This window comes from Lactuca saligna, chromosome 5, assembly GCF_052625555.1.
Source record: "Lactuca saligna cultivar CGN05327 chromosome 5, ASM5262555v1, whole genome shotgun sequence".
NCBI classification, from domain to species: domain Eukaryota; kingdom Viridiplantae; phylum Streptophyta; class Magnoliopsida; order Asterales; family Asteraceae; genus Lactuca; species Lactuca saligna.
In genome coordinates, this window is record NC_136421.1 from 303,415,372 (window position 1) to 303,487,460 (window position 72,089).

Consider the following 72,089-nt stretch of genomic DNA (forward strand, 5'->3'; position numbering starts at 1 on the left):
CAGGGCAGCAGCTAGGGATTTCTTTCGGGGAGCTTCTGCATTCGAGGTGAGTTTTCCTCGCTGTACTTATGGGTCGAAGGCACTAAGGTCGGCCCTTTGGATCGTTATCCTGGTTATCGTATGCTTGTATGTTGTCATGATCTGTTAGATCGGTATCCTAGTAGATAGGATGTTGTTATGTTGTTATGATCTGTTAGATCGGTATCCTGGTAGATAGGATGTTGCTATGATCTGTTAGATTGGTATCCTAGTAAATAGGATGATGCTATGCTTATTGATCTGTATGAGCTGTGCTTACCTGTTGATTGATATGTTTATGAGTTATGTATATGTCGACATGTGTGTGTGAGGTCGGGTTGAGGCGATCCTGCTTTGTGCTGAAGGCCAATAGACCCATGGTGGCCCGAATAGACTGAAGCCCCTGCGAGGCCGGTCCAGCCAGGCCACAGGTCTGAAGAGTGGTCCAGATACGATGTAGGCCCTACGAGGCGATCCAGTCACGCCGAAGGCTCGAGAGCGGTCTGGATAGGCTGTAGGCCCAGCGAGGTGGTCCAGTCATGTCGAAGGCTCCAGAGCGATCTAGATGGGTTGTAGGCCCTATGAGGCGGTCCAATCAGGCTGAAGGCTCAGTATGGGTGCTGTTATTTGTATATGTTATCTGGTTGGGTGTTGGTACATTATAGAAACTCACTAAGCTTCGTGCTTATAGTTTTGGTTTATGGTTTCAGGTACTTCAGTGGATCATGGCAAGGTGAAGGCGTGACCGTACATATCCTCCCATTTTGAACTGATGATTTCTACGAACTCTGATAATGTGAATGTTTTGGAAACTATGTTGAAAGAGATTATGATTTTTAAATAATGTTTTGGGAACAACGGTTTTTGTAAACACTTCTATTTCAAAAATGGTTGTTTTGATAAGTTAAAATTTTATGAAAATTTTGGGATGTTACACATGAGGAGCATCTCCGTGCGCTTCTGGGGGTTTTGAGGCGAGAACTACTTTATGCTAAGTTCTCGAAGTGCGAGTTTTGGTTACGAGAGGTTCAGTTCCTTATACACCCCGTTAACCAGGATGAGATATTGGTTGATCCGGCCAAGATTGAGGTCGTGATGCAGTGGGAGGTTCCGAAATCTCCTTCGGATATCAGGAGTTTGTTGGGTTTCGCAGGGAACTATTGGATATTCATTTAGGATTTCTCAAAGATTGCGGTACCCATCACTCGTCTGACAAGGAAGCGAGTGGATTTCCAATGGGCCCTGAGCAATAATCGACATTTGAGACCCTTCGACAGATTTTATGAGAGGCGCCGGTTTTGACCCTCCTGGAGGGAATTGAGGATTTTGTGGTATTTTCTAATGCATCCATCACTGGATTAGGGTTGGTCCTCATGCAGAGAGGACAACTGATAGCTTAAGCTTCGTTGTAGCTGAAACCGCATGAGTCACAATATCCCACTCATGATCTAGAGCTAGGGGCAGTGGTCTTTGCCCTCAAGATTTAGAGGCACTATCTTTATGGGCTCCGCTGTACAATCTACACGGATCACAAGAGTCAAAGGCTTATTATGGATTAGCCAAACCTGAACATGAGGCAACACATGTGGCTGGACGTAGTCAAGGATTATGACTGCGAGATCCTTTACCAACCAGGTAAAGCGAACGTAGTGGCGGACGCTTTGAGCCGCAGGTCGGTTGTGTCTTCTGATGGGGCATCATGTATGAGGATATTGGTAGATTCCTCACATTTGGTATTGATTAGGGAGGCTTAGGCCGAGGGTGTTTGGGAAAAGAATTGGAAGAAAGAAAGTATCAGGGGTGAGATTGCCAGATTTCTTTTCAGATAGTTACGGGTTATTGACCCGATGTGGATAGGTCTAAGTTCCGATGTCTGATGGGCTTAGACAAATTTTATTGGAGGAGGCTCATAAGTCTCGTTTTTTTATTCATACGGGGGCCATTAAGATTTATCGGGATTTGAGATTGTAGGTCTGGCAATCGTGTTGTGTTTAGGTTGATGTGTCACGCGTTGGCTGGTTGGCAGATCAAAATATGCCAACCCAAACACAACCCATTTAAATATACAGGTCACGAGTTGGTAGGTTTAAATATAAACTCATATATGACCCGCCAACCCATTTATTTATATGGGTCACAGGTTGGCGGGTTCGTGGGTCAGATTTGGGTTCGTGGGTCAGATTCCATAAACAAAATTAAAAGTTAAACATGAATAAATTATGGATGGTGATGCAAACATATACGAAATTTAGACACTTAAGTCTTAAACATCCAAATGAAAACTAAAAACATCCAAATGAAAACTAAAAACATTCATAGAAACATGTTCAAACTAAACATTAATACAAACATAGATAATGCAAGTGCTAAAGTAATAGCCAAAATTCCCATTTTTTTCTCCTAAAAAACAAAGTCAATTCTCCAACACCATTTTCTTCTTTATGATGAACTTCAACCTTCAAGTAGAAACAATAGTTATGTGTTTGTGTTATCAGCCTATCAGGTCATCGACAATCTCACTTCTCACAATCCTATTATAACCACTCATACACACTTCACCTTCTACTTAAAAACCAAATATGTAAGGAACTAAGGAAATGCATCTTATAATCTAAAAACTAAGACCAAAGAACAACTTAAGAAACGTACCCAATGATTGTATCGGCGACTCATGTTTAGGGCTTCACCGCTTCAGCCTTCAGGCGTCAATGTCATTTGTGATTTCGATACACAATTTGATGTTAGTACCTGATTTCAATCATAGAGTAACAGAGGGGAGAATGGGAATGTGGGAAACCGGGAGATTGGAAGTATGGAAGAGGGAGATACGCTCATACGTGATTTGATTTTGAGATTATTATTTAGGAAAAATGGGCAAAATGGTTACAGACTTAGCCTTACAGGATACGAATTACGACATTAGGCCATCCACCACGAGTCAAAATGTCAGAACAGTTAAATGGTGTATGAATCAATGGTATATATTATATAGCACTTGTTAAATATTAATACTTGGTACATAAATACATTTAAAAATATAATAATTTTTTTTATTAAAAAATATAAATGGGTTGGCAGGTCATCCCATTTATATTTTGAGTAACCCATATATGACCCGTTTAATAAACGGGTTGGCGGGTTGAAAAACTCAACCCAGACCCATTTATTTCATGTTGTATTGTGGGTCGTGTTGCGGGTCGTGTCGAGAATTTCCAACCTTACGAGATTGAGCTACTAGTGGTCATGTAAGAAGAAAAAGATAGTCTGGTATGTGGATTGATGCATGACCTCCAGGATGGTCAAGGCTGAGCATCAGAGGCCGCATGACAAATTGTAGTCTCCGGAGGTTCCCATGTGGAAATGGGAGCAAATTTTGATGGATTTTATCACCAAGTTGCCGAAGACGACAAATGGTTTTGATGCTATATGGGTCATCGTGGATTGATTGACCAAGAGTGCCCACTTTCTGGCGATTCGGGAGAGTTTTCGGCCGAGAAGTTGGCCGATTTGTATGTTCGCAAGATTATTGCTCGCCATTGGGTTCCGGTCTCCATTATTTCATACAATGATGTTCAGTTCACCTCTTGTTTTTGGAAAAAGTTCCATGAGGAATTGGGCACGATGTTACACGTCAGTACTACTTATCATCCGCAGACCGATGCTAAGAGTGAGCGAACGATATAAATCCTTGAGGATATGTTGAGGGCCTATGTTATTGATTTTGGTGGGAGTTGGGACTCCTACCTACTTCTTGCGGAGTTATCCTATAACAACAATTTCCATTACAACATTGGTGCTTGGCCTTTTGAGCTCTTGTATGTGTGAAAATGTCGTACCCTGGTTTGCTGGGGCAAGGTTGGTCATAGGGTTATGGGGCAGACCGAAGTGGTCCTTCATACCATGGAGATGATTTAGCAGATCACATAGAGATTGCATAGAGTCGACATAAAAGTTATGCCGACCGACATCGACTCGACTTGGAGTTTCAGGTCGGCGACAAGGTGTAATTGGAGGTCTCAGCTTGGAAAGGTGTGATACGCTTCAGGAAGAGGGGAAAATTAGTTCCCCGATGTATTGGGCCTTTTTGGGTGATTGCCAGGGTTGGCAAGGTTGCGTACAAATCGGATCTTCTCGAGGAGCTCAGTCAGATTCACAACACTTTCCATATTACACAACTGCGAAAGTGCATATTAGATGAGGATGCGGTGATTTCATTAGAGGATATTCAGGTTGATGAGCACCTGAACTATGGTGAGAGGCCAGTAGTTATCCTGGAAAGGAAGGTAAAGGTTTCGCATAACAAGGAAGTACCTTTGGTAAAGGTACAGTGGCAGCACCGAAGGGGCTCTAAGTGGACCTGGGAGTCGGAGGCTGAGACGTGGGAGCATTATCCAGATTTGTTCGGCGTAACAGACTTCGAGGATGTAGTCCGGTTCAAGTGAGGGAGAGTTGTAACACCCCGAGATTTAGGTATTTTGTATTCATCCTTATAATTTTAATTCATGTCATTTTGGTCCCATGAGAAGCCCTAATGGCAAAACTGTAATTTAGAAAGAATGGGAGTACGCCATGCGTACGTGTGTATACTTAGATTACTAGGGCGCACCCTAGTAGGAGCGTTGCATACTCATCAGATGTTGGAAACCCTAAATTTTAGGGTTCTACCCTATATAATCCCCCTTATAACCCTATTTCCCTCACCTTTTCAGCCACCACCCTCCTTAAGTCAATCTTGCAACCCCTATCCCTTGTGTGTGCTGAGTTTGAGTGTGTGTGTGTGTGTATGTTCTTGGTGTAGAAGAAATAAGATAGGATTCTTAGAGAATCTTTGGAGTGGGGTTCAAGCTTGTAGATCTGAAATCTCCATCTCTTTGGGAAGCTCCATAAGGTATAAAGTCTTGAACTTTACGTGTATTCTTAGAGATCTATCCATATGGAGTTTTATGAGTTTTGTCCCTTTTCATGGACTTAAGGAGTAAATGCTACTCTAAGACCAAAAGAGTTGTCTTTTTAGAAGATTTGGGTTGTGTTAAGTCATAAAAATGCTTCATTGACTCATTTAGTGCTTGCATGCAACGCGTGGAGGTCTTTAGTGGTTAATACCAACTAGTAAGTTGGTTTTAGGTCTTAATGATGCATGCAAAACCATAAAGTTGGAAACTTTATGGTTAAGAGCACCTTCTGGGACTTGGATTTGGTTTTTGGACACGTGGGCTGGATAGATTAAGCCTTTTTTTTTGGAGTTTTGCATGGCCACTGGGTTCGCTGGGCGTACCAGGCGTACGTTGGGCATAAGTAGTCAACAACTCGTTTCTTGGTCAAGACGGCGTACACTGAGCATACATCTGGGTACGCCTCGCGTACCGAGTCTATTGGGTTTAGTAAAGTTTAGGCTGCCTTTTGGGCTTGGGATGCTTGGTCCCTTATTTAACCATCAGAGTATTGGTGTTTTGGGCTAAGTAAATGGATGAACTTTAAGGTAAGGCCCAAGTAGTAGTTTGGCTCCAATTTGGAAAATTAGGCTGATTATGGGCTTTGAGTGATTATTTAGTTTTAGGCCTTTTGGATCAAGTTTGGGGCATAGGTTTTAGCCTAAATAAGAAAAGGTTTAAGTGGCCTTTTACCCTAACTATGGTCTAATAGCTAAGATTTGTAATCCAATTATTAATTGGATGTTTATGTTGTTATGATAGCACGGGGATTTTAGTGAGTCAACAACTACTAGGGGTGCAAACGAGCCAAGCTACTCGTGAACTACTCGGGATTAGATCATTAAAAGCTCTACTCGAAACCAATTTTAAATGAGGCTGATCTGAGCTCGAGCTTAATATTAAGCTCGTTTATTAAACGAGCTTGAGCTCGAGGCTATGTCATTAAGCTTGATTAGGCTCGCAAGCCTAAACGAGCCTTTATATAATATAATTTATTATTATTTATATATATTTAAATAAAAACATATTAGGGGAATTATGGATTTAAGGTATTGGTAAACGAGCTTCTTAATGAGCTCGAGCCAAGCTTAAGCTTATTTAGGCACGTCAGATAAAAAACGAGTCGAGCCCAAGCCTAAGTTGATCTTGTATAATTATTTACAAACTCGAGCCGAGCTCAATACAAGAAAGATAGAATCGAGCCAAGCTCGAGCTTCATATAAATTAAACGAGCCTGAGCCGAGCCTGGCCAGGCTCGAGCTCAGCTCGACTCCTTTGCACCCCTAGCAGCTAGCGACTTCTAGTGTGATTCAGCAGTGTGAGGTGAGTTTTCCTCACTGTATGTAACGCCCGTAGATCCGGGCTAGTCAAATTAGAGACGATAAGCATCAAAAATGACTTTTTGATGGAAGATTATTTAGAAGGATTAATCTTAAACAAGTTTTAGTATATGTCACAAGGTTTCCATGCATATAAACAATGCCGAAATCCGAGTTATAACCAAGATCTGTTTGTTTGTTATTGACTAGTTATTTTGGATTGTTATCTTGGTTTATCGTATGATCAAGTAATGTTGTGTTTTGTTAGAACTGTATCCTGGTAGATGGGATAATGCTATGTGTAGTGACTTGTAAGATCTATTTGTTTGTTATTGACTAGTTATTTGTATACTTGTCTGTTATATGTACGTGTCGACATGGTGTATGTGTGGTTGGGTTGAGGCGGTCCTGCTTTGTGTTGAAGGCCAACAGACCTAGTAAGACCCGAATAGACTGAAGGCCAGTGGGGCGTACCAGTCATACCGAAGGCCTGTAGAACGGTCCAGATAGGTTGAAGGCCCAGTGTGGCGTACGAGTCATGTTGAAGGTTCTGTGAGCGGTCTAGGTAGACTGTAGGCCGGTGTGGCGTTCCAGTTAGACTGAAGGCTTTGTATGCATGTTGTTTATTGTTATTATTCTAATTTTGTGTTGTGTTGGTATTTTAGGGGAACCCACTACACTTTGGACTTACAGCTTTAGATTATGTTTCAGGTTACCTCAGATGATCGCGGGAAGGCGAATGTGTGAGCGTACACCTTCTCATGTTTTGTTTATGATTTTTGGGAAACTCTGATAATAGATATGTTTTGGAAAACTATTTTATAAACCACTGATGATTTTAGGTTGTTTAAAAAGTTTAAATTTTTCATGAATTATATGGATGTTACATGCACCTCGACCCATATTCAAGGATCTAAGTTACTTGTCCAACATCCAGGGTAAAAGATAATTTTACACTTCTCTTACTTGGCCCAAAACCAAGGCCCGACCCATTTGTTTGAAAAACACAAATTCCCAAATGGCATCCTAAAGCCTAATATGGCCTAACTTCCTAATTGGACCCCAAAACCGTAATGGGCCTAATTCCAAGAAAGCCCATAGCCTAGCAATGACCCAAAGTCAGAAGTCCAATGGCCTAACAAGGCCCAAACCCTAAAAGTCCAAAATATGGCCCAAACCCATAAAAGTCAACCGAAAGTCAAACTACTGAGTATGCTGGGCGTACTTAGACTTACATTTAGCGTACCCCTTCTGGGGCCAATATGTGCAATGTACGAGCTGAGTACGCCCCGCATACCCCGCAGATGACCAACCCAACCCATTAAATATATTTAGAGATGCAGACTAGACAGGATGTTTGGATAATCGCATATCTACCTGTGGGTTTGCAGTGTTTCTAGGACCAAATATGATTTCATGGAGTTTACATAAGCAACTATGTGTTTCGATTAAGCACAAAGATTGAATACAAAGCTTTGACTAACAGTATATATGAAGGTATATGTATACAATCTATTCTCAAGGAGGTAGGAGTGTGTTAGCCTCGACTGTTGGTATTATGGTGTGCTAACTTGGGAGCCACTTACTTGACAGCTAATATGATATTTCATGCTCGAACTAAGCACATTCAAGTAGATTTTCATTTCATTAGAGAAAGGATAGCTATGAGTACTTTTGATGTTCGATTTATATCTTCTAATGATCAAGTAGCAGACGAGTTTACTAAGCCAACAACTCGCAACATGCTTGACCCTATGAGATACAATCGAAACCTTGTTACAGTTAAGATTGAGGGGGAATGTAAACCGAAGATTAGAAGATAACATAGAATAGTTTGAATTGTGAGTTTATTATAGAGATAATATCATTTGAATGTAACCTTATCATGTAATGATTGTGTGTGTGTGTGTGTGTATATATATATATATATATATATATATATATATATATATATATATATATACGGGTTTTGTGTGGCAAATTCTTTGCTTAACTGATGTCCACTGGTTCGACATTGTGACCAACACTAATATAAGGTTAAAGAGATTTCTCAGCCACTACACTCTCTCATCGACATATCCACATACATATAGGGATTTGATCTTGACTAATGCCTTGTCTTTCCGCATCCTCTGTAGTGTCATGTTCACTTCTTCACAATCAGTTGTCGTGTTGCAACACTCACTCGATGCCCTTCAATGCCCTCGACATTCATACTTATAATCAACGAAAAAATTATTGTTAAATACAAAACGGAAGTAATTATGCAAATTTAACTTTGATATCCTCATTTTTTACGAGAGCCGGAATCTACATATATCTTATATTTTCTATGTTCCTTTTCCCTTTCTCGAAGACTTATGGATGAACGTTTTTGTCCCTCCTCTCATGGTTAACACCATTTTCATTTATTTTTCACTTCCTCACTGTCAAACATCATGAAAGAACAACCATCGATCGTATGACATCTTTAATTTAATATTCTATTACCATGAATTTCATAAGAATTTACAATATTTACACTTAAAACCACCATACCATATTTTAGATTCATCCATTTTATACGATTTGTATAAAAGGTCATTCATATTAAATGGGCTAAAGTTATTTTTCCGAACACATATACCAGCTTATTTACAAGGATATATCAAACAAACACTGAACCTAAAAAAATATGTTTTGTCTTTACTGATTTATCAAAAGACTGGGTAAAAATTTATGATAAAGAGTGATGAAGCAGAAATGAAGAAAAAGCCTGTGGATGATGTTGTGGTCTATGTTTTTGCTTGGAATTTAATTTATTGATTTGTCACCTTCGCTTACATAAATGCTCCCTCACCTTTTTCAGTTTCCCCATCCTATCACACTAATTAAAAAGATTTAATTTATTGACATCTTCAAGTACAAGGTTATTTTTTTCACTCAAACAACCATTCTCATAAATTTACAAGTGTCCTTGCTTTTACTACAAAGTAACACAAACAATTTAAAAATCAGTAAAGACTAATGTTTAAAATATTTAGATAAAATAATAGCGTTTGATTTTGAAAATAAAATAATAGTATTTTGCTGAATCATAGAGATGAAAGTTGTGAACTACTTATATACAAATTGGTTGATTTGTACTATATGATATCTTTAACAAGCAAAAAGTTAACTGAAAAAATGAAATAGATAGGTTAAAGTTATCTTTTGTGTGCTAGTTTATTTTTTAAATTTATTGTCATGTATGTTTTTTTTTTCTTTCCTAAAATAGCTTATAAGATAAAAAAGATTTAGACAATTTATTGATAAATTCGTAAAGTTTCTTTTGTAAGTTTTAAAATACAGTCTTACTGGTAATAAATTATATGTAATGTATAACATTTAAATCAACATTTTATTCTTGAACAACATCAATATTTTATGAAACTCAAAAAATGGCTAGTTAGGAGCAAGCAAAAATACAAAGTTAAGGCAATATTGGATTAAACAACCACACATTCCAATTAGTGCTTATTCCTTCCAAAAAAAAATTGACAATATTATCACAAATAAATTGTTTCCTATACTTCTACAAAAAATAACCGAAATCCTATAGGATCAAATTACCCAAATCATAGTCATAACCACCGACTGCAAAATCAAACGACATCTGCTACTACCCGGGGACATCACAATCCAAGCAAGCAAACTTAAATCTTGAAAATAATAGGAATTGGCAAGTCTAACCACATCTCGACCCTTCTCCAAACTTGTTGGGCCAAAAGACAATTACGAAATAAGTGCGCGACATCTTCCGGGTCTGACTAACAAATAGGGCAAAGAATCAAGTCCAACTCCATACCTTTAGTCGCCAATATCAATCTAACAGGAATCTTTTTCATCAAATCTCGCCACAAAAAGATGTTGACCTTGATAGGAACATGAATATCCCATCTCGTAGTAAAACTTCACACTGGAAGTCTCGAAGCATCAATATGACTCTTGACAGATCTGACGAAAAACATATCAGGAGAATCTAAATCCCAGTTCTATTTATCTGAAACGGAGGTTAAAATATCTATAAGATTATCAAATTGCATAGTTTCCTTACCACCTCTATAAGAAATTCCAACATGTACAAAACCAAAGTTTACAAACTAGGCCGCCTTGTTTTAGGAAGAGAGAGTACAACCTGTGATATTATATAACAGATTGAATAACTTGTTCTTACTAATCAGTTTAATATTATGAAAATACTATGTTATTTAGATAATATTTTTATAATATAAGTTTCATTTTTTTAAAGTATTTTTGATATTATATTACATTTATCATAAAACGTATCAACTGATTCATCAAACTTTAATATTGTATCAAATAGTAATTTATTAGTATGTTCATCAACAGTTATATTGAGTGTGAGCTTATTCATCAAGTACAATACATACCTATCCAAATTAATAAATAAATAAACTAGAGTCGAACTAAGCTAAACTAGTATAGTTTCAACTAATCCAAACTATTATAGTTTCAATCATTTTAAATTACAGAAAAACAACTTAAAATTTCAAACGAGTCTGATATATTGTCATTTGTAAGTTATAAAATCACAAATTTTGATTATATTTTTATTTTATATCGAAAATAACGATTTGTTGAAATTATCGCATTCAAAAGCTAAACAAATAGCCAAATTCAATATACTCCAACTCAAATTGATCAAAAATTATGTTTTTTTTTTAATTTTAAACAATTTCAGTGAACTCCTCAAATTTGATCAACTTTGTCTTTTTTTTTTTTAATAATTTTTTTGGGTCCAAATTAATTTTTGTCTTGATGGGAATGTTTTTGACCTTTGGATTCTTACACCATGCCCCTATTTCACACACTCCCTGGATATCCATTCCCTGCATAAATAGCTTCTGCAACCTTATTAATGGTAGTTTACGTTTATACCCTTTACCAAAAATACCCACCACACATCACACCAAAACCCAAATCCAGCCAAACATACACATTTCAATACACAAAGTACAAATCATCGAAGCATTATTTCTTGAATTTAACAATTCCATCTCTCTAACTCTTATTTCTCTTTGGGGTATAAAGGAAAAGACACCCCCACTCCACTTTTCACCATAATAGAAACCATGGATGTAAGTTACCACACCTCACTCACCTCCTTCACTTTCATTTCCAACTCCTCCATCAATCCACCATAACTCGTAGTTGAAAGTTGATTGATGTTCCTTTACAGAAATTTCATCAATGGTGTTGTGTTTTGCAGGAATTCACGGGAAATCATATTCCGGCGTTTGGGAGCTGGGATTGCAACAATCATCTTCCTTTCACTCAATGTTTCGAATCAGCTCGACAAACTGGGTACATCGGTTATGGCTATGGCTACCCTCAAGATCGCGATCTGTACGTCGCCGGAGATCTGTATGAGAACAATGTCGTTACTCCAGCCATGATTGTCGTTCCTCGCCGTCGGGTAATTCCTAATTCCTGATTGTACTTCACTTTCTGTTGTTCGTTGAATTGATTCTGAATTATGGTTTTCTCTTTTGTGGTGTGTGACAGAGGAAAGCACCGGTGAAGCAAAGGAAGAAGGAACCGTGGGTGGTTTGTGATTACGATTATGTTTACGACTACAGCGAGAAGGAAGATCTTACACCGGAGCAACCGAGGAAGGATGTCAATGTTAGTGGTAAAGTTCATCCAAAAGCTGTTGATGAAGACTTGTACAAGATCTCGCCGGAGCTCCTCCGTGCACCGCCGAGGAGGGTATATTGTTTCTTCTTACTTTCCATTACTGTTCACGGGTTATCTGACACTTTTTGAATCTCCGCAATTCACGTAATTTAGTTTTGTGCACTCTTAACATGACCTGTGGACCCCATAGTCAAACCATGCTTAAAGTCAACACTCTTCTTCTGTTCTTCACCAATAATCAATCAAATCTCATTTACATATAAATTTTATGAGGATCAAAGAGTTAAAGAAAATAGATGTTTATATACTACAAAGAAAATGTAATAATTATGGGTATTTTATATCTTTATTTTAGGGACTTGGGTCAAAGATTAAAGAAATAGGAGTTTTTTTCTGGTTTTAAATACTTGATTTTGTCTTGTAATGCAGAAGAGCAATAACCAATAAGTCAAATCTCATTCATATTAAATTTCTTTAAAGAAAATATTCTTCAAAGATAAGTAATAGTTTTTATTGGTATTTTCTTTCTTGATCTTGGGAGGTGAATCCAAGATTAAAGTAATAAAATATAAGAATTTAAGGTTTAATTAACTTGAGTTTGTTTTCTTATGCAGAAGAGCAAGAGATGGGGGTTGTTTTCAATGTGTATGCAGCCAACTTGCGTTAAGTGAAATCTTTGAAGATGCAAATTTCAAAAATAGTAGAGATATATAAATATATATATAGATATATAAGAGTATGTGTGAATGTTTCAAAGATGATGACATGGCCCAAGGATATGAAGATGTGAAGAAGAAGAAGAAGAAGAAGAAGAGGAGAAGTATTCATGATGTTCTTTTTGTTTTGGTGTAATCCATTTTTGTATTTCACTTGACAAAGTTTAATGAATTGAATTTTGGGCCATAATTCCTTAACCCTTATCGATATTTAAATGTCATTAACATTTTGTAATACCAAACATACCAAAATATGCAATTTTTGTTGTGGGTAGGATTATTTATCAAGGAATTTTTGACATTTTTTCTTTCAAGAATCTTGAGTTCTTTCTTCCAAGAAACAAATTGATCCAATGTTGAAGATGGGTCTTTTAAGTTACATGAACGTGTCAATACATTTTTTTTTGTAAACAAAAACTTGTACTTGTTATTTGAGTGTTTAATCAGAGATCGATAGTAATAAAGTAAAAAAGATCTTTAAGTTGAAAAATTGGTGAAAAATATGAAAGTAATGAGGAAAATGGTAAAAAGAAAAGAAGACTTTTGGGTGGTGGGGTATGGTTTGTTACTATAATTATGAAAGTTTCTGCATGCTTTAAACCAACCCAAAAAGAAACCCTCTATTTTGCATGCTCTGAAAATACCACCAGTCTTGCCTTTATTGAAAGTGACTTGAGTATGCCAATGTATGTTGGCTTGTACCATTCTATATGTATTAATCTTTAATAAATATTTTGAAATTATTATTGTCAATATAGTATGTGTTTGTAAATAGTGTATGGATATGTTGCAAATCATGTTTTATGTATTAAATTGTTAATCTTGTTTTGTGATTGACCTTAGCATTCAAAATCCAATGTGAAATTAGCTCTATGTATTTAATAATTTAAAGGTATTTTTTTTATATAAAATAGTAAATTTTAGTTGGGATATAAAAATATTCATAGGTATGGGGAAGTTTCTTGACTAGAAACTTTTTGTTTTTAGCTTTAGGCCACCTTTTCCTTTTTGTGTCTTTACTCACAAAGAGTTAAAAATGAGGCATTTTGCTTATAAGATACAAAAGCTTGTGGTAGGTTATCTTTTAAGGTCAATCTTTTGAGAGGGACAACATGAAAAAGACTTGGGGGCCTAGGGGTGATATGGTCTTTTTTTTTTTTTTTAAGATTAAAAAGAAAAAAGAACATCAAAATGTTTGTAGGGTGTTGCCTTTTATTGGTGGTGCACATGGAAAAGGAGTGAAGAGACTTGTTTTGAAAGATAGATGGACACTCCCAAGGCCTTTTCAGTGCAAGGTTTATTTATATGATTCTTTTTTATTATTATTATTATTATTATTATTATTATTATTATTATTATTATTATTATGCTCACTCGATAACTCGTAGAAACACGAATATAATATCTTCTAGAAATCTTTAAATGACTCGTTGCTTTTTTGTGTTGAAACTAGAGTACTAGACCTCAAAATATTTCTAACCGTATATTGTACATAACTTTTCGTCTTACGGATCGTTCCATATTCTTCATTGAAGTTGGCCCAAAAATAGTGTTTAGTTTGAGCTCTCGTATTAGAATATCTATGTTGTTATAAATCATGGTTGTAAAATTAATAAACTTATCTTAAGGTAATTACTTAAGTTTGAAGTCCTATCAACATAACCGTTGTGACTTTGTAACATGGAAAACATGGGCTCCTTAATGAGGATCCTAGTCCTCGATAAAGATGGGGATAGGACACCTCGACAACAAAACTAAGCTTTTAGTCTTTAGATTTAATTTACTTTTCTGTTTAACAACTATTTTCACTAAATTTTTTTATAAAAATAAACGTTATAAATTTCATTTTCTAGCTATTAGCTTTTATATTGGAGATAAATATATATATATATATATATATATATATATATATATATATATATATATATATATATATAGTATGATCCTTATTTATATAATTATAAAAATAAAGACTATAAAAATATCAAATAATAATTATGAATTTAATATTTAATATTTAAGAAAAAAATAATTAAAAAATAAAAAATAAAACCTTAAAGGTTATATAATAATAGAGTAAAATAAAACATTATCAAATAAAATGGGGTTAATTGTATAATATATAAAACTTCAAAAAAAAAATATAGAGTATCTCTCCTTATGATAAAAAAATATCTTCATAGCTTTTTCATAAAAGAATTAGGGTTTTTGGCAAAAAGAAATCCATTATTTTGATTTTTTTTTTTTTTTTTTTTTTTGATAAAATCTTAAAATATGTTTTGAATGAGAAAAGTCTTAATTATTTTTAATATTTTATCCAAATTAACAAAAGAGTCGTTATTTTCATTTTAACAGAAAATGATAAACTTTTGTGTAAAATTAAATAATCCAAAATTTTCTGTTCAACATTTTGTTTATGATTTTATCAAAAAAAAAAATCAAAATAATAAGATTTTTCTAAATAAAAAAAAAAAAAAAAAAAAATCCTAAAAAAGTTATTTAGTTTTTAAACTCTATTACGAATTTTGTTCAAACTCTATATTTTGTTAAGGATATAGTCCTTTTTTTTTCAAATTCATCCAAAAGTTAGATTATTTTAACATACTTATTTTCTAAACTTTTTTTTACACTCCTACTTTTTTACAACATTTTAAAACCCTTTTAATACTTTTTATATTGTATCAATTTTTATTTTAATTTTGAAAAAATTATTACAAACCTTTATAAACTTTTTTTACAGCTTTTTATAATTTTTCATAACTTTAAAAAAAAATTACAGCCCTAATAAATAATTTTGTCTAAAAACATTATATGAATATGTAAAAAAGTTTACGATTACAAAATAAGTTTAAAATGTTGTACTAAAAAAATATATAAAACACGCTTAAAACGTTTTTATAAAAAAAAAAGCATAAAAAATAGAAATATTTTAAAAAAAATGTAAAATCTTTTAAAAAATTACATATAAAGGTTTTAAAATTTTAAAAGGTTATGAAAAATTGTAAAAAAAAAACAAAAAACAAAAAAAACAAAACAAAAAAGAAGAATAAAATAAAACTTGGAGAAAACGTTTAATTTTAGGATTGGTTTATAAAAAAATTAAAAGAAAAATAGACCATGTTCATAACAAAAATAAAAAATCAGACCAAAAGCATAAACTTGAAATATGGTTTGTTATACATGGTATAACATGTAGAAATACGAAAACAAAGAGTTCATTATCTTTTTATAATATTTTTCTTTGTTGGCAACCTAAAAACATTTTCAATAGTATTCCTCTTAAAAACATTGTTAACCTGTTTCTAAACTTCAACCTCTTAATTTCTAATAGGGTTTGTCCATTTGATATCTATATTTAATAATGTTTTGTTTTATATCCTATTTATATCTATTTATGTTTAAATATTAAATCTTTAGTGTTTTTTATTAGTTATTATATTTGGTTTATCATTTTCTTATTTTTATTATTACTCATGTGAAGTTTAATGTTCCAAAATAATAGAAAATTTTTTAATTTTTATAACCATCAACTCAATACATCAAGTGTTACAAAATCAATCCTAGTAAAAATGTATCACAATTCATCATAGTAGAATAATAGTAATCATCGATGCGGAAATCATAAGGGATGTTGTGCAGTAAAGCCGGATCATTCCCTTTAGAACTAGAAGTACTTGAAAAATATTTAAATCACAAACTGTAAGACAATGCTAAGTGAGTGCCTCAAAATACTACATATCATACAATGAGCCCAGCCTGACATACAAATGGGCACAATCCAACATACAAATAGGGCCAGTTCAATGTGCATACCAATAGGCACAACCCAACATATAAATGGGCCCAACCCAACATGAAAGCCAATGGGCCTAGCCCAACATACAAATGCAAAAGTCACAAAGAAAGCTAGCATCTACACAATATAGTGTGAAGACTCACCTATCTCATGAAATCAACTAAGCCACAATTCAAAGCCCCCCAAAAGATGCTACAACACTTCTATCAAAACCAAGGTTGTAAAAATCGTTCGACGTTAGCTAGTCGGTGGACTGGGGTTAAGGGATTAATCAGCTAGGAAAAGATTAATCGAGGGATTAATCGGGGACCATTAATTGCTAATTTGTTAGATTTTAAAAAATTAAATATGACTAATATCATATAAATGTTCGTAAATACCACTAATATCATAACAAAATAGGTTAATATGATATATACAACACTAATCATACCTGAAATAGTTTCTATTGAGATAGAACTTCTTCAAAGTGTTAAAATTTCATTGGTCTCTACTGTTTCAGTCATTGTGTATGCTGGGATTAATCGCTAAGCGCCCTTTAATCGGTCGAGTAGCGCCTAGGGATTAATCGGAGATTAATCGGGACCTAATCGGGATTTTTACAACATTGATCAAAACATATAAGGTCCAACCTGTAACATCCTGACTCCCACATATTTATTTAAAGCTTTTATATTCATAATTCTAGACTTACTCAACGATTTTGTTGCCTCAACTCGTCATGTAGAAGCTGATAAAGCCGCATGAATTCTAGAACCTACTCAACGAGTTGGAGGACCCAACTCGACGAGTAAAGGTTGTGTATTAAAACCCTAATTTTAAGGGTTTGCACCCCTATTTAAAGGACCTTAAGTCCTCCTTCCAGGCTCCTTACCACCTTTTCATCATCCCCTTGCCAGAGAAAAACCCTAATCTCCCCATTGTGTGAGTGTGTGAGCTTGGAAGTCATTTTGGGTGCTCTTTAGAAAGGAAACTTGAAGGTTGAGGAACTTGGATCAAGAAGAAGGTTGTAAATCCATTATCTACTTAGTATTGGCAACCAATATAAGGTATAAAGCTAATACCTTGACTTCTCATTGCTTAGATATTCCTTTGTGAAAGAAATGGTCATTTCTAGTGCAAAATGGAGTCACTTTCGGGTTTGAGCTTGTCATAAGGACACGGTTTCAGATATGTACCCCTCTAGGCCCTCATTGACATAAAGTCTCAAGCTTTATGAAGCTTTGGCCCTTCTTCATGCCCTAAACTTATTCTTAGACTTAGTTTTGGTGTTTTAAGCCTTTTGAGACCTTGCATGCACGTAAACTTAGTAACTTTACATGGTAACTTCACCCTAGAAAGCTAGATCTGGAGTTTGGAGCTATGAACTCGACTGGAATGAGCTGAATGCGAAATGGATGAAGGAACTCGACGAGTTGCATAGTCAACTTGACGAATTTGATGAGGGTTTTTCGCTTTTTAGATTCTGCATGAACTCGGCAAGTTATCGAGATGACTCAACGAGTTGGATCGGGTTTTCCCCGATATTCTGGATGTTGCATGGACTCGACGAGTTACTTGGTAACTCGTTGAGTTGACTGGGGTTTTCGTGACTTTCTGGATTATGAAGGAACTCGACGAGTTTGTAAGCTACACTCGACGAGTTAGGTCAACATGGACTATTGACTTTGACCTTGACCAAGGGTTGACCAATTTGACTTCTGAGGGTATTTTGGTAATTTGAGAATTTAAGGAATTGGATCAACTGTGGTTTTAGGTGTTGATGTTTGGAGCCATGTTTCGGGAGCTTGATATTTTAGGTTCAATCGACTTGTGAGATGAGTTATCCATACTATACTAACACGGTCGAAGGCACCAATGTCGGCCCTTTTTGGATTGTTATCCTGGTTATTACATGATGATATGCTTAGTGACCTGTTAGGTCGGTATCCTGGTATATAGGATGAGGATATGTTAGTGACCTGTTAGGTTGATATCCTGGTATATAGGACGATGCTATGATTAGTGATCTATTAGATCGGTTTAACTGTTTGTACATGCTAGCTAGCTTATGGTATTTATATATTGATTGTGTATGTGGGGTTTGGTTGAGGCGGACTTGCTTTGTGTTGAAGGCCAACAAGCCTAGGGTGAACCGGATAAACTGCAGACCCATTAGGGCATATCAGTTAGGCCGAAGGCCCGAAGAACGATCCAGACATGCTGAAGGCTCGGGTGGGCGGACCAGACATGCTGAAGGTTTTGAGAGTGGGCCAGATAGAATGCAGGCTTGGTGAGGGCAATCCAGTCATACTGTAGACTCTATATGCATGCTGTTTATTTGCTATTATATGGTTATGATTTGTATGGTGTTGGTATTTTGGGAGAACTCACTAAGCTTTGGGCTTACAGTTTTGGATTTTTTTTCAAGTACTTCGAATGATCGCAGGAAAGCGAAGGCTTGATTGTGCACCTCCTTGCATTTTATGATTTTGATTTCTGGGATACATTGATATGATACTATTTTGAAAACATTTTTTAATATATAATGGTTTTTGAATGTTTGAAAGAGTTTTTAATTTTCATAAATTTTATGGATCTTATATAAGTTGATATCAGAGCCTTAGTTTGAGTGAATTGGAGGAACACTCGTGTGAATGCAATCTCAAACTATGGAAAATATTTTTAAAATGATTTTCATATAGTTTTCAAAATACTAAAGGAGGATGCATTGTGTACGATCACCCAGAGCCAGTAAGTAGACCCCAAAATACCATATGGATGTTTGATATTGCGATATGATAGAACAACATGCTAGTGATAGGCTAGGGATCTTCAGGAATTACATGATATAATTGCCCGATTATATGATGCATGATAGCCTAGGGTTTTCCTTATATTAAATTGACATTGTTACTTTACTTGCTTAGTGTATGCATCATAGTTGTACATAATTAAGATCTTATAGCCTGAGAATGTTTGATTTGGCATTATTTCCTATTCTTATTTGATGAAGGGCTTAGGGTAGGATCAGATATTCGAAAGTCTATAGGGTTCAATGTTATTTATGATTAGCATATATGAGTGTTGCAGGGTTGGTGAAAGTTTCATAGATGAGTTGTGCGGGGTCAGCCAGCCAATTATGAGATATTTAGCCTTCCTCTAGGAGTGAGGATTAAGCGCTCACCTATGTTTATGTATATTCTTAGGACGTTATGATGATACTTGATACAAATATGGGTAGGTGTAGAAGGAAGTATGGGCTCATAATACTGAAAGCACAGGACCCATACGTATATCAAGGAAGTCACAACCCCTAGGGCACTGTTGAGAGTTAGTTCCCTGTAATTATATGGGATGTTTGATATCTTCTTGGTATATATTTTCAGCATGGTAGTTACCAGGCGATTTGTAACTGGATCCAGGTCAGGATCAAGAGTTGGCAGTCATGGTGGACCAGTAGTGCCCGAGACTATTGGTCAGATGAGACCGGATGAGATGGATGCCAGGATTCGGGAGATCTTGCATGATAAGATTGTTATACTATTCCGGGAACAGTTTCCAGAGATGTTTGGATCTATCAAGACCGCCATGGCTGAGTACTTTGATGAAAATTATGCAGCCATTTCTGAGACGGCTACCACTGTATCCTCTACCGTTGTAGCAGCCGCTGGTGGTGGGACATGTCGGGCTTTTCAGTACCGGGACTTCGATAACATGAAGCCTTGACTTTTGATGGGATTCAGGACCCGATCATAGCCATGAGGTGGCTATCAGATGTGGAGGAATGCTTATTCACATGCTTATGTCCTACTGACCATAAGGTCAGGTATGCTCTGAACCTGATGAGGTTCGAAGCAAAGGACTGGTGGAGATTGATGACAGGTTCATATACAGATGATCAGAGAGTTGCAGTTACGTGGGATCAGTTCAAGGAGATGTTCCGTGCTCACTACATTGCACGGGTTGAGCGCGAGCAACTGACACATGAGTTTTTGGATTTGAGGCAGGTTACAGAGTTGGTAACAGAGATCACCCGTATGTTCACTGAAAGGGAGATATTTTTCCCTGAGTTTGCTTCTGAGCAGGCTCTATGACATGTTATCTGAGCATGCTCAAGACCGGCATCCGTCAGTTTGTTGCTACCCAGTGTTGTGATACATTGTTGGAGTTACAGGAGGTCGATAGGCGGCGAGAGCTTGAGATTGAGTTATAGTTACTGGAGCAGAGACATGCCCCAATGCAGTTGTAGTCGGCGCCGAAGTGGTATAAGATCGCTGATACTAACTCTGGGGGCCAGCGTGGCCGCACTTGTAGGAAGTGCAGGAAGGGCCATTATAGGGTGTGTAGATCTGGTGTTGTGTGCTGCAAATGCGGCAAGGAGGGGCACTTTGCGAGGGATTGCCACCAGTTAGCCCCAGTTCAGGATATGAGGATTTGTTACCACTACGATCAGGTTAGTCACGTGAAGACCGACTGTCCATTATTTGTTGCCCGGCTGGTGCAGGCTCCAGCGCCGGCTATGCTGAGGATTACTGACGGGGTCAGGGTAGAGTAGAGCCTCCGAAGGCTTGGGGATGTGCCTTTTAGCTTACAGCCAAGGAGGCCAGGACAACACCAGATGTGGTGGTTGGTATGTTTCCATCGTTTGATCTTATTGATTATATTTGATTTATGCTTATGTGTTCTACCTATGTTAGGTACGTTTTCAGTGAACTCCTTACCTGCATTGGTATTATTTGACTCCGGGGCAAGTCGGTCATTTGTTTCTCGATCGCTTAGTAGGGAGTTCGGTTTGCATAAAGGAGAGCTTGAGTGTCCATTACGAGTGTCTATCGCCAACAAACACGAAATTTCTACTTCTTCTGTCTATCAGGGTTGCGTTCTGGAGATCTTGGGGGTATCCTTCCTGATAGACTTGATTCTGATCCCCATAAGGGATGTATGTGTGATTGTGGGTATGGATTGACTGAGTCGCTTCGGTGTCATGATCGACTGCGAGGGTCAGCAGGTAGTAGTTCGAACCCAGAGTGGGGGAGAACTGGTTATCTACGGCGAGGGCACTAGATTGGGTTTAGGGTTTTGCTCAGCTGGCATGGCTCGACAATATATTCAGCACGGGTGTGCAGGCTACTTAGCGTATATGGTGGATACGCGGGTCAAGGATCAGGTTTTAGTTTCGGATGTTCCGGTTGTCAGAGAGTTTGTTGATGTGTTTCAGATAACACTAAGCGGTTAGGAGGCCTTTATTTCACTAGTACATACAATAGATGTGCGAGTGTTATTCAAAAAAGATTGCACACATTTGAGGTTTGTAAGGGGTCTTTGATATTTTTATAATTCTAGTTTCAAAAAACATATTATATCATGGTTATTGCTTGCATCCAATAAACCATGGTATACTTAAAAAATCTTATTTTATGAAAAAGAAAATCAAATTTTAACAATGTTCCTTTATAAAACTCGGTTTAATAAAATTGACGCGATCAAATTTTAATAGATGGTATTAAGTCGATGTTTGAGCGTCTTAGAACATTTGTAAACCTTTTAATAAAACTTCATTTTATAAATTAGGGTTTGGAGTTTAATAAGTTTACAAACCTCTATTTTAAATGTTTACAATTTTTATTCTGAATTTTTACCGGTTACTAGTTTTAACGATAAAGTTTGTTTTATCTTAAAACTATATTTACCATCTTATGTTAAAAGGTAAATTTAATTAAAACCAAATTCCTTTGTGATGGTTATTTATGTTTATATATTATTTTGCATTTGAAAAACTAATTTATCAACCATAACATGATAAGACAATACAAGCATGCATAACAATTATAACATATGTGCATAAGCCAAGCCATAAACTAATAATATTTTTGTGAGTCATCACAAAAAATATTAAGTCCGTTCCTAAAGGGACATTCATCTTGTGTAATCTTCATGTGCCCCCGCTTGCTTCAATATTTTGTAGCTAGTTTATAAAAATAAGTTTATAAAGTTTAAGAAACGTTAATAAAATCAAGTTTATAAACTTTTGATCTTAAAAATGGCTATCATCTTCATTCTTATTATATTTTTATAGAAATAAACTATTTCTAAAACTAATCTATTACTTACAAAAATTAACAAATGAAAACTATTTATTTAATTATTATATACCATATGAATAAATATATAATTATAGTCATTTTAAATAAATCAACACATTTATGTAAACTTTTAGTTAAAGAATAAAAATTATAAACATTTTAAAGTTGTCACAGAAAATATGTATAAATTTTTCTTGCAAAAATAAAATCATCCATGTTTTCCAAAAACAAAGATTTCATCAACTTAACAAATAATCTTAACTAATCTTGCAAAAATGACGTTGATACTAATTGTTGGGTTTTATTAAAAAATTATTTCAAAAACATAAACAATGCAACGGAAGACTTAAGATTTGAACAAAAATAAAACTAGTTTATTCCCACCAATGATCATTTTGCAAGACTTAGAAAGATTAACACAATCATAGAAGATAAAACATAACAACCTTTGAAGACTTTGATCACCATAGGAGGTTGGAAGTTAATGAAGATGCCATTAAACTCTAAATTAAAATCTCTCTAAAAGTATCCACCAAGCAAAACAAAACCACCATATATGCTAGTATAACATTTGTAAAATGTTGTTCTTAAGCTTTAAGACATATGCCAAAATATGTTTAAGGGGAACCAACAATTTAAGCCGTCACTTGTAGCACTAAATTGCAAAAGAGAAGCGGCGAGGGGAGCCCATTTTGCTGTCGGCAATTTGGAGAACAGAAGAGAAAGAAGTTTTCAAAAACTAACTCACATGACTACGATACACTAGCTTATATATTAAGATCAAAATTAAGAGTAGACCATAAAGCAAAAGTAAATGCATTTTCTTACAAATATGAAGTAAATGAATAAACAATTGAACACTCCATGCAACATGTCTTTTAATCATATAACTAGTGACATATAAGAAGCATGACTTTAAGTATTAATCAATTCGTAAAACATTCTTGTCTCTTTGACTAGATATTGTGTGTGTGTGTGTGTGTGTATATATATATATATATATATATATATATATATATATATATATATATATATATGTTCAGGTTCATTTGAGACCATTCTAATTTTGTGAGACCGTGAAACCAAATCTAAAAATGATTTTAAAATGCAAAATAAATGGAAAAATCTAAAAATTCTTTTTTTAAATATTATTTTCGAAACTTGAATTAACTAAAAAAAATAAAAAATAATAAAAAAATACCGTTTTTTTTTTTAAAATACGTGAAATATTCTAAATAGAATATTACACTGATATATTCTAAAAAATAATTTTAAAATGCAAAATAAATGGAAAAATCTAAAAATTCTTTTTTTAAATATTATTTTCGGAACTTGAATTAAATAAACAAAATTAAAAAAAAAATCCTATTTTTTTTTAAAAATACGTGAAATATTCTAAATACAATATTACACTGTACATATTTTAAAAATAATTTTAAAATGCAAAATAAATGGAAAAATCAAAAACTTCTTTTTTTAAATATTATTTTCGGAACTTGAATTAACTAAAAAAAATTTAAAACAATAAATAAAATAAAATAAAATAAAAAAAATGCATCTTACGGTCTCATAAAATTAAACCGTCTCACATGAACCTAACCATATATAACTTCTAATATATAAATACATTTTTTACAAATAAACTCTAACTAGTTTATTAAAATATAAATATAAATAACTTATGAATAATTATGTTTTATGATATATTTCATAAGTTGTTATTTCTTCAATAAATATTATTTCTATAAGTAATAAATGCCTAATTAGCAAAATATTATTTTCATGAAATAATAGTTTTCCAATTAAATACAAGTATTGATATATTTATTAATAATCAAATTATACTAATAAATAATCAACTGATGATAACTTACTATATGATGTGATCCTATATGATCATATATTATTATCAATATTATTCTATAATGATTTTTGGACATACATGATCTTTTCAATATATATATTCTACTATTTATCAATTTATATATACATATATGACATATGAATGCATTTTGTTAAAACTTGGCATCAAGTACAATCCTTGAAGTACTTAATAGCGAATTTTTTAGAACATTATCTATAATTATCATAATTGATTACTATTTTTTATTTTATTATTGTTTTTAAAAAATTTAGTTAAGCTCTTATATTAATTTATTTCTAAAAATGTACATTTTCATATTAAAAAATCATTAAATTAATATTTTGTTAATATTTTTTTACTAATTTTTACATTATAAAACAAATTAAAGAAATACATTAATATAAGTTGATATATTTCAAAATAGTGAAATACTGCTAGACAATCAATATAAAAATAAATACTTTAGTACGATATATTTTGGTCAACTGCAAAACTTAAATGAATCATAATAGTTTTAAATGAATTGAGGTAGATGAATCATAACAAAACTTAAATGAATCGTGACATTAGTTTATATATATAGTAGCAGATTGAATCATGACAAAATTTAATGAATCATTACATATATTAATTAATGATGACATTATATTTTTATTTATATTAAAAAATGTGATTATATATGTAAATATAATATACCTTAATGAATAATACGTGAGCTTAATTAATTGACACTGATTTCTAAACTTCTGTTATGATTCATTAAATTCCACTCGTGACTTGATACGAAAACTGTCTAGTGTCAATGCATACATCATGGTAATCTTATTATCATGACGCATAATGTCGTCAGCAACACATTTCCTCAAGCCTATATCCATCCAATATGACGACTCTTTTGGAAACATGATTTATACAACTCATGGCTAAAAAATTATATGATAAATGTGCAGATTATATACAGCTTGAAATTCAGTTCTAGGAATCCATAATTGATTTTAACTCATCCAAATTTATTTCTAGGGTCTATGAAGCATAATACTGTGGGCAAATACACAATCAGAACATGTATACAACTTAAAAACATCAATCTATATCCTTATTTTGATGAATTTCCTACACCCAGTTTGCATCCATATTAGCATGGTTGGTTGAATATGATTTAAAAGTGACAAAGTGGATGGAAAACGGATGAAAATGGTGACTTTTGGTACTTGTGTGTGTATGTGGAGACAAGTTTGGTTGATCTGAAAAACGAGTTCTGATTTCAAACTTTCATGAGAATATGAAGTTAGAAGATTATGAATCACACAAACACATTACAAGAGAAAAACATAACAAAAATACATACATTGATTGACCATTGTCTGTAATTGTAGGAATATAAAACTTATGACGCTTGCAAAGCCCTAACACGTGCTGTTAGTTCCCTGACTTGATTTTTCAAACGTTCCGGATTACAAAAGAAATCCACAAATACCTGCCTTTGAAGTGCCATTTCTTGAGAGTGATGCTTCACAATCTGTCCCATAAATACATACCACATCATTAATAATTTAATATCCATCCAAACACTAACAGTTATTGTTTCTTTTTCATTTACTGAATTAATCATTAATGGTGAATGTTTGTTTTTTACCTCGTTCTTCTTGCAGTGTTCGAGTGTCACTTCTTCCACTGCAGCTGACAGCCTGGCATTCACCTTTTCCATCTCATCCAGCTCTTTCATTAAAGTCTAAATCCATTTTCATAATATCAATTTTGAACAATTCGACACTATGATTAGTAACAAATATTTATATTTTTTAAATAAAAAAAAAAAAAAAAAAGGTTTGATAAATCAAAATTGCATACCCGTGGTGTCAAAATCGGCTGTGCAGTGGTGGAAGATGCAAATAGTAACTGTTGCAAACTTTGGATAAGAGTGCACCTGTAACAATTAAATATAATAAAGACAAACAAAAAACATGAATCACATGGACAAAAACAAATGTGTATTAACACAGATAACTTACAGCTCATTAATGCATCTGCTTCTATCTTCAGGAAGGGCATTGTCTAAGTCGGACTGCAGAGCCATGAGGTCAGATTGGAGGCTGGAGATCTGCTGCACTAGTCCTGGTGCTGATACATATGTCGACAAACCACCTTGAACATCTAAAAAATATATAAAAAGGTAATCAAGTTTAGAATTTCTTTATTTTCACAATTTTATTTATAAACAAAAAAAAAAAAAAAGGAGTGTAATGTACTTGAATGGATGCTGAGAAGGTCTCTGACACCATGTAAAAATGTATCTCTGTCATCAACAGCTCCTTGTTCTTGTACATCTGATGCTGCTTGAATTAACGCCATGCAACGACCCTAAAAATTTGTAAATAAAATATGTTTATATGTTAAATACAAAGTTTTGAAATTATCTTATGATAATAACGATTGGTAAATAGTAAATAGTGCGTACAACTCGGCCTTTGGTTGCGGATAGATAACCATGAAGCTCTGATTCGATAACTTTGAGTAATGAAAAGGCTCCAAGAATTGTCTTTTTTTCAAATTGGCATGCTAGTTTTAAAAACTGATGTCTTGCAAGCTGGTTGATTAGATGACTTATGAACTGTAAAATAAAGAACAACAAATACATGAAGAATGTGATGAGTGCAATAACAATTAGGGAATAAAAATAAATTAAAATCATGTTATTTATGGTATAAGTTGAAAAAGGTATATACCGCTTTCTGACGTTGAATATAATATTCTTGTCGCATAACCTTTAAATCATAATCACCTGCATTAGAGATTAATTTATATTCGTATTCAAAAGATAAATTATAGTTTTCATATATAATCATCGAAACCATGTTTAAAGATTTTAATAAATACATATACCTTGTAGAATGTATGTGTCTTGTAGTTGAGCTAGCTCCCAACATAGATCAGGAATAGTCTGGAAAAACAAAAGGGAGTGGTATCTTTAATCTCAAAAAAAGCCAAATAAATATCATGTAGTAAAGTAAAGGAGGAAAATTAGAGGCGTATATATTAAGAAACATATAAAGCTTAAACCTCAGATAATAACTTTTCTTCTCTGGTATGTAGATTTGAAAGCTCTCCAACCAATTCTACATGCTTTCTCCTAATAAAACAATGTAAGAAGCATGTATCATATCATTATTAACATATTATGCATGTATGTATGTATGTATATGTATGTTCACATAACATAGAAGAATAGTGATATGATACCTAAGTGAATGAAGATCAAGGTGAATATGAGCTTCATCTGAAGTTACTTGACCTTTAAGTGCCAACAGAATAGCTTGCTGTTTTGCATTCTCAACTTGGGCTTCAACCCACTGCCTTTCACTCGTTCCAAATCTGCATATCACATATTTTTAATTATTACTTTCAGTATTTAAAGTAAGTTGTAGATTAACATATACATCTGATACTCTTTTCTGTTTTAACTGTCTTTTGAAAATATAGCACATGTTTTTATTAACTTCACATACATGGAGCGAAGTCTTTGCAATTCTGATACGCGTTGATGTTGCGATTTTTGAGAATCTACCACAAAAAATTAAAAAAATAATAATAATAATAATAATTAAAGTCTTGTTGATTAGCTATGCACACATGCACAGATCCCTTCTAGAAACAAAGATATCTAAAGAATGAAATTGAAAAATTAACAAATTAAAAAAACTCAGTGCAATTGAGAATCACCTCGCACTAAGGTATTGGAAATGTCATCAAGATTGACCCATGAACATTTGGATTTTCCCTCCTCTGCTACCAATCGATAAGGACCCTGAATCAACATATAAGATACTTGTATGCAAAAGCTACACATTGTAGAAACAAACATATAGATATATCCACTGAAAAAAAAAAAAAAAGTTGTATAGTTTTTACCGTATCTAGTTGCTTAACAAACCATTGATTTAATTCTTTCATACACAATGAATCAACAAGCAAATATGGATGAAAGTCTGAGTATGCCAAATAGATGCCATCTTCTGCATATCAGCAAAGCAAAACCCATGAAGAAATGAGATGATTTTAAATGTTAATGTGATAATGTCTTAAAGCCACTCAACCAAAAATGACAAATATGAAATGAAAATAATACCATCTCCTGAATGGAAGTGAGCCAGCTCTTGTGCTGTAGAAGCAATCCGACCAAGAACTGCATTCATCTTAAGTTGCAACAAAACAAGTTTAAGAATCACATTTGACTATTGAACTATTGAAGTAAGTCAAAGTATTTCTTGAAAAGCATATTAACCTCTAAGTTTCTGGCTGAAAGGCTATCATCTATGGTAGTGAGTAGTCCGTTTACAGCAGATGTTGATGCAACTCTTGCCCTTTTTCCTTGAATTAAAGCAGAAGCCTGTGTACTGAGCATGTCGTATTGAGACTGTAGATGCCCAAGTTGTCTCTGCAGCTCCATGGCTTCTGTTTTAAAGGCTAAAGTAGCATCCCTTTTGAAAAAAACCTATTTTTCAGGATTATCATTTTTTAACAAAGTAAAAATAGGTGGATTTACCTTATTTCTTTTAGTCCTTCTTCAGCTCCAAAAACTGCCTCCTGATTGTCTCTCCTTGTTGAAAAGGCAGATATGCTTTCATAAGCAAAATCTAGGTCTTCACCCTGCAAAAAACAAAAGTATATTTATATGTAGTTCACCAACTCCATTTTGAAATTAGACATATGGATTTACTTTTATGGTCTACATCCAACTGGTTTACTTTATCTAATGCAAAAAAATGATGTGATTTTCCTCTTAGATTTGTAAAATCTTTTTATTAGCTTTAGTTCTGCTTATACAATCTAGCCCTTGTTTGCTTCTTGTTCCTGGCAAACCTGTTGTATCAATTTTGAATCCTAATAGTGTTCTTTGACCATATCTAATTCCAGAAAAGTAATAACATTATAGCTATAATCATCAAAAGTAAGCCTGAGATTACCTCCAAAAGCTTTCCATCTTGTATAAATTGTTCATACCTGGATGATAAAACAGATATAACTGTTAGCATATGCCCTATGCATATATTAAACATACTTGGATCCTATATATTCTAAGAAGAAACTTAGTGGCATATAATTGACATGTTTGTTTTGAAGACATATAATGCATGCCGCATGGGATTCACAAGATTGCATCGCTAAAATGAGTCCCCAAACTTGGAGCCATTTATTCTGAAGTGATCAACAGGGTAAATTACATTGTAGGATTTAACCCTAAAACCGTTCAAGTCTTACAACTATGAATTTGATCTTTCAACATTCTAGGAAGTGATCCGAGAATAATAATCAGCTAGATACTTAAACATCAATACATAAATATAGATAAAGCAAACATACATTGCTGTCTAGAGAGAAAGAGATACGTAACTGGGAAAGTTCAGAAGCGGAGAGGACGTTGGAGGGACGGAGGCTGGAGCACAGCCAATCGAGTATAGGACGAGCATCTTCGTACTGAAAAGGCCATTCAAAGCTGTCTGGATCAAGTGCCCCATGACCTTCGTACCCCAATTCACCCAACAATGAACACAGTCTCGCCCCACTCATCTGCTGCTTCCTGTTTTCAGTGAATGAAATGACCAAAATTATTCACAATTGGAGCCCTGGGGATGATCAAGGCTACAGATCAGATCATAGCTGCCGTCGAAACGTTCACCGTTTGAAATTGTTGTTCGGATGAGAAAACTTTGAACGATGGAGAGAGGGTTTGGCGCCGGCCAGAGTTTCTGAATCGTGAAATTGAACGAAGATATGTTTTTTAAAACCCGGTAGTTTGGTTTGATTATGAATTGACCCCTCAACCTACAAATAAGAGTAAATTACAGATTTAGTCCCTCACGTATTTTAAGTTCTACAGGTTTAGCTCAAAGTTTAGTTAATTGGTTGTTCAATTGAAATCCTTGATAGTTAATTTACGGCAACCACCTCCATTTTTTTTCCAGCCACAGCAACCAGCGTTAACCACCACCCTCATTACATACAAAATCAAAACCCTAACTTGAATACAATTGTAAATTTGAAAATTTAGACAAAACTGAAGCCAATGCATAATCTAAATCAGGTTTTAAATCAAAAACTCATATATAATCACCAAATTCAAGTCAAAAACTCTAAACAAAGATGAACAAAGGGAAGCACAACTAAGGGGATTCCGGTGTGCCAACATCATAGGAGTGATGTCAGAGCTATGACGAATGTAACATTGGTTGAGAGAAAAACAATTTCTGTTATAAGGCTATGCGGAGTGGGTGTGAACCCAAGCATTAGTTTCCTATGTGACATACATGTGGCACACTAACCCACCGGTGAATATCGCCCTGTGAACCCGATGGTTTGGTGTGGAGTGGCTTCTAATGGTGGTGAAGACATAACAAGACGAGCCCTCTAATTGGTCCATTTATTTTCCCTCACATTTGCTCTCCTCTCTCCTCCTTTTTGCTCATTAACTATCAACCCACCGGTAAACACCTTTTCCACAACCTAGTGTGTTGGTTGTGGAATGGTAAAATACTTACGTGGCGCTGAGTTGGCCAGTGATTTAGCTGTGACCAATCCATCCAGCCTAACAATAGAGTCAGTCGATAGGATTATGAAAAGTTATATTTGAAGTACTTACATGAATACATAAAGTCATAAAGGATAGCGGTTCTCTTAATATTTAGAAAAATGAACAAGACTGAACAAAAAGAAAACGAGCAAGAAGATTGTGAGAGACCCATCAAAGCATTAATTAATTAAAATATTTCATTATTAACCAACTAAAATAAATTTTGAATCAATTTAACAGTTAAAGTAATTTTTAGTCATGGTATCTCAAAATTTCAATAAGCTTTTGAAATAGCATTTACAGCAAGAAAGCATACGGCAACAATGTTCCACGTTTAATTATCTTTAGATTGCAAAACTGATTCCTCTAAACAAGTGTCGATAAATCTTGGGGTGATAATATTATTATTATATTATGATACCAGTTTTACACATAGCACTATCGGTTCATTTCATTTAAACTGTAAGAAAAATATAACAGACATGAACATACTATAAGCATGGTGTAAGAGGAGATAAGAAGTCGTGAGTCATAATTACTTCCATATTTCAAACTGTGACATATTTCAAAGTATTCATATACAAATTGATACGCACCAAAGTGGTTAGAAATTTTCAAATCCAACACAACCACATGATTTTATCGATGTTTTAAGCAACAAGTATATAACCAAGACTTTTCAAGCTCTATTAAGTCAGTCTTTATGCATTAAGTCCGAAATAAGCACCCGATACATAAGTACTGTCTGAATTAAGCCCATTAAGTCAAAAAGAAACAGTTGTTGTTGATGACGATATAGTTATAGTTACTCGCTGTCACTGGAGGAAAGATATCTCTTTGCATCAAATGATTGATTTCTTGAGGGTGAATCAGGTGCTGTAAACTGCATTCCTCTATTCATAGGTGCAAAGGCTGTTTCATTGCATATAATATTTTTTTCAGTATGACTAAAGTAAAAACTTATTAGGTAAATTTCTTGGGAGAATTTTATAATTTTATAAATAAATAAAGAATAACCTCTATCTCTCATTCTTCTCTCTCGATCAAATTCAAACTTATCTCGGATCATGCCTGCCTTTTCCACTGTATCTCCCCGCCTATTTCTATCAAAACCATGATTCTGTTTTTTTCCAAATTCAGCCCAATTTTAGTAATTTGATAAACACATGTAAGCTTAGGCCCTGTTTTTTTTTTCACCCAAGTGTTGTCTACTAGATAAATGGTGTTTGAAAGATCATTTATCCAGACAACAATTAATGAAAAAAGAAAAAATAATGCAACCAAACATCAGGTACCTTCATGTCCTCAGCATGGGGTTGCTTTCTTCTGCAAACAGAGGTGATGAATAAATGGTTAAATACAAAGGAAGGAGAAAACACAAATTTCTGAAGCATTAACTAGTTAGAATTTTCCAAGTGTAATGATGTAACAGGAAGACATGAAGGTCAGAAAATAGTATAACAAAAAAGTAATGAAAAGATGTTGGTATTTTTGTATTTAACTGAAAAGTAGGAAACCTGTAAGGTGAAAAGTCTTCATCATCATCTTCAGCAGAGTCATAACTTGCACGTTCTTGACCATGTTTCTTGGAATAACCCTCGTCCCAGTATATCCTCTCCCAATTCTCTCTAAGCTCCTGATATAGTTCCATGTACTTTTTGCACCAGGGCTCATGCTCCTTCATTGAAACATCAAACAATAAGCACTTCTATCCATGGTGATATAACTTACACAATCCAAAAAATGTTCGATGGATCAAAGTTTTACAAATGAGTTCGTTTCCTAGGGATATGATCATATGAAGTGTATTCGCTATTAGGTTTTACCTATATGCTAATCGCAGTTAGATAATTATACCACGACTCAGTATTTACAGAATTAGGGAGATACATATCGGAAAATCAAAGTGATTAGGAGAGAAACTAACCGATTCTTTGAGAACGAGGCGAGTGCGGCGCATAAACTGTTCACGGAGCTGCTTACGACGTTTGTTAGGGATGTTGTCCCTGGGTATAACGAATCTCTCTCGAGGCGGCACGTTTTCTCCGATTTCGTGCATTTCACCATCGACGACCCACCATTCAGATTTGTCATCGGTTTTTCTCATGACTGCCGGAGTGAATTTTGACCGCCTACGGATTGGAGGAGAGGAGGCGGCCGCGGCGAGAGCTCTCGTTGATTGTAGTTGAGAGGCAAGCGACTGGAAACATTGGAGAGATCTCCGGCACCGCCGTGCAAGTGAAAGCATTCGAATAGTAAACGGAAGGCGAAAGGCTTGTTCCCGACTGTAGTGTCGCCGTGTCAGTGAAGAATGAAGACTGAAGAGAACGCTGCCTGCAACCGGAGTTTCTTCACAAAGTCGTAGCTGATGTAATTCAAAAGATCGAGGGTTTAGTGTAAAACTGGTAAAACTTAAAAGATAGGGTCTGAATAAATAAAGCATACCTACTTCAATTTGTGTAAAGCAAACATATTTTATCATGATTTTATTAATTTTAAGCCCGGATGATTAATCCATTTATTAATTAGATGCTATTTGTTTATTTGTTTTTAAAGTAAAATGTATAGAGTTTGTAAAATTATATTTACAGACCTTGCAGTATAAAAGGTATATCAAACATCTTCAATCTGAAAAAAAAAAATATTTATTTTTTTAACATATACAGACTATTAAAGTAAACTAAAATTTAAATAAAGTGATTTTATTAAATTTCAAAATGATTTTTAATATTTTATGACTTTGTTATAACTAATTGACAAATCTAGATCAATTTATATGTATTATTATATATAAAAACTAAAATAAAATGGTACGAATAACGTATATATTTGATAAAAACCAACAATTTTGATCGCAAAGTTATACATGAACGTTGTAATTAGAATCAAAGAATTTGATACATAAATTGATAGAGATAAACTTTGATTTTTTTTAATTAAAACAATTAAAAATGTACCATAAATATTTTCCTAATAAATTGATGATATTGTATTAAATAATGTTTTATAAAATTTGGCGCAAAAAATATAAGAATATATATTATGATTTTTTTTCATATTTATATAAACAACTTCAACGATCATTATTGTAATAAATCTTTATTTATTTGTCATAAATGTCATGTTTGTGTCATCGAACCTTTTTTTTAATGTAACACTTGATTCCAAATATGAAATTATTCTCGAATTGTGCATGATTCCTCTTTGGTCACGGTGTGGTGGAGCCTCACCATGACGTGGCGATAAGCCTTTGGGCCGCGGAGTTTAATAGACCACCAGGCGTGGCGGTGTCGCACCAGGGTGTGGTAACGGCTGATGGAGAAAACTCTAAAGTTTAAGGGATGAGCCCTATTTAAGGATCCTTAACCCCCATCATAACCTCCCTCGCATCAGCCTCCATTCCCCCAAATCGCTCCTTGCAAACCCTAGTCATCTTCTTCTATTTTTGAGTTACTTTGGTGCTTTTGAAGCTAAAGAAGGAAGAAGGAGGAGGAAGGAAACAAATATCAAGCAAGCAAGTATCCATTCTTACCTTGGCACTCTTCTGGACCTTTGTAAGTGTCCAATACTCGATTTTTATAATTCCAAGTTGTTAGACCTTGAGTTTTGTCCCTTTAGTTTCTTGTTCTTGAATGTTGGAATGGTTAGACCTCATAAAGTTTGCAACTTTATGAATCATCATGTCAAGATGAGCTAGTAATGTCTTGGATCTAGATTATAATCAACTTTTGATGTCATGCATAGAGATTAGGTCATAAACCCTCATCTTAACCTAATATGGGTTCAAGACATGTATTAGATATGTATGTCTATAAAGCACCCACCTTTGGGATAATTTTGGTGTTAGTATCACTTCTGGAAATGATAGACTTCGGACTTTAGGGATTAAGTGCTTATTGGTTAAGCCATTGCATTGCTAAGCCATATGGATTGGGTTTTTGGACCTTTTTGGGTCGTCCCAAAGGATAAAGTTATATCGCATTTTGGTTTAGATCTAAGCTTTAGAGCTCTTAGAGTCGAAGAAAACAGTTGGATATATTAAGTTGTTGAAACTCAGGCAACCACAACGTGTTGGCTGGGGTTTTTCCCGACTATTTGGATGTTGGCAGAACACGACGTGGTCAAATGGCAACATGGTGTGTTGGATCAACATGGACTGTTGACTTTGACCACGTTTGACCTAAGGGGTATTTGAGGTGTTTTGAGTTGTATCTAAGGATTTGTCACTATTTGATAACGGGTAAATCTAATATTCGGAATCGGGACCTATTCAGCTATTGTTCAGATTCAGAGGTGAGTTTCCTCACCATGATTAGTGGGTCAAAGGCACCAATATTAGCCCTTGATTTTGTTATGTTAGGATGTTTGATGTTTATGTGACTCTTACATGTGTTATGTACTCTTATGCTTACTGAGCGGGACCCGATGACCATTTTGTATGCTATGTATCTTCGTGATTATTGAATGAATATCTAAATGTAAATAAATAACTATTTTACCCTCATATCTAAAGTTGACGAATAAGAAATGATCATTTATTTAATATCCATAATAAATTAAAATGGTATATTTTTCATATTTTAAATTAAAAAAAAAAAAAAACAAAAAAAATGATTAGCAACTTAAATTTAATACAATTTTAATATAAGTTCAAACAATAAAATTTAATTCAAACAATTAGAATTTACATATATAATGGAAAAACAAAAATAAAAAGTACTTGAAAATTGTATGATATTTACACATATAATAGTGAATAACTCATCGTATAAACATAAAAAGATACTTAATTACTCATCATTTTTCGATATTAATGTGATTTTGGGAAAATGACTTGAGAGGGTAAGTTACTTTTTGAAATGTTCACACTTCGTCCTTATTTTTTTTTTTTTTTTTGTAAATTAAGCCCTTATATTTTATTAATATGTACACAATATATCCTTTTGACCGGCTTCTATCGGTTCTGCTGATGTTGAAGCACACATGGCACTAACAACTGCACAAAAATTAATTAGCTTAGTCACTCCTTATAAACGAATGTTAACATCTAAAATCAGGAAGCTTCAAACTCGATGATAGGTGCATTTTATGCACCTATTTTGCATGTTTATTTCCATCTTTTTATAGCATTCTACTTTATAATTCTTGCATTTAGTTGATTATTAGGGTAATTGCATATTTCATTAAGAATGCCTGGTACTTCACTATTTCTGATTTATTTTGTAGGCATTATGGAGCATGGAACGTGGAGCTTGGATGCATGGATGCTTGGATGTTTAGAGCGTAGAGCTTTGGAACATGAAGAGAAGATGAACCGGTCATTCCATGGCAGAAAACATGAAGATGGAGCCAACAGTGAAGACTCTTTGGAATTTTAGCAAAAAGCATGGGCCATGCCAAAAAAACACATGGTCAAGACAAATGGCCATGCCAAAAAAAACACATGGGCAAAAGGCATGGCCATGCTAAAAACGCATGGCCTCATGGCATGTCACGTGAACTTTAATAAAAGAGTAGGAGACGTCATTTTGAAGACAGAACGGTTTTGGGAGTGGTTTCTGGCGATCTAGGCCAATTTTGGGAGAATTCTTGGAGCTTTTGAGAAGACTTAATCATTGCAAATATTTGGATTTCACTTTTGTAAGGATTAAACATTCCAATTCCATCTTATTCTTGTTTGATTTGTTCTTAGCCATGTGTGGCTAAGAAACCCTAGTTCTAGTTCTTGTTCAAAAAAATGTTGATTGCTTGACTTGAAGCATAAGATTTGATGTTTGATTTGTGATTCTATTCTAGTGATTATGTTTTTATTTAAACTAGAATCCTTGAATTTGATTTGTGTTTGATTGGCCACTTTCGTGAATTGAATTTTTGTGCAGTTAATTAACTTTTAGGGCACCTAATCGTTCTATTGAGTTAATAATTGGTAACAAGCAATAAGTTTTCTTATTGTAAAACATATATCACATGTTTTCACACTTCCGAGCGTATGAGAAGAAATGAACATTGTTGGGAAGCTTGTACAAAACTTAATGCAGTTTTTCAATACAATCTAAGAGCGTGTTTAGGTTGAATTAGTAAAGCTAGGTCTAATCAAAGAGCGTGTTTTGGTTAGATAATTTGGCAAGCGAGAGTTATTAGAGCGTGTTAATATCTTTCAGTACCAACATAGAATAGCAATCTTGAATTACATCAAGTCATAATCAAGTTGAACAACAACATTGAGAACTAGAACTAGAACCATTCAATCAATTTGTTCACAAATCTATTTCTTTTTGTGCATGCTTTTAAAGTAGATTGTTATTTAGTTATTTACTTTTGCAAACAAACCCCCTCTTTGTGACCAAAGTACCTTGTGCAAAAAGGTATAGACTTTTGTCCTGTGTCTCTGTGGTTCGACCCTGCTTGCCTTGTACTACTTTTTAGTGCATTAAAGCAGTGTATTTGGAGTCTATTGTACCCTTTTATTTGTTGGGTCTGACACGCCTAACAAATTGGCGCCGTTGCCGGGGACACGGTGTTACTAATTGTTTATGCCTAGATCTTTTCGTACAGGTATACCACTGCCAATTGACTCGGAGATAGAGAAGACTGCAAAGAAGTTAAGGAAGCAAGCCAAGCTTCGTAAGAGGCAACCGTTTTCCGGTACTTCTTCATCATCCAATCCACCGGTCATTGACATTTGGGAGGATATTACCCTCTCAAGTGTGTCTGCATCCGAAACAGAAAGTCCATTACCTTCACCTCAACCATCCTCATCCAGAAATACCACCCCACCCTCTTCACCTACTCATCACAACCCAAACACTACACCCACAGAAACTTCAACCACTACTCATATCATGGGAGACAACCATGGAGGGAATCCGCCTCCAAATCCACCACCCGAACAAACCCTTTGCCAATGGGCGAGGCAAGAGGTTACTCAACAACCTCTTTGCATCACCTATCCGGCAGCCACAAACCTTGAATTAAAATTCGGTCTCATTCACTTACTCCCAACCTTTAGAGGCTTAGAAAATGAAGATCCCCACAAGTTCCTCACGGAGTTCCATGTTGTGTGTGTTGGCATGAAACCGCACAATGTCACTGAAGACCACATCAAGCTTAGGGCATTCCCCTTTGCAGTGCAAGACTCAGCAAAAGATTGGTTTTATGACCTTCCACCGGGGACGGTCAACACATGGGTAGATCTTGCACGCCACTTCTTAGACAAATACTTCCCAGAAATGAAAGCCTCAGCCCTAAGAAGAGAGATAATTGGGATCAAACAACACAAAAGAGAAGCCTTTCATACATATTGGGAGAGGTTCAAAAAGCTTTGTGCCCGTTGCCCAAAGCATGGTATTAGTGAGTATCAAATCCTTCAATACTTCATTGAAGGCATGACCCCTTGGGAAAGAAGACTTCTTAATGCTTCAAGTGGAGGATCTTTGACTGACAAGACCCCAACGGAGATTCGGGATCTCATAAAAAACATGGTGGAGGATTCAAAGCATACTAGTCAAGATGAAGATTGGTACACAGATGCACCTCGAGGTGTAAAAGAGGTGCACACTCCTCAAATTGAAGCTCAACTATCCGAATTGACTAAGGTGGTAATGATGCTTGCTAAGGACAAAGGTGTGCAATCCACACCCCGTCCCTGTGGCATTTGCACTCAAGTGGGACACCCGACTGATATGTGTCCTCAATTGCAAGAAGAAGAATATGAAGAAGCAAATGTTATAGGAGGCTATTCTGGGCATAATCAAAGAACTTATGATCAGCCCCGAGGCAATCAAGGGTGGAACAACAACCAAAACATGGGTTATCAACAAAGACCCCCACCCATTACCAAGTAAGGCCTCCATTCCCACAACAAAATTACCAACCGAGGCAACAACAACCTCCTCTTCCTCAACAAGCTGGATCCTCAAGTATGTCCTTAGAAGACATAGTCAAAAGCCTTGCCACCAGCACCCAAAGTTTTCAACAAGAGACCAAGGCAAACATCAAGAATCTTGAGCAACAAATGGCACAACTTGCTCAATCGGTGAGCAAAATGGAGAATCAAGGAAAGCTACCTCCTCAAACTAAAAAGAACCCAAAGCACAATGCTTGTGCAATTAGCTTGAGGAGTGGAATGAAATATGACGGCCCGAAGATACCCGAAGAAGAAGAAGAGGAGTTGGTGATAGAAGAACCACCAAAGAAGGATGAAAAGAAAGAAGAAATGGTGGAGCAAAAGAAGCCGGAAGAGAAAGAAGCAAAGATTACACCACCACCTTTTCCATCAAGATTGAGCAGCAACAAAAAAGAGAGAGAAGATAGTGAAATCATGGCAATGTTCCGGAAAGTTGAAGTCAACATCCCTCTCTTAGATGCGATCAAACAGATACCTAGGTATGCTAAGTTTCTTAAGGAACTTTGCACATCTAAAAAGAAGTTGCGAGGTAATGAAACAGTGAAAGTAAGTGAAAATGTGTCTGCAGTTTTGCAGAAAAGGATACCCCCAAAGTGCAAGGATCCAGGTTTTTTTACCGTTCCTTGCAAATTGGGAAACTTGTATGTCCCCCATGCTATGCAAGATTTAGGAGCTTCAATTAATGTTTTACCATATTCTGTTTATAAATCTATTGGCATAGGCACTTTAACAAAAACAGGGGTAATCATCCAACTTGCAGATCGTTCTATAGTACACCCAAAAGGTGTATTAGAGGATGTTTTGGTGCAAGTTAATGAGCTTGTCTTTCCTGCAGATTTTTATGTGCTTGATATGGGAGATGATGACCATCCATCCTCGAGTTCCATACTTTTAGGTAGACCATTCTTGAAAACATCAAGAACAAAAATTGATGTCTACAATGGTACATTGTCCATGGAATTCGATGGGGAGGTCAGCAACTTCAATATCTATGAAGCAATGAGGTACCCAAGTGATGTTCATTGCATAAATTTTGTTGATATAATCCAACCTTTGACTGAAAAGTGTTTTGAGTTGACTAACCATGATTTGTTGGAGTTAGTTTTGAGAAGGAATCTTGATAGCAAGTCAGTCAAAGAGATTGCAGAAAATTTCAAGTTAGATGAAGAGTTGCTGGGAATTGTAGAGAGCATGGAAGAAAAGAAGAAAATAAGGTATGATAATAGCAATGTGAAATTGCCCATTTCTGACACAAAACTTCTTCCTTCCGTTGTACAGGCACCTAAGCCAGAATTGAAGACTCTTCCAGATCATTTGAAGTATGCGTACCTTGGGGAAGAGAAGACTTTGCCTGTCATTATCTCCAACAAGTTGTCCATGGTAGAAGAAGATGAGTTGGTGACTTTGCTGAAAAAGTATAAGAAAGCTATTGGGTGGACAATTGCTGACATAAAAGGGTTGAGCCCTTCCTTGTGCATGCATAAGATCCTCATGGAGGAGGACTTCAAACCAACTCGAGAGGCACAGAGAAGACTGAATCCACCCATGATGGAGGTGGTAAAGAAAGAAATCATGAAGCTTTTGGATGCAGTTATGATTTACCCTATCTCAGATAGTAAATGGGTGAGCCCCGTTCAGGTAGTCCCGAAAAAAGCAGGGGTCACAGTTGTCAAGAATTCTGAGGGAGATTTGGTGCCAACCCGTGTGCAAAACGGGTGGAGGGTTTGTATTGACTATAGAAAGTTGAATGCCTCAACGAGAAAAGACCATTTTCCTTTGCCATTTATTGACCAAATGCTAGAGAGATTGGCGGGTAAATCTCATTACTGTTGCTTGGATGTTTCTCGGGTTTTCATCAAATTCCGGTAGCCCCGGAAGACCAAGAGAAAACCACCTTCACTTGTCCCTTTGGCACATTTGCTTATAGGCGTATGCCTTTTGGTCTATGCAATGCACCTGCAACATTTCAGAGATGCATGATGAGCATTTTTTCTGAATATGTTGAAAACATCATTGAAGTTTTCATGGATGACTTCACAGTCTATGGGAACTCCTTTGATGAATGTTTGAGCAATCTAACAAAAATTTTGCAAAGGTGCATTAACATAGATCTTGTGCTTAACTATGAAAAATGCCATTTCATGGTGGACAAAGGATTGATTCTAGGTCATATTGTGTCCCGAAAAGGCTTGGAAGTTGACAAAGCAAAGATAGATGTTATCAAAAGTCTTCCTTACCCGACAAATGTTCGGGAAGTTCGTTCGTTTCTTGGCCATGCAGGTTTCTATCGGCGGTTCATTAAAGATTTTTCAAAGATTACAGTGCCGATGTGTCAACTACTCCAAAAAGATGTTGAATTTGAGTTCACTCAGCCATGCAAGGATGCCTTCGATTGTTTGAAGGATTTACTCACCTCTGCTCCAATCATCCAACCACCTAATTGGGATCTCCCGTTTGAGATTATGTGTGACGCGAGCAACACGACTGTAGGGGCAGTATTGGGTCAAAAGGTGGGTCGAGCACACCATGTCATCTACTATGCATCAAAGACCCTTGATAGTGCACAATGCAACTACACCACAACAGAAAAAGAGTTGCTCGCTATTGTTTTTGCACTAGAGAAGTTCCGGCAATACCTCCTTGGAACTAAAGTGATCATATACTCGGACCATGCAGCCATAAAGCACTTACTTACCAAGAAAGATTCGAAGCCGAGGTTAATACGGTGGATGCTGCTTTTGCAAGAGTTCGATATTGAGATCAAAGATAAAAGCGGGAAAGAGAACCTAGTCGCCGACCATTTGAGCCGAATAGTTCAACCCGAAGATGCGATTCCCATCCATGACACATTCCCGGACGAGCATTTGTTTGCTATCCAAACACCACCTTGGTATGCGGATATATGCAACTTCATGGTCACGGGAAAGTTCCCACCTGAGCTCATGAGGTCACAGAGAGATAAGATCAAAAAAGAGGCGAGAAGGTACATTTGGGATGAACTGTACCTTTGGAAACATTGTGCAAATCAGGTAATAAGAAGATGTGTTGAAGAACATGAGGTACAATCTATTCTCAACTTTTGTCATAATTATGCTTGTGGAGGGCATTTTGGTCCTCTAAGAACTGCCAGGAAAATTTTAGATTGTGGATTTTATTGGCCCCGACTTTTTCATGACTCTTACACTTTTTGTAAAAGTTGTGAGAGATGTCAAATGACCGGTTCTTTGAGTTCCCGAAACCAAATGCCCTTGACCCCCATCTTGGTTTGTGAAATATTTGATATATGGGGTATTGATTTTATAGGTCCTTTTCCTTCATCCTTTGGGAATTTATACATCCTTTTGGTTGTTGACTATGTTTCCAAATGGGTAGAAGCAAAGGCAACAAGAACTGATGATGAAAAAGTTGTTGTAGATTTTGTCAAGGCTAACATTTTATGTAGGTTTGGAACTCCAAAAGCCTTGATCAGTGACAGAGGCACACACTTTTGCAACAAAACTCTTGGATCAGTTCTCAAGAAGTATGGAGTCCAACATCGGGTGTCCACAACTTATCACCCGCAAACAAATGGACAAGTTGAAGTGTCAAACAGAGAAATCAAGTCCATACTTGAGAAAACAGTGAACACAAACCGCAAAGATTGGAGTTTGAGATTAGAAGATGCACTTTGGGCATACCGAACTGCATATAAAACTCCAATTGGGATGTCACCTTATAGACTTGTGTTTGGAAAAGCTTGCCACCTCCCTGTTGAACTGGAACACAAAGCTTTCTGGGCTTTCAAAAAGCTAAACATGAAGATGGATGAAGCGGGTGTTCAACGAAAGTTAGAGATCCAAGAGCTGGAGGAGATAAGAAATGAAGCATTCGAGAGTTCACGCATCTACAAAGACAAGACCAAAGCATTCCATGATAAGTACCTCTCCCGTAAGACCTTTGAGATTGGTCAAAAGGTATTACTCTATGACTCTCGACTTAAATGGTTTTCCGGTAAGTTACGGTCCCGGTGGGTAGGACCGTTCATTGTTACTAATGTATTTGATCATGGTGCAGTTGAGATTAAGAGTAACAAAACTGGAAAAGTGTTCAAAGTTAATGGCCACAGGTTAAAGGTTTTCTATGAAGGTTTCCAAGAGAAAGATATGGAGGTTGATAGCTTGGAACGCCCGGACTACATTGAGTGAATCTAAAGGGCAAAGTCGAGCCAAAGACTTGAAACAAGGGCGGCTAACCGAGAGGCAACTCGGGAGTATTTCTTTCTATTTTCTTTATTTTGATTTATTTCATCCGTGTTGAAATGTTTTTAAGTCTTTTCGAGGGTTCCGCGCAAATAACTTTTCTATTTAATGCTCAAAGAAAATATGTTTTGGTTTACAAAAAAAAAAAAAAAAAAAAAAAAATCATGAATTTCATGTTAACAGAAAGAAAACGCACGGGGTAAGCCAAAAACACACGGTCTTATGCTAAAACGCATGGTCATAATTTTTGCCCATGCTGCCACTTCGAGGTTTTTAAGAAAAAAAAAGAGTTTGGCACGGGCTGGCTCCAAATCGCATGGGTAAAGGGCCAAAACACACGGCCTAGGTTCTAGACCATGTGTGTCGTCGAACATTGTTGCAAACAAAAAAAAAGGCACGGGGCTCCCAAAAAAACGCACGGCCTAAACACATGGCCCGTGCGAATTGATCAAGTTTTTTTTTAAAAAAAAACGCACAACCTTCGTTGAAAAAGGGCACGGCTCAAAACTCACGGTCGCATATCACAGCCTCGACAGACAAACTTTGGCCTGCGACTCGGTGAACATAGGGCTAATCGATTCCACCTCGCGTCCGTTTCTCCTTCTTCCTTTCTTCTCACGATCGTGCATTTGTTCTTCCTCCCCCACCTTACTCGTTAACCGAGAACCCTTCAAAATCGTAATCAATTTTTTCGATTTTCTTCTTCAATAAATCCAAGATTAAGCCACCAAGGTATGTTACTAGCAATTCCTAACTTCATGATCTTCATTATCAAGATCGATTTCTTCAATTAGTGGGTAAAAGATCGACTTTCCCTTCATAAACCCTATAAACCCTAGTTCTTGATTTGTATAATTTGAATTAATTCTTGTATTGGGTTTCAAAAATTCTTGTATAGGGTTCAAGACCAAGCTTGGGGAGGTGCTTTTGGAAGGAAGATTAGAAGCTTTCATCTCCAATTAGACATTCCACCATTGAAGAGTTCAAGCCTTCTTGAGGTTGAAGATGAAGTGAATAATACAAGCCAACACCTCAAATCCAAGCGTTTAAACGGTAAATTCCTTCCATATCTCAAGTTTTACGCTTTGAATTTAAAATTGATTGGTTGGAATAATTGTGAATCCGTTCTTGTGCTTCATATAATTGTTCATTCGTGTTTGTCTAGTTGTGTTATCATCTTTGGGCACCACCCATTTGTCATAAATCCGGTTTGTCATCATGCCAAAACGAAAAAACCCACAACCAAAAGAACAATGGGAATCCAAATATGGTGTCACCACCATCATTCACGACTCTCTTGAGCAACGTGAGCGATTCCTTCACCTCAAGGGCCGCGAATATTCTCAACAACGGTTTGTAGATATTCCCACTCTCCAAGAACTAGGCGTTTATGATGGTGTCCATAGATTGTTTAGCAACATCAGTTGGGAGAGACTTCTCACTTTGGCACCGATGGAATCATATAAAAACACAACCATTGAATTCTTACAATCTTTGGAATTCAATGACAATGCAAAAGGTCTCTCTTTTCGTCTCATGCGTATGCAATTTAAACCGAGTCTAGACGATCTTAGTGGGTTTGTTGGGATTTCTAAATTCAATACATATGGTCCTAAATTAGGCTACATGCGAGAGAAGAATAATCTTTTTAAAGCCCAAGCCAAAGCCTTTTGGAAGGAAATCACAGGACTTAATGTGTATGAGGCTCGATCCGCCAAAGCATTTCATATCATCCATCCAGTCTTAAGGGTGGCTCTCCGAATTATTGCCAACCTTGTCTTCCCCCAAGAAGACGTTAGCAGAGCCGGTAAGATGGAGTTAGAAATTCTTTGGTGCATGGTCACCGGCTTGAAGAGACCTCATTTTGGCGCCTTCCTTGCTTCCAAACTCCTTAAGGTCTCTACTAGCGATTCGGGCTCTATTCATTGTGGTGGGATTATCTCCTATCTTGCCACCCGCCTTGTTTGTGCCGAGCTTTTTGAGAGCAAGCGCCCGGACCTCGAGAAAATCACGCATGGCACTAATACCATCACATCCAATGTCCTTATAGCCTCATCTTTCTTCCGTAAAGAAGGTGATGGCAGTATCACATGGTTGGTGCAAGGTGAGCCACACCTCCGAGTTCCTGCTGGGGATTTCAGCTCTCTCCAACTCCAGTAGGACATCACTAAGACTCGGTGGTGTCTACCAAAGAACACTTCTGCAAATTCCATCCCACGCGCTCCCGCGCCCATCCCGAGAGACGACACCCCTATTCCTCCCGCTCATTCCACTGCTCCCACTGCAAGGGGGTCCACTTCTGCTGCCCCAGTAGAAACTGCACGTTATTTCTACACCCGGCGGGCGACTCAGTACCACGACATATACATGAGGCGTTTTGATCACCTTGATCAAGCTGTTGCTGACATTCGCGCTGACGTTCAACAATTAACCCAAACGGTACAACAAGCCATGCAGTTCATGCAGCGTTGGGCCCCTCGCGGCTAGTAGATTGCCCTACCCTCTCCGAGCATCGAGGACAATGCTTGATCTTAAGCTTGGGGAAGGGTCTTTGTACATTAGGTTCTAGTTTCCACATGCATTTCATCAAAAAAAAAAAATCAATCTAAAGAAACCTCATCTTGTCGAATAAGTTGAAGTGGTAGATTAGTCGTGGCTTGAGATTAGAACTTGTTCGTTTTTCATTAAAACTCTTGAAGCAAACCAATCTCACACGAACATGTCTCCCGAAGCTACTCGTGCAAAACAAAAAATGATGAAGTTATCAACACCGCATCATAAAGACAGATATAGTTTAGCCCTTGGAACACACGATCCGTCTTATGAGTTATTGCTCATTCATATCCAAACTCCAATTTCAAAGAGTCATAAAATGAATATAAAATTTCAGTGACTCGAATTCTCCAGCGCTCTAAAAAGTCTTTTCTACCTATTCCCTTCTAAATACCCTGCTTAGGGACATTGTTTCCGACTATACTTACGGGTCTTTGCGCGTTTACATCAGTCCCTCCCCCCAAAAAAAAAATTAAATTAAATATATATATATATATATATATATATATATATTATTAAGTTAATCTGTGACCTTTGGGATTCGAACAAGTAAACTCCGAGGGGTGTTTTACACCTAATTGCCTAAAGCAAAATTGTTTGGGACTGATTGGGTTGAAAGTTCGCTACACGGGTTCCATAGAAAATCATGAACTTAATAATAACAAATAAAGCTAATTTGTGGCCTTTGAGGTACGGGCAAGTAAACCCGAGGGATCTCTTTAAATCTAGCACACTAAGGTTATCTGATTTGGATGTGTTGGTTGGAAGCCCGTTACATGGATTTCAAAGAAAGTCATGAGCTTTATTTGTAGAAAAATATAATTAGATAGTTTATATATATTTATGTTTATATTTTAATTGAATAATGTGTTTGAAAAAAAAATGTTTGGCTGTAAACATTGGGACTGACTGTAAACCACTTTGATTGGTGTAAGTGGTTTGAAACATGTAACCAATCTAGGTAAATATTAGAGAATTTTTAGAAAATATTTTTTAGAAAAAGATTGTTGTTAGTCAACAAATAGCTGGAGTCGGTCATTGTCATGCTTTGTAAAATGAAAATGATTGAGCATATTTTGCATCACATGTTTTCACAAGAGTAAGACCACAATTTGTTCCATGTGGTAACCCAATACCTGTAAAAGTGAACAAGTGTTGTAACTTCTGATTTTGTTGAGTTGCATTAGGGAATGGCTAAAAACCTTGTTTTACATGTTATATATCTTTGTGGGGTTAATCTCAAGTCATCTCAAGACCCGACAGGTACACCTTCGACTGTATGACATAATGAGGTTAATTGGATTGAATATGTTCGTTTTGTTTTGTTTATTGCATTAATGTATAAAAATAAAATATCTTTTTGTACATATGTTATTTTATTTAGTACTTCTTTTATTGCATGCATGCATTCTTAATTCCATTTAGTCATTTTCGTTCCTTCCATTCTTTTCATCTTAGTTTCTTTTTAGTCGCCTATCGTCTTCTCTAGGCCAATTCTCAATTTTGTTCTTTCTTGAGGACAAGAAAGGTCTAAGCTTGGGGAGGTTTGATAGGTGCATTTTATGCACCTATTTTGCATGTTTATTTCCATCTTTTTATAGCATTCTACTTTATAATTCTTGCATTTAGTTGATTATTAGGGTAATTGCATATTTCATTAAGAATGCATGGTACTTCACTATTTCTGATTTATTTTGTAGGCATTATGGAGCATGGAACGTGGAGCTTGGATGCATGGATGCTTGGATGTTTGGAGCGTAGAGCTTTGGAACATGAAGAGAAGATGAACCGGTCATTCCATGGTAGAAAACATGAAGATGGAGCCAACAGTGAAGACTCTTTGGAATTTTAGCAAAAAGCACGGGCCATGCCAAAAAAACACATGGTCAAGACAAATGGCCATGCCAAAAAAAACACATGGGCAAAAGGCATGGCCATGCTAAAAACGCATGGCCTCATGGCATGTCACGTGAACTTTAATAAAAGAGCAGGAGACATCATTTTGAAGACAGAACGGTTTTGGGAGTAGTTTCTGGCGATCCAAGCCAATTTTGGGAGAATTCTTGGAGCTTTTGAGAAGACTTAATCATTGCAAACATTTGGATTTCACTTTTGTAAGGATTAAACATTCCAATTCCATCTTATTCTTGTTTGATTTGTTCTTAGCCATGTGTGGCTAAGAAACCCTAGTTCTAGTTCTTGTTCAAAAAAATGTTGATTGCTTGACTTGAAGCATAAGATTTGATGTTTGATTTGTGATTCTATTCTAGTGATTATGTTTTTATTTAAACTAGAATCCTTGAATTTGATTTGTGTTTGATTGGCCACTTTCGTGAATTGAATTTTTGTGCAGTTAATTAACTTTTAGGGCACCTAATCGTTCTATTGAGTTAATAATTGGTAACAAGCAATAAGTTTTCTTATTGTAAAACATATATCACATGTTTTCACACTTCCGAGCGTATGAGAAGAAATGAACATTGTTGGGAAGCTTGTACAAAACTTAATGCAGTTTTTCAATACAATCTAAGAGCGTGTTTAGGTTGAATTAGTAAAGCTAGGTCTAATCAAAGAGCGTGTTTTGGTTAGATAATTTGGCAAGCGAGAGTTATTAGAGCGTGTTAATATATTTCAGTACCAACATAGAATAGCAATCTTGAATTACATCAAGTCATAATCAAGTTGAACAACAACATTGAGAACTAGAACTAGAACCATTCAATCAATTTGTTCACAAATTTATTTCATTTTGTGCATGCTTTTAAAGTAGATTGTTATTTAGTTATTTACTTTTGCAAACAAACCCCCTCTTTGTGACCAAATTACCTTGTGCAAAAAGGTATAGACTTTTGTCCCGTGTCTCTGTGGTTCGACCCTGCTTGCCTTGTACTACTTTTTAGTGCATTAAAGCAGTGTATTTGGAGTCTATTGTACCCTTTTATTTGTTGGGTCTGACACGCCTAACACTCGAACACATAGAAGTGGGGATTTCGTAGAAGAAGAAAGAAGATGTCAAGTGGCTCAAGAATCTCCAAAGGTTCAAGCAATCAGAGAGTAGATAAGGACGTCCTCTGTGATTGTGAACTCCCTTCAAGAACTCGTACCTCCAAGACCAAAGATAACACTGGAAAGAAATTTCGAGTGTGCCCTAACACATTGGTAAATACCTAAATTGATTTTATTTATCAAATCGAATCAATTTTCTTCTTCTTTACTGCTATGTTGTTAATTTTATTACTACAGAAACCTGGGAAAAAGTGTAAATTTTGGGAATGGATTGATGAAGAACCTGAGAATATGAAGGCCATTATAGAAGATACTCTTTCAGATTTTGCAGATTATCTTAAACAAGTTTTAGAGGATGTGGCATCTGTTAGAGAAGAAATGAAACAGTTGAAGGTTATGATTCAGATACTGATTCTGTTGATCATCGTTAAGGTTATGTTTTGGGGTTGAAGATATGCTTCTGGTGGTTTTTATGGGATTTTGATGTAATAGACTTGTTGTGTAATTCTTGTTTATGTAATGGATGTTGATGTAATTTATGTTTATGTAATGGTTGTTGGTGTACTTTATGTTTATGTAATGGTAGAGTGATGTTCTTTATGTTTATGTAATGGTAAAGTTTATTGTTATTATATATAGATGTTGATGTAATTAACTCAGTCAAATGGAGGTAAAACCAAGACAAATTACAGGAAAGATTCTTTTATAGAGAATTGGATGTAAAGACAAATAAAAAAGGATGACAAAAGGCATCAAGCCATTTAATAATCACAAAAGATAAGCCCACCAGCAGGGGTAATGCAGTAATTTAGTTCAAAAGATTCGACAAGTACATCAAAAGTAAACAACTAGTAGGGGTAATATAGTAATTAAGTTCAAAAGATTACCCCACACTACATCAATATATATATATATATATATATATATATATATATATATATCACATGCATTACCCCACTACATCAAAACCTAATTACTCTAAGGTTACAGGTTTGTCTTGGCTGCATCCACTTCCATCCTTGACTTTAACATTTTTTTGAAGCCCAATTTCTGTGATTCTTTCTGAAAACTTTCTCACCCTACCAGTATCATTCAAAGGAACCTTCTTCATAGGACTTCTCTTCACAGGAACCTTCTTCATAGGAGCCTTTTTCACAGGAACCTTCTTCACAGGAGCCTTCTTCACATGACTTGGCCCTGCTTTGCTTGAATCTAGAGTTGAATGACTTGGACACGCTGTGGTTGGAGCTGGAGCTGGCTTACTTGGGCATGTGGATTTGTTGTGGCCAGTTTGGTGGAAAATGGTACATCTTAGAGGAATGCCTGCCCTTGACACAGTATGCCTTGTGTGCCCACTTAGCTTTCTTTCTGCCTGATCTCTTTTCCTTTTGACACATGGCCTACCAGGTAACCTCCTCTTTAATGGAGGCAAAATAGTATGAAGTCCTTCAACATGTGGCCACTCAGAACTATCATTGAGTGGATGGATGTTATACTCGTAGCTACTAAGGAAAAAGGCTTTAGTATAGGAGTTGGATACAGAAGCCTCCACATCTAGGTTCAATAATGAAATTGCTGATATGGCATGTACACATGGAATGCCTGTGAGTTGCCAGCTTCTGCATCCACATGCCCTTTAATTCAGATCAACAACATACCTCTCATTTCCTGAGAACACTTCAAATTCTTTGTAGCCACTCACATAAGGTACCCAAAATCTGTCAATATACAAGAAGATAGTTAGTTACCATTATAAAACCTATGTATAAATAATGAAATAGTTACTAACCTTTGCAATTCTTTCAAATCCTCTATTTCCCTTCTGATACTTGGGCATATGTCCAAATCCCAACTCAAACCATTTTGCTTCTGCATCCATAACCTCTGCATTGCCCAACATTTTATGTCCTCCAACATTGTTATCAATGGTTTCCTTCTAGCATCAAGTACAACATAATTGAAACTTTCAGAAACTCCATTCTCTACTGTATCACAATCCATACCCTCTTTAAAAAAAGCCTTTGACCAACACCTTTGATCCCTTTCTATGAGATAGTCATAAGCACTACTTTCCAAGGACTTAATCTCATTCATTGCTGCTTCAAACTTAGGTACAGTTGTTGCATTCACAGCCCTCTAAAATGGTTTAAAGTATTGTACTCCTTTAAATTTTTTGTGAAAATTATCTAGAATGTGTCTAGCACATAATCTATGCTCCACATCAGGAAGTCTTTCCTTTACAGCTTCAAATAATCCCTGATTCAAACAATAAAATGATTAGTTAGTTAAATGACCAAAACAATTAAAGTTAATTGAACAAAATAGAATGATTACCTTGTGGCCGTCTGAGAGGATTGTAATGCCATGACCATTCCCCCCTCCAATGTCTTCCATCAGGTTGTCCAAAAACCATTTCCATGTCCTTTTGTTCTCAACATTGACTACTGCCCAAGCTAAGGGATAAATGTTATTATTAGCATCTCTACCCACTGCTGATAGGAGCTCCTCTTTACAAACACCCTTAAGAAAGCAACCATCAACCCCAATTACCTTTCTCCATCCATCTAACCACCCATCTACAACACCTTTAAAGCTAACATAAAACCTATCAAACACCACAATATTATCAGGTTGTGGCTCCAAGAACACCTCAACATGTGAACCTGGATTAGCTCTTCTGATTGCAGTTGCATAATCCCACAATTTGGCATAATGTTCTTTCAAACCTCCCTCAACTTCAGACAATGCTAACTTTTTTGCATTCCTACACTGCCCAACACTCACATTAATGTTATATCTCTTAGATACCAGGGCTTTCATTTTCCTCAAACTTAGTTTAGGACTCTCCAAAACATCATTCACAAATTGTTTTCCTATCCACTTATATGTTACAATTGAACCAAGTTTGAATGCCCTAGAACAGTTGTGCTCTGTTATAAGAGACTTAATCTGAAAAGTGTGTTCCTCTTTCATCCAGGAAGCATACAATGTAAAAGGGCATGTGGGATTCTTTCCTTTACAATGCCTAACTAGCAACCTAGTTTTGTCATTCTTTTCATACCACAAATCATAACCATTTGCTACTGCATAGCAACTAAGAGAGTATTTAAGTTCAACAGTAGTAGAGTATTTCATACCTAATCGAGGCTTCATCTGATTCCATTCTTGAGTATGATCATGTCTTGGGTAGATAGGTCGTATTGCATTATGATCTTCTTCAACCAAGTCATCATTATGTATTGGACAAAGTTTGTTGAGGAATGGATCATTGAAATTTCTTTTGAGAGATATAACTTCATCGTCCTCTACATGTTGAGCTTTCAGACCATCTTCTAAAATGGAGTCGACATCATCAATAGAAACCAAATCTTCATCTTCAAGTTTTGCTTCTTCCTCCTGAATCCAATCAAACAAAGATTCATGATGATGATCCACATACACATCTAATCTCTTCTTTTCATTCATATCTTCAAGAAACTCGTTAAAATCGCAGTCATTATGAATAGCATGTAATCCCTCCGACAACCTCACTTCATGTGGACAGTAATACACATCTCTACGTCTTCCGATAGTAAGCTTTTCAAGAAAGGGGATGAAATCACCGAAGTTCATCTTCTTCACAACCGTCTGAGGTACCGAGGCTTTTACTCCATCAAAATAAATCAATGGGGTAGGTGTAAACAGCCCTTGATAGTGTACATCAATGATCGTATCTGCATCTTCTACCATTGTTGATTGTAATTGTGAATCAAGAACTTTGAGGAATTATCGACTGAGTGAATGGAGGAATGGCTGATGAAATGAGCCCTAATTGTCATTTTATCCATGCATGATGACACCTATTCAATTCATTTCAAGAAAATAAAATCAAAATGTTATATGACCGGTATACCGGCTATACCAGGTCAAAAGGATTGAACAATTACAAAAAATCGAATATAAGGGCTTAATTTACAAATAATAATAATAATAATAATAATAATAATAATAATAACAATAACAATAACAACGAAATGTGTATATTTCAAAAAATAACTTACCATCTCAAATCATTTTCCCTGTGATTTTTGTTGGGAAAAATAAGGGCAAGTTAGGAAAACAAATATAAAATCATGACTTAATGTTAATGAAGTTCCATTTCCTAACTTAAACCGTAAAGACATTTTGTTAGCATTAAGTAAAAAAAAAAAAAAAAAAAAAAAAAAAAAAAAAAAAACAACCATGTATAGCTGAACCATTAAGTTTTTTCATGCATTAAGTCCAAGTAAAAAAAGAAACACCTTATAATATTCCGGCATTTCTTCCATTCACCCATCCATGATAAGGTGAATCAAACAGGACGACGGAGTTTACCACTGTGTTACTACACGTATACAGATACTTAATCATGTGTGGTCGTTGTTGGTGCTGTATCCATCCAGATAGTATCCCTCACTCTTGCAACCTAGGTGTCAATATGGTAATTAAGTCCATCTCTCACACAACTCATATACCTCCAACTTATGTGTTTACTCGTTTATGTTTCCGATGTCATCTATCGCACTTTGATAAAGTGATCTAGATATATATCTTTAAACTTTATGCATGTTGTGAAACTTGAAATTTCTCTGGATATACTCAGATTGCTACACACTTTAGTTGTTAATTATATGTAATGATCCATTGTATATTGATTACTTTGAATTGAAATTTGCAAGTATCGTTCCAGCATATAATGTTTCCCTTGGATATAGTTCCAGCATATTGATTATCACATTTTTGGACGTGACAAAACTTGCAATTTTTTTGTCAAGTTTTGTTGTGTTGAGAGAAAGGGAATGACACATGAACTGATAGGTATTAGAGTGTATGCATCCAATTTAATTAAGTAGAAAGAACACAATTAGATACATACACCAACTATTTTAAAAAAGTCAACAGAGAGGAAACAATTGGGGCTTGAGAATTGGTAACGTCAAATAATAGGCTTCCACGAACCTTCCTTTTGATACCATCTTCATGATGAACTTCTTCAAGATCAAAAACGGCCACACCACCACCACCACCCGTGATCTTGATCGGAGCTTATTTCCCAACCGGATTGTGGCGGCCGACCTTCTCCTCAGCCTCTGGTGTGGGCGGCACCACCCCACCATGGTGGTGGAGCAGGCAAACGCAGAGAATCTAATGGCTCCTCTTTTAAACATGGCTGAATATATTGCTTTATATGCAGAAACGTTAACTTTATAACAGGCCTTAAGTGGCCAATTTTCTTCCTAATCATTAGGATTTATTTTGGTTTAATTTATTTAATTTTTGGAAATCTTGTATCCAATCCATTTGTGTCACTAAACTTACGTGGAGACAGCGAGATGACCATTGACATACATGAAGAGTTCTTGAGAGTGGCTTTAATTTAGGCTTTTAGCATACGCAAAATTTGGACAATGGGTTGATTTTAGTAATTTTATATTTAATGGATAAACTAAATAAATTATTTAAAATACAATAAATCAAAATCTTCTAAACCCTTTTATACAAAAGCCATATATATTTATTATAATAATGCATCTATTGTAAATATATAATACACTAATTCTTTAAAAAAGGTTTTGGACAAAGTTTGTTTCTAATCCACCCAACATGTACATAATCATCCGTTACCAACATATTTGCTCTACCACCTTAGTTTATAGGGGAAATTTCATGGCGACTTGTTAAGTATGGACTTCTTTTTTTTTTTTTTTTTAATGTAAGTAGCAATAATCTTGAATGATACTTTTTCATAAATATTGCATCGAGGTCTTAAACGAATCTCATTAACAATAAATGTTAGTTTTGGTATGTTAGCAACACTCAAAAAAGATGGTGTCAGCAGGGCAGATACAAACGTATATAGGGTTCGGGACGAAAAAAAAAAAAAAAAAAAAAGAGCCTTTTAAAGAGAAATATAATAAAAATTCAAAAACAATATTATTTATTTTTCACTGTTTTCACGTTCAATTACAAACAACAAACAAATCAAATTGTTTATATTTTGAGCTAGTTTGAATTTGAACCAACTTTAGGCCCTAAAAATCATTTTGATATATATATATATAGGCTGGGTTGCCCACCGGAGTTGTGGGCCCTGGGCGGTCGCCTGGGTTGCCCACCGTCTGGACCGACCATGATGGTGTGTATCTGTAGCTACAAGAGATCGTATGAACATGCGACATCACGTTTAATATTTTATTTCGTAATGTTTTAAATTCCAAAATAAATTTTGATAAAACTTCATAAATAGTCCCTACGATTTCATAAAATCTGAAGTTTAGTCTCTGAGTTCAAAAAAACCTTACAGATGATCCCTATGGTTTCAAAAGTTAGCTGATGCGGTCATCTTTTGTCTATTAATTCAAGAGTATTTTCGTCATTTCACTACCTCATGGACCATTTATGAAGTTTTTCCTTATTGAAGAAAAAGAATATATATATATATATATATATATATATATATATATATATATATATATATATATATATATATATATATATAATGGTCTCTTTCTCAAACAAAAAGCAGGCCCACCCACCCCCTTCGTCTATGGAAACAAACGTCATGGCCAAAACAGTGATTTTGGTTGGGTTGAATATCTTCTTCTCAACGCCAAACTTGAACATGATTAGAAAAATCCAACTCTCTCCATTTTTTAAGAACACCTAGAAAAATTCCAATAAGAATCCATTAAAAATGTGTAATCTTCGAGCTTATTTTTTCCCTTCTATTTCTATATGGTCTAAAGGTTGGTTTAATTTGTTTTTGTAGACGTCTGGTGAATGATTACGTGACAATAGTGAAGAAGATGACTTGTGACATTCTTAAATTCTCAACAGATGAATTGAAATTGCAACCACGAAACGTATTTAGCAAACTGTTAATGAAAGGCAAAGCGACTCGGTTTTCAGGTTGAATTACTATCCACCATGCCCAGAGCTTCAAGAATACAAATCGATACGAAGGGAATTGATTAAATTTAGAGAACACACACCCACAAACCATTTCGGTATTGCAATCCAACAACAATTATGGTCTGGAAATATCGTTGAGAGATAGGAGTTGGATATATGTTCCTCCTGATTCAAGCTCCTCTGCCCACATCAGCTTCGTCCTCAGTTAAGATAAAATATGTTAGTTCCAAACTCTCAAAAGTTCAAAAAGATACAAAAAGTATTTGGGATTCCTTTTTAAGGTGAAGTTTTTTTTGTAAAAGACATTTTTCCAAAAGATGTTGTTTAAAAAGTATTTGAGATTCTTTTTGCGTTTCCAACTTTAAAAGTTCAAAAAGATACAAAAAGTCACGGATGTGCGACTTTTGCAAATGTCGGTTTTGTGTTTTGGTAAAAGTTATTTTTAAAAGTACTTTACCGCGCGACTTTTGTAAATGTCAGTTTTGTGTTTTGGTAAAAGTTATTTTTAAAAGTACTTTACCACTTAGCAAACAAGACTTTTTAACCATAATAGAGTCTTTAGAAAAAATATTTACCATAATAGAGTTCATTCAAAAATATTTACCATAATAGTATTACTTTAGATTGAAAAGTAATATTTTTATTTAGAAAAAAAGAGAAAATGACAAAAATAGCCATTTACACTAATTACATTACAAAAATAGCCAAAAAATATCGAAATTACAAAAATAGCCAACGATTTCGCAGATGGAAATGCCCCATCTGCGAAATCAGCATACTATCTGCGAAAGTACAAGCAGCTAAAGCACAGCTGTGCTTTAGCTGCTTGTACTTTCGCATATGGCTTACTCCATCTGCGAAATTAACACCCTATCTGCGAAATCCCCCATCTTTCACTATATAAACGTTTTTTTTCTCCATTTTTCACCCTTCTCTACACAAAAACTCTCTCTAACTCTCTCTATCTTTGGGCTTTTTTCGCGATTTTGGCTAGTTTTTGAAGAAAATGGAGGATTATGTCAACAATCCGGCGAATATGGTTAGATTTTAACTCTTTAAATGTTTAAGCTTTTTTTTTTTTTTTATCATTTATTGTATTATTTAGTGTTAAAAAAGGGTAATTTTGTTGTATTTTGATAGTTTTAATATTTCTTTAGTATACTTGAAGCTTAAATGGTATTTTGTTCGTGTTTGTTTGAATGTACAAGTAGAGACTGTGTAGATAATGTTTACAATTTGTTATTTTTGTTGTTTGTTTAGTTGTTGTATAACCTGAAATCTTGTATATTGTTATCGTATAATTGTTTATATAAATTAAAAAATAGTTAAATTATAGTATGTGCAAAATAGTCGTTTGTATATATATTTGTTTTATAAGTATAGCATTTGTATAAGTTGAAAATTTGTTGTATATATATTGTTAGAAATTGTTTGTGTTTGTCGTATAAGTTGAACAATTGTTGTCGTATAACTTGCAAAATTGTTAATTTGGTTGTCGTTTTATTTGAAAAATTGTTTGTTTATATGATTATAAAATGTTAGTTTATATAATTAGAAATATAAAAAATGTTTATGTATTTGTCGTTTAAGTTGAAAATTTGTTTAAGTTGAAAAATTGTCGTTTATATATTTGTCGCTTAAGTTGAAAATATGTTTAATAAAATGTTTATATAATTATGTATGATATTGTTTTTTATCGTAAATATATATTTGTTGTATAACTTGGAAAATTGTTTATATATGTGTATGTTATTGTTTTTTATCGGAAATATAAAAATAATTATTAATTAAGAAATAGTATTTGCATTACTAATTGTTTATGTGTTGCAGTTCGTAATCATATATTTTAAAAACAAAATATTTTTTAGTTATCTAATTTGTTTTTGTGTTTTTTTTTGCAGCATGATTTTAGTTTTATCAATGTGAAAGCGTTTGCGAACTTAAAAGGTTCTGGCGGTAATATATGGGAACTATTTGAAGTTTTAGATGATGTCAGACGTGCCATTTTCAGAAATACTGTATTTGGTTATTTTATTGATGTCCCTCGTTTACAAGGGGACGCATTGTTGTTCCATAAAATGTTCCTTCATCAGATCCGAACGGACCCTGTTTTATCTCCAGATGGAATAAAACGATTATATTTTCGAGTAGGCAATACGAAAATGGTTTATGGGCCGGAAGAGTTTTGTTTGATAACCGGCTTCAATTTTGGGGAGTATCCAAAAAAATTGGGAAAAAAGGGTCGGAAAAATTATTAAGCAATAAAAAAAGATGTTTATTGCGTGAACGGCTATTTCCGGACCATACCAATAGTTCGGTGAAAATCGACGACCTTAAACGTTTAATTTTAAATCGAACATTCCTAGCACTTGACGACGTTGATGTAGTTAGAGTATGTTTGATATACATTATGTGTGAAGGTTTTTTGGGTAAAGAAGTTAATGATCGGGTGCCACAAGATTGGTTTTTTTTGGCTGAGAATTTGGATTTCTGGAACAGGTATATTTTGTTTACGTTAAAAGTTATATTTTATTAAAGTTATAATTTATATAAAAACTAATATTGTTTTTTTGTTTTGTTAGTTTCGCTTGGGGTAGCTATCTTTGGGATTTTACTTATGTTGACCTTGAGGATACATGGAACAAAATACATCATTATTTATCACTTTCTGAGCGTGGTCAAACTTTAAAGTACTCCGTATCAGGATTTACGGCTTCAATTAGGGTATAAAAATATTCTAATATTTAAATTGTTTTATTGTTAAGTTTTTTATTTTAATTTAAACTTTTATTACTGTAATTGTAAAAAATTGTAGATATGGATATATGAGATGATTCCGGCTGTTCGCGCATGTGGATTTGTACTGAAAAAAAATAAAGACTTACCTCGGATGAAACGATGGAGTGGAACAAAAAAATTAAAATGGGTTGACGTGAACAAGATTTGGTCAAAGATGCAGGTTTATAAATTTTTTCGTTTATTATTAATAAACTTGATTATTATACTTTTATATGCATTTTTAATATGTTTAATTTTTTAGGAGGGTCTACCACCAAGACAATACATGTTACCGGGTGATGGTGAGATGACATCTTGTTATTATATGTCATTTCAAGAGTATGTATATGGTGAAGGGAAAGCAGTTTCATCTCCAGTACGGGACCATTTTAGGAGACAAGATGAATCTTCGTCTAGTATGTCGTCCAGTGGTCACTCTCATGGTAGAGGTAGGGGCAGTGGAAAACACAAGTTAGACGAGGTGTTGAAACGGCTACATGCACTGGAGCAGCATGTGTTTATGACCGACAACCTACAGAGTTTTTTGGTGAAGAAGTGAATATTGAACAATTTTGGAACGACATTGCTTTTGATGATCCGATAGTGTCACAAAGAAATTATGATGAACAGGTTAGTTACACGCTACATTATTTTTTAAATTTTATTAACAAATATGAATCCCTGTGTTCATATTTTATATTTGAAAATATAGGTTGTGCAAGATGAAGTGATGAATAAAAACAATACAACTGAAAATGTATTTGGTGATATTCAAGACGACAAGGTTGTTATAGATATTACCTTTACGATTTTAATAATTACTTTTTAATAATGTGTCTTTCGTTATTAAGTAAAAAGTTATATTTTTAATGTAGGTGTTGGAGGAGAGGAATGATTATGCGGGGAACAAATTTGATGATGATGTGTTTGATGTAAATGATTATACTGAATTTAAAGAGGTTCTTATAGTTACATTAATTTATATTTTGTTTTTAGTAGATTAAATCATTTATTTAATTAGATATAATTGCTTATTGAATTATGTGTATTTCGTTATTAAGTATAAAGTTTTATTTTTAATGTAGGATTCGGAGGAGAGGATTGACAATACGGGAAATTCTTTCACCTTCATTTTCAAATCCAGAAACTTCACTTTGACATCTTTTCTTCTTCGATATTGAGTACGCCCTATTAAATGGTGAAACAAATGACAGACACGAGACCAAAATGATCCAGCACGAACTTGTGGGGGACCCGGTGGAAAATCCTCCTCTACAGTTATAATCCAAGCTTGAACCAAAGCGACCTCCTCTGCGTTCCTCCATGTATGTGGTGAGTCCATAATTGCAGGGAGGGAAGTAATACGAAACAACTACAACGGATATTAAAATCTATTTATAACGACTCCTAACTTTCCTGCTGCAATGGCTTGTCAATTCAAGCAGCAATGTATTGTGTTGTCATTCGACCGGGGATGACTTGTCAACTCGAACAATGCTCTGTTGTGTTATAAGTATAGTACACTGCATTCGTCAGTTAATTTTGACTATGAATTGCAGACATATTAGAAGATTGGACTGCAATTTTGTGTAGAAACTACTATAAATTGACCTTATGTTACATAAATATTTTATTAAATAAACCAATACAGCTGTTCAAATATTGTTTTTTATATTCCACTCTCTTAGTTTCAATCAAAATGAGTTCTATATCATGGTGTAACGACCCAAAATTTAAGACCAAAAATTTCTTTTAATAAATCATTACTTAAAGTAAAGTCATCATTCCAAAACATAACATGAGTATAAGTTTTCAAAATACATGTTCATTATCAGAGTAAACATTCCCAGGCTGTCTAATCTATGGTGTGTGCCATGCAATCACCCCGAGCTCTTCCCTCCGCTACCGGAAGTACCTAAAACCAAAACTGAAAACCGTAAGCACGAAGCTTAGTGAGTTCCCCACCCTACCACATACCATGCATAACCACATACTGCACATACTAGGCCACGCCCCCTATCTTGGGCCTCGCCCCTCTACCTCGGGCCTCGCCCGCTACAACGGCCCCGCCTGGCTTCGATCCCCGCTCGGATACAGATCTGTTTTACTTAGGCCCCGCCTGTCACAGGGCCTCGCCCGCTAACAATTAATAACACATAAACATTTCATAACTAACACATACAACTGGTTCTGTCCTAAGGCCTCGCCTATCCTGGGCCTCGCCCATATCCTGCTACTGATGAGTCATGGAACCCCGTCCACGCTACTAATGGTAGTGAGGTACGGGCCTAGCCCACTCCCACGCCTGTTCTAGTTCGGGCCTCGCCCCTATTTTGCTACTAATGAGATATGGAACCCCATCCACACTCTGGTACTGGTGAGATACGGGACCTCGCCCACACTCACCTCTCTACCAGGCACATACATGTATCACACAGACAACAAGTATAAACTATCATATAAACAATTCCATGGGCACCCGCCCGCTATTACAGGACCTCGCCCTGAGAATAATACTAGCATACTGTGCCTAGGGCTAACCCCCGGGTCTTCTACTCATAACTACATGGGCCGGCATTGTGGCCTTAGACCCATTCACTCAAAAGGGAAACTCACCTGCACTGGCTGAACTTGCAGTTGATCTCACTAGCTGCTGCCCAACAACTCACGGAACTCCTGCTCCCCTTGCTCCCCGAACTACCAATATCAATGCAACACTGAGTCTAACTGACCCCCGAAAGACAACCAAGTCCACCCTGGTCCAAAGTCAAAGTCCTGGTCAAAGTCAACCTTCCAGGTCAACCCTACTCGCCGAGTCACCCTACTGACTCGCCGAGTTCATAATATTCAGATTCCTTCCATTCCTGACTCGACTCGTCGAGTCAGTCCATGACTCGCCGAGTCTACCGATTTCTGAGTCCAGACCTGTCCAACTCACTGAGTCTCCACCCGACTCACTGATTTGAGTCACAACTCGAAGGGTTTGGGGGGTTTCGCGACCTGACTCGCCGAGTCCAAGAACAGACTCGCCGAGTCCAAGGCAATCTTCATACGATTCGATGAGTTGTTCATCCCACTCGTCGAGTTTCTCCACAACTTCATGCTACTCGCCGAGTCCCTTCAGTTCTCCTTACATGTAGAGGATTTTTGAGTCATGCATGGACTCCAAACTATAGATCCACCCTTCCCAAGCCTATTCCACACGTAAAGTTGCAAACTTTACGTGTAGAGAAGGAGATCTAGGCAAAATATGCCATAAACTAGAGTGTAAGGCCAAGGGGCTTCAAAATTGACTTAATGGATGATACTTTATGCTTCTCCAGGCCATAACACACTTGGATCTGAAGTGGCAACTCCAGATCCGACTTCTAACTCAAAATAATAACATTATGGCTAAAGAGCCCCAACAACCACACCTAGATCTAGGTGCAAAAGGGTCCAGGAACTAATTTATTACCTCCAAGTGCTCAGAATGATCTCACAATCCCAGATTTATAGCTCCTTCTTGTTCCTCCAAGTTCCTCCTTCCTTTTCCAAGCTTTAATGCACCTTCCAAGGCTGAACTAGGAGATGTGACGGCTAGGGTTTGATATCTGGGGCTAAAGAGGCAGTAAGGAACCCTAGGAAGAAGATTAAGACATTTATATAGGCCCCAAGTCCCGAATTTAGGGTTTTCCACGCACAGACCATACTCGCCGAGTCACCTTGGCCGACTCGCCGAGTCGGTCGCTTACACTAGACCCGGATCCCGCTTGGACTCGTCGAGTCCCTCCTTGGACTCGCCGAGTCGGCCCTTAAATTAGGGCTTTTCTTTCCTTTCATGGATTTTTAAGACTTGGGTGTTACACATGGAGCAATGAAGAGTTCTTGGTTCTTACACATGCTTATATTCATGTGTACGAGACAAGCAAGTTGAACGATCCAATGTTTTGGAGCCGTTTAACCAATATTTTCAATGCTGAAAACCAAATGGCTACAAGAAACGATCGTGACGAACTAGACATCTTAGCAAGATGGTATGAAATGAAAATCGAAGTTCTATTATTCAACGATCTTTATACCAAAATTGACGATACCCGTTTAAGTGCTACTGAGGAGGTCATCTTGGAAGCTGCTAAGGAGGAGTACAAGTCATTAAGTAACGGGTTGGAATTCCAGTTTGAAGCCCCTTGGAATATTTTGAAATATATCCCGTTTGTTTAAAATCTATTTTAGTTTATTATGTGAGTACTAGGTTATTTTCATGTACTAGGTTATTTTCATGTACTAGGTTATTTTCATGTATTTCGTATGTATTTCGTTTGTTTAAAATCTAAATTAGTTTATTATGTGAGCAACTCGTATGATTAATTTGAATTAATAAATGCCCATTGCATTAGTTTTCACAATACATCAGAATACATTTCTAACAAGGATTCCATGAACCATTACAAACATTACAACAATTACATGAAAAACAACAACATAATACAAACAAAGCATTAACGTAAAACACAAGTCCATGGGTTACTCTTAACAGAAATTAGAGCGGTCTACATGAAACACTGTTTATTTTTAACAACCCTCCAAACTTCCTCATATTCGAAGTCTTTGTCGTCATGCTCACAGATGTAAAAATCTGTAACAACTTCCAAGAACTCTTCTTCATCCCGATAACGAACATTGTTACGTTTCGCATAATTACATGCTCGATTGAACCATGTCACTTCTTCCTTTACATCCAGCCACTTAGTAACAACATCTGATTTTTCTCTTTTTTGTCCTTTTCCCATCTCATGGTTAAACAAAGATGTTATGCGAGTCCATTCATCACCAATTAGTCAATGCGGGGGAGCAAGTAACGATACACCATCCTTAACACTTAGCCAGCAACGTGTTAGAACTAACACCTCGTTTGTCGTCCATGGCCTTTCAGAATTGGAACCAGGTACTTCATTCGAAGAACTTGCTGCATTCGACAACATTTCTAATAATGGGAGTTCGTTTCGTTTAGGTGATTTGGGTGTTTGGTTTTTAGATCTTAAACATCTATTTATATAAATAAATAGACTACGAATTAAAACTTTGACTATGAAATGGTTACATTTGGACTACGATTTTCAGCTTTATGCAGTGATTTATCATGTCAAACTGTCATTTATGTCATGTCACTTAAGGGTTCCACTACGATTTGCAGGTTACTACAGTAACTTGGCATTACTGTCTAGTCATTTCAAAGTTGGACTTGTCGTTACTGTCTAGTATGTATAAATACCGCTTATAGATCAAGTTTATTAAAAATTAGTTACAAAATTGTTGTTATAATATTATCATGATACAGATTAGGTTGCAAAAGGATCGTTTGTTGTTTTTTTTTTTAAATAACAAGTTGTAATTGTTAAAAAAATTCTGCAAACTATATTTTATAAAATAAAGGTTTCATTAATTGTTATAATCAACAAACTAAACAAAAATATGAAAGCATAGCAATGTCTTGTAAGATTTAATAAAAATATTACAATACATAATAAGTTTACAACTCGTCATTAGTCTTCATTTCAAGGTTGTTTTATATGAAAATCAGCGTTAAAGGTTTGTGAGCAACTCGCTGAACCACCAGTATTAAATGTCATTTCTGCAGTAGAAATTATGTGACGTGCTCCGCTACCGGACGCCCTTCCAGTACAATTATTTCTCGTGTGTCCTATTTGACCACATGTAGAACACTCTTTTGTAATTGGACCCTCGCCTTGGGATGGAATGCGGTCTGTGTTTCTTGGCCTGCCTGGCTGACGTTTATCCATTATTGGTGGCTAAACAATCATCAAATCATCGGGAATCTCCCATTCGGATGGCTTTGGCAGAGGGTTTATTGATTCCTCATATGTTTTCCTCAGTGTTTCGGTAAAATAAGCATTTAATGCATACCTTGAGCAGTCTTGGTAATTGTTCACTGTTAAACATCTTATGACATGACCACAAGGGATCCCATCAAGTTGCCAATGCCTACATGTACATGTCATATGTTTGAAATCAACAATCACATTTTGTGCCCCCTTTTTGACCTCGCATTTTGTATTTGAGATCATGCAAACATGTATTTGAGATCATGCAAACATCCCATTTCATAAAAGTTTTCTTATTTTCTTTTACAATTTCATCCGCTCAAGGGGTAAGTGTTGTTGTTGCTTCCGCAAAAAAAAATAGCCAAAATGAAGAAGTTAAGATCAATAACATCAAAATTAATAAAACATTAATATTAAAAATTTACTTAATACCTACAAAGTTACGTCTTTGAAACCACCATTGTTGCATTGTAGCACGAAAAAAATCGATCAACATAAGTATTGGCACCTTACGTGTGTGTCTAGATAATGCATTTATAGACTCCGCACTGTTGGACGACATAAGATTGTATGGGTTCCCTTTAAAATGTCCTCTTGACCAAGTTTCTGGATTTATACTTTTTAAGTACTCCCATACTGGTTCTTTTGTCTTTTTCATAACATCCATGACAACATCAAAATCATCAACTGTGTACGCCCTACACGCCTCCCAAAAAATTCCTTTAACCGTCTTACTCTTGCCGAATCTAGATACTATGTTGAAATACAAATGGACACCACATATTCCATGATGAGCATGGGGAAAAATGTTGGCAACGGATGTTGCTATAGATGGAGACCTATCAGATATAATTGTAAGCTCCTGCATATTTCCTATGCACTCACGTAGTTTTTGAAAAAACCATGTCCAAGAATCGGTACACTCATTTTTGCATATACCATATGCGACCGGTAATATTTGGTTTTGTCCGTCCTTAGTAACTGCAAGTAACATGGTACCTTTGAACTCCCCCTTTAGGTGAGCTCCATCTACTACTAGGGTCGGCTTACAAAAATTGACAAAAGCGCGTACCTACAATACATTGTATATCTATTCAAATACACCAAAACAAATATTAAAAAATTAATATAATATGATAATACTAACCGAGCAACCGAGTGCGACGTACAAAAACTCAAAGCGATCATCAGCATCTGTTTTAATATGTGTGACAGTACCCGGATTATGTTTGGCCAAGTTGTGATAATACGCCGGAAGTTTGGTGAAAGAATCCTGTTTCGTCCCCTTAACGACAACAATGCATATTGCTTCGCACGCCATGCCTGATGGTATGAGATATTGATATTCAATTGAGCATTCATATCATTAACAATTTCTTTTCCCCGATAAACTCTACTATAGTCTTCAACCAAAACATCAGCAACATAATCACCCAAAACATATTTGTTTGCTTGTCGATGATTAGGTTGCAACAATGTTGAAGAACATGTGTGTACATCAACAAATTTATTCACTTGGAAAAGTCCATCAAAATTTTTTATTGCTTTTGCTCTTAGTAACCAAGAACAATTTTTCGAAACACACACAGCTTCATACCTTGATTTGGTGGATCTACTTGTCCTCGTCTGGAAACCTTCTCGAAGACATTTTTTACCAATACATCGCTTTAAAAGTTCTTTGTTCTTAAATATACTCTCACATTGAATCTTTTGAAGATTCATGTCTACCATCTGTGTTGGGATATCTTCATTAATATCAACTGGCCATGCTGGTACAGGAGGCATATCGTGAAAAAGGTTATCGGGAAACTTAGCTTTAACTTCATCACCCAACTCATCTCCATCGGAATTGCTTTGTAGCTCGGTTATATCTAAACATACATCACCAACATCAACATAATGCCCGTAAATATGATTTTTTTCATTTTTTTGACTTGAATTTTTTTTCTTTTTAGTTTTATCTACCACACGCCTACTTATAACTTTAACTTCTGGTTCGGCAACATCATCACAACGACCACCCACATTATCAAGATAAGTACCAACATTATCATCACCAACATGCTTGTAATTCTCAGGATCCACATAGTGAATAGGTGAATAACTAACATTAACATTTTCAGCAACACTGTGAAACTGAGGTACACTAGGAGTATTGAAAGTACCTATTGGATCGTTGCTCTCTTTATAACTGCATGAATTACCAACAAGCTGGTTTTCAATTTCACCACCCCCATTAACCTCCTCAACTTCATCAACCACTACAAACACTTTCACAACCCTTCCTCCACTACATTTGATTACGTTTATCAACATTCTAACATCCATGTCTTCAACTATAGCTATATAATAATTTAATTCGGGATGATGAAAACGAAGACTAATTATATATTTGTCTAACAAACCAATTTTGCTTCTTACCAAAGATACAAAATCACTATAACTAATATACTCAGAAAATATCAAAGCAAGTTCAGAAATACCTCCCTGTGGACATATGTATTCCAGATTAGTTCCATTAACTTGCCATCTCCCACCGGTTACAAGACAAACCAAATATTCAATCATTTTTTGAGCAAATTGTAGAGAAAGTTCCTAAACAAATAACAACCAAAATGATATTTTTCTACAAAACTTTTTATATAGCAACATGATTTCGTAGTCAAACCAATTCATTTCATAGTCAAACTAAAAAAAAAAAATTAAAAAAAAATTAAAAAAAAATCAGTATTTCGCAGATAGGAGTAAGAGTATTTCGCAGATGGACCTTCTCCATCTGCGAAATTACCCCTATATATACACAAAAAAAATTAAAAAAAAAAAAAAACCACCTGCGAATGTACAAGCACCTAAAGCACAACTGTGCTTTAGGTGCTTGTACATTCGCAGATGAGATGATGATTTCGCAGATGGGGCATCTCCATCTGCGACATCGTTGGCTAATTTTGTAATTTCGATATTTTTTGGCAATTTTTGTAATGTCATTAGTGTAAATGACTATTTTTGTCATTTTCTCAGAAAAAAAACACGTTTTTTTGTATTACCTGGAGGGAAATACGAACAGAAAGAAAAAACAAAAAATCGTAAACGATAATTAGGGCTCCACCATTGTTTGGTCGTTGTCGGCTGTCCCACATCCACCATCGCCGGCCACCTGCAACCTAGTCCATCCGTCGCCGGCGAGCAGACCTGCAACCTCTTCCACGGTTCCACCCTTCCTCCATTCAAGGTATGAGATTTTGATTATTCTGCACCTTTTTTGTTTAATTTTTAGAGAATAAAAAAAAAAAAGAAATCGGCCTTCATCTTCTGTTTGACATCCCTGCTGCAGTGCCATCATCCATCAGGTTACATTTTTTTTTTCCGTTGAAGCTTTTTGTTGTTAGATCTTGTTCATCATCTCTTTAGTATTTGAATTTATTTATTTATTTATTTATTTTGCTTTTTGCTTTTTTGTTTCTTCTTCATTATTGACTTGATTTGTTAGCTTAACTGTGATTATATATGTTTAGAACATACATAACGTAAATATGAATATTAACTTAATGCATCAAACATCACACACCATGCTTTTTTGCTCTTTGGTTACATTGGAAATTACATAAATGTTTTCATTTTAATATTATTTATGTTTTGCTACTTATTGATAATTTAATTGAATATTATATGTTGGTGGTATTAAATATGTATGTATGTGTGTAAAAGAATATTGTGAAGACAAAAAATATGAAGATGACATGCGAATCAATATTTTCTTATGATTGTTAAAAAAATTAAGAGTAAAATTGTAAAATTTGTTTTGTTTGTTTTGTAGATGAATTCTATAATAGACATGATTGACAATGAAATTTTTTCTATAATCTCTCAAGCTGCTGTTGTGACTAATGTGATGAATATAGACAATGAAATTGAGTTAAATGAAATATTGGAAGATGAAATTGGAGATAAAGATGATGAGGAAGCATCTTTTGATAATAATGTTGAAGTGTCTTCAACTTTTACTAATATGGAAGGAACAAATTTGACTATTGATGACAATTGGATTGTGACACAATCAACGAGTAATAATGATTTTACGCAAGAGTTGGGAAAAGATTCTTTCAAGGATAAAGAGGAACTTGTTAGAGCAATCAAAATACATAGCATTAGGACACATAGACAATTTGAGGTCATTGAGTCACGCCCAACTATTTGGACTCTAAGATGCAAGTTGTACTTACAATCTGGTTGCAAATGGAGACTTCATGCAAGTAAACGTAAACGTAGTGGTTATTTTGAAATCACATCATATACCGGTCCACACACTTGTTTACACTATAAGCTTTCTCAAGACCATCCGAACCTAGATGCAAGCTTGATTGCTATGGAAACTAGACACCTTATAAAAGAGCAACCTTCTATCATCATTCCGGCTTTGAGAGCTGAAATAGTTGAAACATTGGGCTATACTCCTTCATATAATAAGCTTTAGGTTGGGAAGCAAAAAACAATTGAACATGTGTTTGGAAACTGGGAAGAGTCTTATGTCGCTTTACCAAAATATCTAGGCGCACTTCAAAAGTTCAATCCAGGAACTATAGTTGAATGGTGTGTTTCAAGATCGACTAATGTGAATGAAGTTGAATTTAGGTGTATTTTTTTGGCTTTTGCTCCCTCTATCAAAGGGTTTCACTATTGTCGACCGGTGATTAGCATTGATAGTACACACTTGTATGGAAAATACAAGGGTAAGATGTTGATTGCAATGGGAGTTGATGGTAATAATCAAAATTTACCACTTGCATTTGCTATTGTAGAAAATGAATCTTATGATACTTGGGATTGGTTTCTTTCTCATGTCAAGAATCATGTGGTAAAAGACCGTGAAGGCATATGTCTAATATATGATCGTCATGGTGGAATTCTTAAGGCTGTCAATGAGCATGGATCTCCATGGTTAGAACCACATGTTTTTCATAGGTATTGTTATATTTTTGAAGTATTCTTTTATGACATTTCAATAACTTGCTTCATTAACTTACATTATTTTTTCTGAAGGTATTGTTTACGACATTTCATCAGCAACTTTTATGACAAGTTTCGTAATTCAGAATTGAAAGCTTTAGCTTATCGTGCTGGGAGTCAGAATCAAATTCGAAAGTTCAACTCCATCATGGAAGAAATTGGGAAGTTAAATCCACGTGCTCGAGAATGGTTGGAGAGTCATCCACTTAATAGATGGACACTTGCACATGATGGTGGAAGGATATATGGGTTGCTCACAACAAATTTGTCAGAGATTTTCAACAGTGTACTTAAAGGTGCTCGTTTTTTACCAATCACAGCTTGTGTGCAACTAACATTCTATAGAATGGTGCATTATTTTGATGTGAAACATCATTTAGGATCTAGTTCTCAAGCTAATGGAGATACACATACTCCACATGTTGTTGTAAAACAAATAACTTTGATGGCAAAAGCAAGTGCACATTCCTTAAGATCTTTTAACCGAGAAAAAGGTATATTTGAGTTGATAACTCAAAGAGGTCGAAATGTGCAAGTAGTTAATTTGGAGCAAAAAACTTGCACATGTGGTAAATGGGAGACATTTAAATATCCTTGTTCTCATGTCTTGAGTGCATGTGCCAAACTCTCTTTGAATAGTTGGTAATATGTTGATAAATGTTACTCGATTGAATACTATTGTGCTACTTGGGCATCTGAGTTCTCCCCGCTTCCTCATGAAGCGTATTGGCCACAATCACCATTTAATGAATTACTTCCAAATTTAGAACTATTACGAAATAAAAAAGGTCGTCCTCGTTCAACAAGACTAAAAAATGGTATGGATATTAAAGAAGGAAGACATGTCAATCTTTGTGGAATTTGTAGGCAACCGGGGCATAATCGAAAACGATGTCCGTCTATGCCAAGGTAGTTTAAACAAAATATATTTTTATGGTATTTGTTGTGATTATTCTCTTATTATTTTTTTCTTTTTTTTTTATAGGTAAGGATTTGTTACGGTTCAAGTTCAAGCAAATTGTGATGTTTTTCTTTTTGTAATAAACAATGTTGGAGTTGTTTTGTGGTGTTTTTTTTGTAACGAACTATGTTGAGTTTTTTTACCTTAAAAACATTGTATGTAAATGTTAGAATTTTTGTACCTTCAAATATATTGTGTTTTTAATTTATGATGACTAAAATTTGATAGTCAAAAGATGGTATAAAAAAATGAATATTTAAAAAGAACACAAAAAAAAAAGATAAAAAAAACTGTTAAAAAACCAGTAGAAAAGGTAATAAAAAAACTAAAATAAAAGTTGTTATTTAATATATATATATATATATATATATATATATATATATATATATATGACATTAAAAGAAGAAATAAAAGAGAAAAAAAAAAGTATTTACAATAGAAAAAACAGAAAAGAAAACTGCAAAGTAAAAAAAGAAATGAAAAAAATACCATTTTGGTAAATATTTTTGAAAAAACCTGGTAAATATTTTTTCAAAGGAACAACTATTGAACTTTTATAAATTTCCGGAAAAGTTAAAAGTAAAAAAGCTATTTTAAAAGGAAAATCAAACACCCCTAACACCGTCAAGATCCAAAATTTCGATACACACATGCTCCTAAATAAACTCGAAAGCAAGGCCTCTTGTGTTTCTTTCGTTTTTTCTCCTTACAAAATTTAAAGAACACAGCTTTTTATTTTTATTTTTTTATTCATTCCTTATAATAATTATAAAAAAAAAAAATAATAAATAAAAAAAAAAACTCCCTTGCAAGTCTTGAAATAAGAGAGAAAAGAGGAAACCGAACCCTACTTACATTCCCGCCTTTCTTCCACTGACCATTCCCCAAACGGTGAACCAAACCGGAGGACGACGAAGTTGAGTCATGTGTGGCCGTTGTCGCTGTTCTATCCGTCCAGACGATATCCCTCGCTCTTGCAACCTCGGTAACCGCCGCGTTCGTTTCGTCGATACAGACCGGTAAGTCCATCTCCTCCCACACAACTCATTAACCTCCAACTTATGTGTTTACTCCTTGTTTATGTTTCCGATTTGATCTATCGCACTTTCAACTTCACCATCGGAGTATTTTTGTTTTTTTCTGGTGTTGTCATTTGTCATTTTATAATGTCGGTTATCATTTACGTAGTGTTTCTTCTACAGAGTCCTTCACCCCTTGCTGTCTCGCTATCGAACTCGTGTATTTTAATTTGTATATCTGGCTGTTGTCTGATCTCTCTTTGTTTCTATCGGAATTTGAACCAGTTGAAGGATTGTTGTCGATTCATATTGCTTGATATCGTTTCTTCTCTCTTCTACTATCATATTCCGATTTCCGATTAAAGTTTCAAATTAGCGAGAGATTTATCCTTAAAGCTGTATGAATGTTGTGAAACCTGAAATTGATTTCGATATATTCATGTTGCTACACACTTTAGTTGTTATACGTAACGATCCCTTGTAAATTGATTTGTTTGAATTGAAATTTCAGGTATCGTCCAGCATATAATGTTTCCCCTGGATCAAACTTGCCTGTTATTCGAAGAGACACAGGAGCAAACAGTGAAGGAGCTGTTGTGCAATGCATGAAATGGGGACTCATTCCAAGCTTCACTAAAAACACAGAAAAACCAGACTATTACAGGATGGTAATGTCACAACTTTACTTATATCTGTTAACAGTTTTCATATAGACATATCATAATCTGTCCACATTTTGATTAACATTTTTGGGATATTGTAAAGTTATTTAGTCTAATTGATCTTGTATTTGCCAGTTCAATGCTCGTTCAGAGTCCATTGGTGAAAAGGCTTCATTTCGTCGTCTTCTTCCTGGAAATAGATGTCTGGTTGTGGTGGAAGGGTAAGTTGTAACTCTTGTAAAAAGCTGTAT

At 35.4% G+C, this 72,089-nt stretch overlaps 6 protein-coding genes across 7 annotated transcripts in view; 3 read left to right on the top strand and 3 right to left on the bottom strand.

Moving 5' to 3' along the window:
• Positions 1-11,317: 11,317 nt before the first annotated feature.
• On the top strand, positions 11,318-12,861 carry LOC145048433 (uncharacterized). The gene is made up of 4 exons (XM_078996916.1): positions 11,318-11,388; positions 11,520-11,726; positions 11,816-12,019; positions 12,562-12,861. The coding sequence occupies exons 1-4, from the start codon at positions 11,383-11,385 to the stop codon at positions 12,616-12,618; spliced, it is 474 nt and encodes a 157-aa protein (XP_078853042.1). The 5' UTR covers positions 11,318-11,382; the 3' UTR covers positions 12,619-12,861.
• Positions 12,862-25,676: 12,815 nt separating this feature from the next.
• On the bottom strand, positions 25,677-30,169 carry AUG3 (HAUS augmin-like complex subunit). Its single transcript, XM_078996918.1, has 18 exons — positions 29,781-30,169; positions 29,353-29,389; positions 28,932-29,035; positions 28,671-28,866; positions 28,515-28,581; positions 28,298-28,401; positions 28,109-28,193; positions 27,895-27,949; positions 27,629-27,760; positions 27,449-27,518; positions 27,272-27,329; positions 27,115-27,170; positions 26,847-26,999; positions 26,638-26,749; positions 26,401-26,542; positions 26,240-26,315; positions 26,025-26,120; positions 25,677-25,907 (listed from the first exon to the last, which is right to left on the bottom strand). Exons 1-18 carry the CDS (start codon positions 29,954-29,956, stop codon positions 25,776-25,778), a joined length of 1,851 nt encoding a protein of 616 aa, XP_078853044.1. The 5' UTR covers positions 29,957-30,169; the 3' UTR covers positions 25,677-25,775.
• A 1,453-nt stretch (positions 30,170-31,622) lies between these two features.
• LOC145048435 (uncharacterized) lies at positions 31,623-33,347 on the bottom strand. Its single transcript, XM_078996919.1, has 5 exons — positions 32,884-33,347; positions 32,474-32,634; positions 32,252-32,282; positions 31,974-32,076; positions 31,623-31,868 (listed from the first exon to the last, which is right to left on the bottom strand). Exons 1-5 carry the CDS (start codon positions 33,202-33,204, stop codon positions 31,762-31,764), a joined length of 723 nt encoding a protein of 240 aa, XP_078853045.1. The 5' UTR covers positions 33,205-33,347; the 3' UTR covers positions 31,623-31,761.
• Positions 33,348-49,345: 15,998 nt separating this feature from the next.
• On the bottom strand, positions 49,346-53,908 carry LOC145048436 (uncharacterized). Of its 2 annotated transcripts, XM_078996920.1 has the most exons (5): positions 53,637-53,908; positions 52,940-53,103; positions 50,994-52,498; positions 50,449-50,915; positions 49,346-50,377 (listed from the first exon to the last, which is right to left on the bottom strand). In XM_078996920.1, exons 3-4 carry the CDS (start codon positions 52,386-52,388, stop codon positions 50,796-50,798), a joined length of 1,515 nt encoding a protein of 504 aa, XP_078853046.1. In that variant the 5' UTR covers positions 52,389-52,498; positions 52,940-53,103; positions 53,637-53,908; the 3' UTR covers positions 49,346-50,377; positions 50,449-50,795. The 2 variants fall into 2 exon arrangements, with proteins under 2 accessions (XP_078853046.1, XP_078853047.1); XM_078996921.1 differs by lacking the exon at positions 52,940-53,103 and having other exon boundaries at positions 53,637-53,906.
• A 13,814-nt stretch (positions 53,909-67,722) lies between these two features.
• LOC145046975 (uncharacterized) lies at positions 67,723-69,842 on the top strand. The gene is made up of 4 exons (XM_078995231.1): positions 67,723-67,776; positions 68,007-68,312; positions 68,664-69,127; positions 69,230-69,842. Exons 1-4 carry the CDS (start codon positions 67,723-67,725, stop codon positions 69,840-69,842), a joined length of 1,437 nt encoding a protein of 478 aa, XP_078851357.1.
• Positions 69,843-70,995: 1,153 nt separating this feature from the next.
• The window catches only part of LOC145048438 (embryonic stem cell-specific 5-hydroxymethylcytosine-binding protein), a 2,465-nt gene continuing 1,371 nt past the window's right edge, over positions 70,996-72,089 (top strand). The window contains exons 1-3 of the mRNA XM_078996923.1: positions 70,996-71,176; positions 71,688-71,844; positions 71,974-72,059. Of these exons, the coding sequence (XP_078853049.1) occupies positions 71,082-71,176; positions 71,688-71,844; positions 71,974-72,059 (338 nt within the window). The 5' untranslated portion in view covers positions 70,996-71,081. The remainder of the gene's footprint in view (positions 71,177-71,687; positions 71,845-71,973; positions 72,060-72,089) is intronic.

What these genes read in the sequence shown, in the direction of transcription:
- LOC145048433 (XM_078996916.1), top strand. An exon ending in TTGTCGTTCCTCGCCGTCGG is followed by an intron (nt 11,727 to 11,815) that starts GTAATTCCTAAT and finishes GGTGTGTGACAG; the next exon opens with AGGAAAGCACCGGTGAAGCA. An exon ending in TCCGTGCACCGCCGAGGAGG is followed by an intron (nt 12,020 to 12,561) that starts GTATATTGTTTC and finishes TTTCTTATGCAG; the next exon opens with AAGAGCAAGAGATGGGGGTT.
- AUG3 (XM_078996918.1), bottom strand. Translation starts at nt 29,956, where the DNA reads ATGAGTGGGGCGAGACTGTGTTCATTGTTGGGTGAATTGGGGTACGAA. An exon ending in TTGTTAAGCAACTAGATACG is followed by an intron (nt 28,194 to 28,297) that starts GTAAAAACTATA and finishes ATGTTGATTCAG; the next exon opens with GGTCCTTATCGATTGGTAGC. An exon ending in AAGAAAAGTTATTATCTGAG is followed by an intron (nt 27,330 to 27,448) that starts GTTTAAGCTTTA and finishes TTGTTTTTCCAG; the next exon opens with ACTATTCCTGATCTATGTTG.
- LOC145048435 (XM_078996919.1), bottom strand. Translation starts at nt 33,204, where the DNA reads ATGCTTTCACTTGCACGGCGGTGCCGGAGATCTCTCCAATGTTTCCAG. An exon ending in GAAGACTTTTCACCTTACAG is followed by an intron (nt 32,283 to 32,473) that starts GTTTCCTACTTT and finishes CTCTGTTTGCAG; the next exon opens with AAGAAAGCAACCCCATGCTG. An exon ending in GAGAAGAATGAGAGATAGAG is followed by an intron (nt 31,869 to 31,973) that starts GTTATTCTTTAT and finishes GCAATGAAACAG; the next exon opens with CCTTTGCACCTATGAATAGA.
- LOC145048436 (XM_078996920.1), bottom strand. Translation starts at nt 52,388, where the DNA reads ATGGTAGAAGATGCAGATACGATCATTGATGTACACTATCAAGGGCTG. An exon ending in TCCTCTCAGACGGCCACAAG is followed by an intron (nt 50,916 to 50,993) that starts GTAATCATTCTA and finishes TGTTTGAATCAG; the next exon opens with GGATTATTTGAAGCTGTAAA.
- LOC145046975 (XM_078995231.1), top strand. Translation starts at nt 67,723, where the DNA reads ATGAATATTAACTTAATGCATCAAACATCACACACCATGCTTTTTTGC. An exon ending in CCATGCTTTTTTGCTCTTTG is followed by an intron (nt 67,777 to 68,006) that starts GTTACATTGGAA and finishes TTTGTTTTGTAG; the next exon opens with ATGAATTCTATAATAGACAT. An exon ending in AATGAGCATGGATCTCCATG is followed by an intron (nt 69,128 to 69,229) that starts GTTAGAACCACA and finishes TTTTTTCTGAAG; the next exon opens with GTATTGTTTACGACATTTCA.